Below are 56,094 nucleotides of genomic sequence, written 5' to 3' on the forward strand. Positions count from 1 at the left end.
GTATAGAGAGGGAGAGGAAGGTGAATATACTGTATAGAGAGGAAGAGGAAGGTGAATATACTGTATAGAGAGGAAGAGGAAGGTGAATATACTGTAAAGAGAGGAAGAGGAAGGTGAATATACTCTATAGAGAGGAAGAGGAAGGTGAATATACTGTAGAGAGAGGAAGAGGAAGGTGAATATACTGTATAGAGAGGAAGAGGAAGGGACAGTGAATATACTGTATAGAGGAAGAGGAAGGTGAATATACTGTATAGAGAGGAAGAGGAAGGTGAATATACTGTATAGAGAGGAAGAGGAAGGTGAATATACTGTTGAGAGAGGAAGAGGAAGGTGAATATATTGTATAGAGAGGAAGAGGAAGGTGAATATACTGTATAGAGAGGAAGAGGTAGGTGAATATACTGTATAGAGAGGAAGAGGAAGGTGAATATACTGTATAGAGAGGAAGAGGAAGCTGAATATACTGTATAGAGAGGAAGAGGAAGGTGAATATACTGTATAGAGAGGAAGAGGAAGGTTAATATACTGTATAGAGAGGAAGAGGAAGGTGAATATACTGTAGAGATGGGAAGAGGAAGGTGAATATACTGTATAGAGAGGAAGAGGAAGGTGAATATACTGTATAGAGAGGAAGAGGAAGGTGAATATACTGTATAGAGGGGAAGAGGAAGGTGAATATACTGTAAAGAGAGGAAGAGGAAGGTGAATATACTGTATAGAGAGGAAGAGGAAGGTGAATATACTGTATAGAGAGGAAGAGGAAGGTGGATATACTGTATAGAGAGGAAGAGGAAGGTGAATATACTGTATAGAGAAGAAGAGGAAGGTGAATATACTGTAAAGAGAGGAAGAGGAAGGTGAATATACTGTAGAGGAAGAGGAAGGTGAAAATACTGTATAGAGAGGGAGAGGAAGGTTAATATACTGTATAGAGAGGAAGAGGAAGGTGAATATACTGTATAGAGAGGGAGAGGAAGGTGAATATACTGTATAGAGAGGAAGAGGAAGGTGAATATACTGTAGAGAGAGGAAGAGGAAGGTGAATATACTGTATCGAGAGGAAGAGGAAGGTGAATATACTGTAGAGAGGAAGAGGAAGGTGAATATACTGTAGAGAGAGGAAGAGGAAGGTGAATATACAGTATAGAGAGGAAGAGGAAGATGAATATACTGTAGAGAGAGGAAGAGGAAGGTGAATATACTGTATAGAGAGAAAGAGGAAGGTGAATATACTGTAGAGAGAGGAAGAGGAAGGTGAATATACTGTAGAGAGGAAGAGGAAGGTGTATATACTGTAGAGAGGAAGAGGAAGGTGAATATACTGTATAGAGAGGAAGAGGAAGGTGAATATACTGTATAGAGAGGAAGAGGAAGGTGAATATACTGTATAGAGAGGAAGAGGAAGGTTAATATACTGTATAGAGAGGGAGAGGAAGGTGAATATACTGTATAGAGAGGAAGAGGAAGGTGAATATACTGTATAGAGGGGAAGAGGAAGGTGAATATACTGTAGAGAGAGGAAGAGGAGGGTGAATATACAGTATAGAGAGGAAGAGGAAGGTGAATATACTGTAGAGAGAGGAAGAGGAAGGTGAATATACTGTATAGAGAGAAAGAGGAAGGTGAATATACTGTAGAGAGAGGAAGAGGAAGGTGAATATACTGTAGAGAGGAAGAGGAAGGTGTATATACTGTAGAGAGGAAGAGGAAGGTGAATATACTGTATAGAGAGGAAGAGGAAGGTGAATATACTGTATAGAGAGGAAGAGGAAGGTGAATATACTGTATAGAGAGGAAGAGGAAGGTGAATATACTGTATAGAGAGGGAGAGGAAGGTGAATATACTGTATAGAGAGGAAGAGGAAGGTGAATATACTGTATAGAGGGGAAGAGGAAGGTGAATATACTGTATAGAGAGGAAGAGGAAGGTGAATATACTGTATAGAGAGGAAGAGGAAGGTGAATATACTGTATAGAGAGGAAGAGGAAGGTCAATATACTGTAAAGAGAGGAAGAGGAAGGTGAATATACTGTAGAGAGGAAGAGGAAGGTGAATATACTGTATAGAGAGGAAGAGGAAGAGGAAGGTGAATATACTGTATAGAGAGGAAGAGGAAGGTGAATATACTGTATAGAGAGGAAGAGGAAGGTGAATATACTGTAGAGAGAGGAAGAGGAAGGTGAATATCCTGTAGAGAGAGGAAGAGGAAGGTGAATATACTGTATAGAGAGGAAGAGGAAGGTGAATATACTGTTGAGAGAGGAAGAGGAAGGTGAATATATTGTATAGAGAGGAAGAGGAAGGTGAATATACTGTATAGAGAGGAAGAGGTAGGTGAATATACTGTATAGAGAGGAAGAGGAAGGTGAATATACTGTATAGAGAGGAAGAGGAAGCTGAATATACTGTATAGAGAGGAAGAGGAAGGTGAATATACTGTATAGAGAGGAAGAGGAAGGTTAATATACTGTATAGAGAGGAAGAGGAAGGTGAATATACTGTAGAGATGGGAAGAGGAAGGTGAATATACTGTATAGAGAGGAAGAGGAAGGTGAATATACTGTATAGAGAGGAAGAGGAAGGTGAATATACTGTATAGAGGGGAAGAGGAAGGTGAATATACTGTAAAGAGAGGAAGAGGAAGGTGAATATACTGTATAGAGAGGAAGAGGAAGGTGAATATACTGTATAGAGAGGAAGAGGAAGGTGGATATACTGTATAGAGAGGAAGAGGAAGGTGAATATACTGTATAGAGAAGAAGAGGAAGGTGAATATACTGTAAAGAGAGGAAGAGGAAGGTGAATATACTGTAGAGGAAGAGGAAGGTGAAAATACTGTATAGAGAGGGAGAGGAAGGTTAATATACTGTATAGAGAGGAAGAGGAAGGTGAATATACTGTATAGAGAGGGAGAGGAAGGTGAATATACTGTATAGAGAGGAAGAGGAAGGTGAATATACTGTAGAGAGAGGAAGAGGAAGGTGAATATACTGTATCGAGAGGAAGAGGAAGGTGAATATACTGTAGAGAGGAAGAGGAAGGTGAATATACTGTAGAGAGAGGAAGAGGAAGGTGAATATACAGTATAGAGAGGAAGAGGAAGGTGAATATACTGTAGAGAGAGGAAGAGGAAGGTGAATATACTGTAGAGAGGAAGAGGAAGGTGTATATACTGTAGAGAGGAAGAGGAAGGTGAATATACTGTATAGAGAGGAAGAGGAAGGTGAATATACTGTATAGAGAGGAAGAGGAAGGTGAATATACTGTATAGAGAGGAAGAGGAAGGTTAATATACTGTATAGAGAGGGAGAGGAAGGTGAATATACTGTATAGAGAGGAAGAGGAAGGTGAATATACTGTATAGAGGGGAAGAGGAAGGTGAATATACTGTAGAGAGAGGAAGAGGAAGGTGAATATACAGTATAGAGAGGAAGAGGAAGGTGAATATACTGTAGAGAGAGGAAGAGGAAGGTGAATATACTGTATAGAGAGAAAGAGGAAGGTGAATATACTGTAGAGAGAGGAAGAGGAAGGTGAATATACTGTAGAGAGGAAGAGGAAGGTGTATATACTGTAGAGAGGAAGAGGAAGGTGAATATACTGTATAGAGAGGAAGAGGAAGGTGAATATACTGTATAGAGAGGAAGAGGAAGGTGAATATACTGTATAGAGAGGAAGAGGAAGGTTAATATACTGTATAGAGAGGGAGAGGAAGGTGAATATACTGTATAGAGAGGAAGAGGAAGGTGAATATACTGTATAGAGGGGAAGAGGAAGGTGAATATACTGTATAGAGAGGAAGAGGAAGGTGAATATACTGTATAGAGAGGAAGAGGAAGGTGAATATACTGTATAGAGAGGAAGAGGAAGGTCAATATACTGTAAAGAGAGGAAGAGGAAGGTGAATATACTGTAGAGAGGAAGAGGAAGGTGAATATACTGTATAGAGAGGAAGAGGAAGAGGAAGGTGAATATACTGTATAGAGAGGAAGAGGAAGGTGAATATACTGTATAGAGAGGAAGAGGAAGGTGAATATACTGTAGAGAGAGGAAGAGGAAGGTGAATATACTGTAGAGAGAGGAAGAGGAAGGTGAATATACTGTATAGAGAGGAAGAGGAAGGTGAATATACTGTAGAGAGGAAGAGGAAGGTTAATATACTGTATAGAGAGGCAGAGGAAGGTGAATATACTGTATAGAGAGGAAGAGGAAGGTGAATATACTGTATAGAGAGGAAGAGGAAGGTGAATATACTGTATAGAGAGGAAGAGGAAGGTGACTATACTGTATAGAGGAAGAGGAAGGTGAATATACTGTATAGAGAGGAAGAGGAAGGTGAATATACTGTATAGAGAGGAAGAGGAAGGTGAATATACTGTATAGAGAGGAAGAGGAAGGTGAATATACTGTTGAGAGAGGAAGAGGAAGGTGAATATACTGTATAGAGAGGAAGAGGAAGGTGAATATACTGTATAGAGAGGAAGAGGAAGGTGAATATACTGTATAGAGAGGAAGAGGAAGGTGAATATACTGTATAGAGAGGAAGAGGAAGGTGAATATACTGTATAGAGAGGAAGAGGAAGGTGAATATACTGTATAGAGAGGAAGAAGGTGAATATACTGTATAGAGAGGAAGAGGAAGGTGAATATACTGTATAGAGAGGAAGAGGAAGGTAATATACTGTATAGAGAGGAAGAGGAAGGTGAATATACTGTATAGAGGGGAAGAGGAAGGTGAATATACTGTAAAGAGAGGAAGAGGAAGGTGAATATACTGTATAGAGAGGAAGAGGAAGGTGAATATACTGTATAGAGAGGAAGAGGAAGGTGGATATACTGTATAGAGAGGAAGAGGAAGGTGAATATACTGTATAGAGAGGAAGAGGAAGGTGAATATACTGTAAAGAGAGGAAGAGGAAGGTGAATATACTGTAGAGGAAGAGGAAGGTGAATATACTGTATAGAGAGGGAGAGGAAGGTTAATATACTGTATAGAGAGGTAGAGGAAGGTGAATATACTGTATAGAGAGGGAGAGGAAGGTAAATATACTGTATAGAGAGGAAGAGGAAGGTGAATATACTGTAGAGAGAGGAAGAGGAAGGTGAATATACTGTATCGAGAGGAAGAGGAAGGTGAATATACTGTAGAGAGGAAGAGGAAGGTGAATATACTGTAGAGAGAGGAAGAGGAAGGTGAATATACTGTATACAGAGGAAGAGGAAGGTGAATATACTGTATAGAGAGAAAGAGGAAGGTGAATATACTGTAGAGAGAGGAAGAGGAAGGCTGAATATACTGTAGAGAGGAAGAGGAAGGTGAATATACTGTGGAGAGGAAGAGGAAGGTGAATATACTGTATAGAGAGGAAGAGGAAGGTGAATAAACTGTATAGAGAGGAAGAGGAAGGTGAATATACTGTATAGAGAGGAAGAGGAAGAGGTACAGTGAGACAGGAATGGAAAGAGAAAGAATGAGAAAGTGAGAGAAATACATGCAAATACAGGGTGGGAGAGAGAAACAGGAAGTGAACAAGAGATGGAAAGGGAGCGAGAAAGAGAAAGTGAATGATTGGTAGAGAAGGAGCATCAGTATGGTTTCTCTCTGTCCCTCTATAATGTATAGAGAGAAAGAGAAAGTGAATGATTGTAGAGAAGGAGCATCAGTATGGTGTCTCTGTCCCTCTATATTGTATAGAGAGGAAGGGAAAGTGAATGATTGGTAGAGAAGGAGCATCAGTATGGTTTCTCTCTGTCCCTCTATACTGTATAGAGAGGAAGAGGAAGGGAAAGTGAATGATTGGTAGAGAAGGAGCATCAGTATGGTTTCTCTCTGTCCCTCCAGGAGGACAGAGACATTGATTCATGATTATTATCATCTTCAGACTGAATTAAGGCAGCGCTGATCTTTAGCAGATGTAATTTAAAGGATGTAAATGACTTCTCACTCAGAGTGCCAGTATTTCATTCCGGGGAAAAGCATGACTGTGTAGCCTGTGTGTGCACATCATCAACCTCAACATAGTCATTATAGAGAAGGTGAATACGGAAACAAAATGAACGTTTGCAGTGAATCTCTGGTAGTTCAGTTGGTCGTGTGTTTCTTGGTTCTAACAGAACATGTTTGTGTTTTACGTAAAAGCAATGAACAAAGGGGTTCCTACAAGACTCACACAACACTACAGAACCACAGAGGACAGGGGTCCTCGTCTGGCTCGGTCGGTAGAGCGTGGCACTTGAAACGCCAGGGTTGTGGGTTCGATTTCCACGGGGGGGACCAGTACGGAAAAACATACAAAAATGTATCCACTCACTACTGTAAGTCTCTCTGGATAAGAGTCTGCTAAATGACTTCCTACTGTAAGTCTCTCTGGATAAGAGAGTCTGCTAAATGACTCACTACTGTAAGTCTCTCTGGATAAGAGAGTCTGCTAAATGACTCACTACTGTAAGTCTCTCTGGATAAGAGAGTCTGCTAAATGACTCACTATTGTAAGTCTCTCTGGATAAGAGAGTCTGCTAAATGACTCACTACTGTAAGTCTCTCTGGATAAGAGAGTCTGCTAACTGACTCACTACTGTAAGTCTCTCTGGATAAGAGAGTCTGCTAAATGACTCACTATTGTAAGTCTCTCTGGATAAGAGCGTCTGCTAAATGACTCACTACTGTAAGTCTCTCTGGATAAGAGAGTCTGCTAAATGACTCACTACTGTAAGTCTCTCTGGATAAGAGCCTCTGGTAAATGACTCACACGTAAATGTTGTACTCTCACACATAAACCACCAGACGGAAGACGTTATATTAAATATGATCAGCGAGAACATTCTCTCTTTATTTGTATCTTTTTAGAAAAACAAGTGTTTTGTTTTATTTTTTTTTGTAATTGTCTTGTGTTAACATTTTCAGAATTCTGTACAGGATAAAAAGAAATAATCACGGCTTTTAGGTACAGAGTCAAAATCTCAAACTAGAAAATAAAAATAAACTTCAAAATCAACATTAGAAGAAGTGTACAATAGAAATGAGTAGTAAGACCGGCCTAGCTCCGATGGGTTAGCAGTGGAAACTAATTACGGAAATAAAAATACTCCTCTATTTTTAATAAAAACAAACGGTCATTTCTTTACAGAGTAGAGACGAGTATTATCTGATGTAAAAACATATTTACAAATAGCCATTATTTCTGGGATATATGTTTGGTGGTGGTGGTGGTCACCTGTACATCAGCACCAGTACACGGAAACAACTCAAACTGGAAAGAGAAAAAGGACAACAGTTAACCACAATAAATGATATTAATGATTAATAATGAAAAATTACGTCTACGTTTGACTTGGTCCCGGAAATAATGCCTGTACCACAAACACCACCCTATTCCCTATCTAGTGCACTACTTTCGACCAGGGCAAATAGAGCTGTAGTGCACTACTTTCAACCGGGGCCCATAGGGAATAAGGTGCCATCGGGGATACAGACAATGATATTTGGAGGAAGCTTCTTTTTTTTGTTGTTGGAAGGGAAATCCTTCACTTTGACAAAGAGGACCAAAAGTCAAGGGTCGCGACCTTACGTGACCTTTAGGATCCATAACACTGACCAGGAAGTGTTTAATTCTCACCCTTCACACTCGACGGTAGCCCCCTCTGAGTAGGACGAAGTTACGCCCCTTAGACACTGATCTAAGATCAGTTTTGTGTTTGTCCTCTCCCAACAGGGAAGGTTAGGGTTTGAGGATGGGAAACTGATCCTAGATCTCCCTTTAAGGGATACTCTGACCTGGAGCCGGTCTTTCTCACAACACTACAGAACCACAGAGGACAGCCTACATTCCCAAAATATAAAATAAAAACAAAACATTTAGCAAAACTATTTCATGGGCGTTTTACCAACCGTAGCTGTGCTTTGGAGAGAGGTCTTTTAACTCACTTAGATACACAAAAACGATGTGTATATTTGACAGAATATAAGCAACAGCATTTGTGTGGTTGCTATGGCGAGGCAGTGAACTAAACATGGGGTTAGTTAGGACTAGTGGAAGGCTTTTTGGCTGGTTTGTTGACATGACACAATTCTCATGTTCTCATGACATTGACGTTTAGAGAAGCCTGGGGGGCAAACCTGCCTCTTTCTCCGCCCAACATCTCACCGCTGGGGGGGGGAAAGGGGGGAAACAGTGGTAGTAGTGTAATTGTACTAGCCACCACCACAACCTGGTTCTAAACCTCTCCATCTCGTTAGGGTTGGAGGTCTGTAGGCATCTCTCTTCACAGTCAAACAGTTCATGGTTGCAACACATCGAATCAACAGAGCTCAGATTGCCTCATTCATCAACAGCTGTTTGTATGTAGGCCTACTAGACTAAAGCAACAGAGAACAGAACAGAGCTCAGATTGCCTAATTCATCAACAGCTGTTTGTATGTAGACCTACTAGACTAAAGCAACAGAGAAGAGAACAGAGCTCAGACTGCCTCATTCATCAACAGCTGTTTGTATGTAGGCCTACTAGACTAAAGCAACAGAGAACAGAACAGAGCTCAGATTGCCTAATTCATCAACAGCTGTTTGTATGTAGGCCTACTAGACTAAAGCAACAGAGAAGAGAACAGAACTCAGATTGCCTCATTCATCAACAGCTGTTTGTATGTAGGCCTACTAGACTAAAGCAACAGAGAAGAGAACAGAGCTCAGATTGCCTAATTCATCAACAGCGTTTTGTATGTAGGCCTACTAGACTAAAGCAACAGAGAAGAGAACAGAGCTCAGATTGCCTAATTCATCAACAGCGTTTTGTATGTAGGCCTACTAGACTAAAGCAACAGAGAAGAGAACAGAGCTCAGATTGCCTAATTCATCAACAGCTGTTTGTATGTAGGCCTACTAGACTAAAGCAACAGAGAAGAGAACAGAGCTCAGATTGCCTCATTCATCAACAGCTGTTTGTATGTAGGCCTACTAGACTAAAGCAACAGAGAACAGAACAGAGATAGTATGCATTGTGTTGAAGGTAAAGGTAACTGTCAAAATAACATTTCATTTAGGACCAATTCGGGAAACAATTAGAATTTAAAGAAATCATTAAACACAAGTACAAAGAAGAAAGGACAGAAACACACATCCGAGGGCCTCCAAGATGGCCGACAACGGTTGTTAGTTTCTATTTCAAATGAAGTCACTTGTGGTGCTTGAATACATTCAATGCCTAGCTAATCCTTTTGCTATACGTCTTTTTAATCCATTTATATATAATTGATAATAACACAGACAGAGGATGATGTTATGTTGTTGCCACTAACTCCCTTAACTGCCTGACTGACTGACTGACTGACTACAATCTACTTCTCCTTTCAGCCGTCGGGGAGTGGTGTGTGTGTGTGTGCGCTGTGTGTGTGGCGTGTGTGTAACAGCTACCACAAACAGGAAATGAAGAGAAGCTCGGCTCAGAGAGAGAGAGAGAGAGAGAGCAGGCCGGTTGCTTAGCAACAGGACCGTGGGGGCGACCACACAGCGCCTGCGCTAAATACCGCCACAAAAGAAGAACGCAATCTGTTTTGTTTTGATGTTGTCACAGTTACACACAGCAAGACGAACAAACCAACGAACGCAGACAAAAAACAACTCTCTAGAGAGGAGAGAGGGAGAAAGTGGGGAGGGAGAGAGGGGGAGAGAAAGAGTGGGGAGGGAGAGAGGGGAGGGAGAGAGTGAGGGAAAGAGTGGAAAGGGAGGGAGAGAGGGGAGGGAGGAAGAAAGAGTGTGAAGGGAGGGAGAGAGGGAGGGAAAGAGTGGGAAGGGAGGGAGAGAGGGGAGGGAGAGAGGAGGGAGGGAGAGAGGGAAGGGTGAATAGAAGAGTGGAACAGGGAAGAAATGGGAGTAGAGAGAGAGGGAGAGATCTCAACCACTTCTCAGACAGAGGTGACAGCTCTCTTCTGAGCTCTGATGGCTGTCACAGAAGTGGGTTGACGTGACGGTGTGTGTGTTTATCTCCTTGTCTGCCTGTCTGTCTGTCTGTCTGTCTGTCTGTCTGTCTGTCTGTCTGTCTGTCTTTCAAAGGGACCTGCATGTGTAGAAATGCTACGATCACACGCCATCACACACAGCATGAATATAACGTGGAGGGATAGATGTGAAACCTGTCAGACTCAATCCAATAACCCAGGTATCCAAGAAAAACTAATACTGGAAAAATAAATATATATTTTCTACCCCTATATTGAAAAACAAATATTAAAAAGATTCTCCCCTGTTTGAGAGCTTGTAGTCAGTCTCCCGTCTCTCCTGTCTTGTAGTCAGTCTCCTGTCTCTCCTGTCTTGTAGTCAGTCTCCTGTCTCTCTCTCCTGTCTTGTAGTCAGTCTCCTGTCTCTCCTGCCTTGTAGTCAGTCTCCCGTCTCTCCTGTCTTGTAGTCAGTCTCCTGTCTCTCTCTCCTGTCTTGTAGTCAGTCTCCTGTCTCTCCTGCCTTGTAGTCAGTCTCCTGTCTCTCCTGCCTTGTAGTCAGTCTCCCGTCTCTCCTGTCTTGTAGTCAGTCTCCTGTCTCTCTCTCCTGTCTTGTAGTCAGTCTCCTGTCTCTCCTGCCTTGTAGTCAGTCTCCCGTCTCTCCTGTCTTGTAGTCAGTCTCCTGTCTCTCCTACCTTGTAGTCAGTCTCCCGTCTCTCCTGTCTTGTAGTCAGTCTCCTGTCTCTCTCTCCTGTCTTGTAGTCAGTCTCCTGTCTCTCCTGCCTTGTAGTCAGTCTCCCGTCTCTCCTGTCTTGTAGTCAGTCTCCTGTCTCTCCTGTCTTGTAGTCAGTCTCCCGTCTCTCCTGTCTTGTAGTCATTCTCCCGTCTCTCTCCTGTCTTGCAGTCAGTCTCCTGTCTCTCCTGCCTTGTAGTCAGTCTCCCGTCTCTCCTGTCTTGTAGTCAGTCTCCCGTCTCTCCTGTCTTGTAGTCAGTCTCCTGTCTCTCTCTCCTGTCTTGTAGTCAGTCTCCCGTCTCTCCTGTCTTGTAGTCAGTCTCCCGTCTCTCCTGTCTTGTAGTCAGTCTCCTGTCTCTCTCTCCTGTCTTGTAGTCAGTCTCCTGTCTCTCTCTCCTGTCTTGTAGTCAGTCTCCTGTCTCTCTCTCCTGTCGTGTAGTCAGTCTCCCGTCTCTCTCTCCTGTCTTGTAGTCAGTCGCCTGTCTCTCTCTCCTGTCTTGTAGTCAGTCTCCCGTCTCTCTCTCCTGTCTTGTAGTCAGTCGCCTGTCTCTCTCTCCTGTCTTGTAGTCAGTCTCCTGTCTCTCTCTCCTGTCTTGTAGTCAGTCGCCTGTCTCTCTCTCCTGTCTTGTAGTCAGTCTCCTGTCTCTCTCTCCTGTCTTGTAGTCAGTCGCCTGTCTCTCGTGTCTTAACCTATCAGCCCAGTTGACACACTGCTAAAGGGTTGGGTTTAAAACATGACCCAAAAGGACAACAAAACCAAATTCACTTCCCTTTCTTGAATGATATTTCACAACCACCAGACCGCGTTTACCGTTAGAGGCCTTTTAAATACCGTGACAGTACACACAGGTGCACACACACACACACACATAAATACACAACACAGAACTCATCTTCTTGTCCGTTCATGCTTTACAAAACAAAACATGGCGACTGTCCGTCTGTCTGTCCAGTTCTCTCGTCTCAATAAAGTTTTCCCCACGCAGTTTGTCGTTAGTCCCTCCAGTAAAAACTCCCCAGTACATTTCCAGCTCTGCTATTGGTTGGGGAAGAACTCTTCCATCCAACCGTCACTTGAGTCCAAGTCCGCCCCTGTCCCGTCGGCCAATCCGAACCCCCCGCCCGACGGCGCCACCTGCCCGCCACCGTATCCATAAGATGACAGGTCCTGACTAGACGTCCTCTGGTAGCCCTGAGGCTGACCTCCGACCCCTCCTTGTCCCACATACCCTCCTCCACCCCCACCCCCAGGGCCAACCCCCATCGCCGGCCCCTGTCCAAAGGCCCCCATGTTGGGCACGCCCTGGCCCATCACCCCCTGTCCCGGCATTACCATGGGTCTGGGCTGGTTGGTCCTGGGCTGTCCTGGTCCAGCCATGTGAGGGGTAATCATGGGCCCGGCCATGCCCGCCGCAGGGTTCATAGCCCTGGGGTCCATGGGCTGGCCCTGACCCATAGCCTGGGGGTGGGGGTGTCCCTGTGGGTGCCCAGGGAAGTGTTGCTTGGCCAGGCGTGGGTGTGGAGGCTGTTGTCCCGGCTGCATGGAGCCGTAGCCCCCCTGGGCCGAGCCAAAGCCCACCATATCACCTGTAGTCCTGCCTGGTCCTCCCACCCCTCCTGGCCCTCCCATCCCCTGGAGGGACTGCCCCTGCTGGGGAGGCCACCCTCCCATCCCTCCCTGTGGTCCTCCTCCTCCCGGTCCTCCTCCAATTCCCAGCATGCCCTGCAACCTCTGGGCCTGGGCTTTGGCGTTGGGCGGGCCCTTGAGGGGCTGCTGGGACATGGAGTTCATCATCATCCCCTGTGGTCCTCCGTATCCTCCTCCACCTCCAACCCCTCCTCCTGCCTGCCTCTGGGCCTGCGCTGCTGGGTTGTGTCCTGGTGGAAGACCCATGGAGGCCTGGACGCTTTGGTTCTGTTGGTGCTGCTGCTGCTGCTGCATCATTTGGCTCATGGAAGGGCTGAGGCTGTAGAGGGACTGCTGGCCGGATCCCTGCCCGCCGTAGGGGAGGCCCATGTCGGGTTGTGGACCCACCGAGCCCCCTGGGATGCCCTGGTTCATCTGGACCATCTGCTGGTTCTGTTGTTGTTGTTGGAGGAGGCGGGTGGCGCGGATGTTCTGGATAGCCTGGCTCCTCACCGCCATCTCCTGGGGTGTTCCTGGTGGGACAGAAAGGAAAGAGGAGAGGTTAGAGGTGAGAAAGAGAGAAGCAGAAAGGAGAAGAGAGACAGGAGGGGAGGAGAGAGGACAGGAGGGGAGGAGAGAGAGAGGACAGGAGGAGAGAGAGAGGACAGGAGGGGAGGAGAGAGAGGGGACAGGAGGGGAGGAGAGAGAGAGGACAGGAGGAGAGGAGAGAGAGAGGACAGGAGGGGAGGAGAGAGAGAGGACAGGAGGGGAGGAGAGAGAGAGGACAGGAGGAGAGGAGAGAGAGAGGACAGGAGGGGAGGAGAGAGAGAGGACAGGAGGAGAGGAGAGAGAGAGGACAGGAGGGGAGGAGAGAGAGAGGACAGGAGGAGAGGAGAGAGAGAGGACAGGAGGGGAGGAGAGAGAGAGGACAGGAGGGGAGGAGAGAGAGAGGACAGGAGGGGAGGAGAGAGAGAGGACAGGAGGAGAGGAGAGAGAGAGGACAGGAGGGGAGGAGAGAGAGAGGACAGGAGGAGAGGAGAGAGAGAGGACAGGAGGGGAGGAGAGAGAGAGGACAGGAGGGGAGGAGAGAGAGAGGACAGGAGGGGAGGAGAGAGAGAGGACAGGAAGGGAGGAGTGAGAGGCAGAGAGGAGAAGAGAGACAGGACAGGAGGGGAGGAGAGAGAGGACAGGAGGGGAGGAGAGAGAGGACAGGAGGGGAGGAGAGAGAGAGGACAGGAGGGGAGGAGAGAAAAGGGACAGGAGGGGAGGAGAGAGGAGTGTGAAAGACCAATAGAGGGGTCACTGAGGGGCCACTGAGTTTTCTGTGATCAAGTTGTCCTTGATCACAGCAACAATTTAAACCTGCTCAATGGAAACCTGCATACGGACTCCTCTCTCTGTCTCCCTCTCTCTCTGTCTCCCCTGTCCTCTGCTTCTCTCTAGTTAATCATCTGTCTGTCTCTCTCTCTCTCTCTGTCTCCCCCTCTCTCTGTCTCCCCCTGTCCTCTGCTTCTCTCTGTCTCCCCCTCTCCCTCTGTCTCCCCCTCTCTCTGTCTCCCCCTCTCTTCTGCTTCCCTCTAGTTAACCATGTCCTCCTTCTGTCAGACTATATTTAATAGCTGCAAATGCCTCTACATCTTCATCAACCTCTCGCTTCTAACTCCCCCTGTCTCTGTTTCTCTCTGTCACGCTCTCTCTTCGCCCCTCTCTGTCTCTCTTCCTTCCTCCCTCTCTGTCTCTCTTCCTTCCTCCCTCTCTGTCTCTCTTCGCCCCTCTCTGTCTCTCTTCCTTCCTCCCTCTCTGTCTCTCTTCCTTCCTCCCTCTCTGTCTCTCTTCCTTCCTCCCTCTCCCTCTCTCTCTCTCTCTCAGGGAGGAGAAGATAAGTCTCTCTCTGTCTCTCTTCCTTCCTCCCTCTCTCTCTCTCTCTCTCTCTCTCTCAGGGAGGAGCAGATAAGTCTCTCTCTGTCTCTCTTCCTTCCTCCCTCTCCCTCTCTCTCTCTCTCTCAGGGAGGAGAAGATATGTCTCTCTCTGTCTCTCTTCCTTTCTCTCTCTCTCTCTCTCAGGGAGGAGCAGATCTGTCTCTCTCTACGACAGCGTCGCCGGAACTCTGGGGGATCCGGGACCGGTTGCCAAGGTAACAGGCAGAGACAGAATATTTTCCGGAGGAAATTACCAAAGAGGAGTAGCGGAACGATATGTCACGCCTACGACGGGGGGGAGAGGAGAGAGAGAGAGAGGGAGGGAGGGAAAGACAGTGAGAGAGTGAGAGAGGGGGGGGAGAGAGAGGGAGAGAGACAGAGAGAGAGCGAGGGAGAGAGAAAGAGAGAAAGAGAGGGAGAGAGAGAGAGAGAGAGAGAGGGAGAGGAGAGAGAGACGGAGAGAGAGAGGGAGGGAGGGAGAGACAGTGAGAGAGAGAGAGAGGGGGGGAGAGAGAGAGACAGAGAGAGAGAGAGAGAGAGAGAGCGAGAGAGAGGGGGGGGAGCAAATACGCAGAGGAGAATCTGATTGGTCAGAGATGACATCATCTTCAACAGTGGGTAGGGGGGGGGGGGTGTATATAATATGTTACCTTGATACTGGTTGACCTGTGGGTAGGGGGGGGGGGTGTATATAATATGTTACCTTGATACTGGTTGACCTGTGGGTAGGGGGGGGGGGGTGTATATAATATGTTACCTTTATACTGGTTGACCTGTGGGTAGGGGGGGGGGGGTGTATATAATATGTTACCTTGATACTGGTTGACCTGTGGGTAGGGGGGGGGGTGTATATAATATGTTACCTTGATACTGGTTGACCTGTGGGTAGGGGGGGGGGGTGTATATAATATGTTACCTTGATACTGGTTGACCTGTGGGTAGGGGGGGGGGGGGGGGGGGGGGTGTATATAATATGTTACCTTGATACTGGTTGACCTGTGGGTGGGTGGGGGGGGGGGGGGGGGGGTGTATATAATATGTTACCTTGATACTGGTTGACCTGTGGGTAGGGGGGGGGGGGGGGGTGTATATAATATGTTACCTTGATACTGGTTGACCTGTGGGTAGGGGGGGGGGGGGTGTATATAATATGTTACCTTGATACTGGTTGACCTGTGGGTAGGGGGGGGGGGGTGTATATAATATGTTACCTTGATACTGGTTGACCTGTGGGTAGGGGGGGGGGGGGGGTGTATATAATATGTTACCTTGATACTGGTTGACCTGTGGGTAGGGGGGGGGGGGGGTGTATATAATATGTTACCTTGATACTGGTTGACCTGTGGTAGGGGGGGGGGGGGTGTATATAATATGTTACCTTGATACTGGTTGACCTGTGGGTACGGGGGGGGGGTGTATATAATATGTTACCTTGATACTGGTTGACCTGTGGGTAGGGGGGGGGGGGGGGTGTATATAATATGTTACCTTGATACTGGTTGACCTGTGGGTAGGGGGGGGGGGGTGTATATAATATGTTACCTTGATACTGGTTGACCTGTGGGTAGGGGGGGGGGTGTATATAATATGTTACCTTGATACTGGTTGACCTGTGGGTAGGGGGGGGGGGTTTATATAATATGTTACCTTGATACTGGTTGACCTGTGGGTAGGGGGGGGGGGGGTGTATATAATATGTTACCTTGATACTGGTTGACCTGTGGGTAGGGGGGGGGGGGGGGGTTTATATAATATGTTACCTTGATACTGGTTGACCTGTGGGTAGGGGGGGGGGGGGGTGTATAAATCAAATCAAATCAAATTTTATTAGTCACATACACATGGTTAGCAGATGTTAATGTGAGTGTAGCGAAATGCTTGTGCTTCTAGTTCCGACAATGCAGTAATAACCAACAAGTAATCTAACCTAACAATTCCACACTACTACCTTACACACACACACAAGTGTAAAGGGATAAAGAATATGTACATAAAGATATATGAATGAGTGGTGGTACAGAACGGCATAGGCAAGATGCAGTAGATGATATAGAGTACGGTATATACATATGAGATGAGTACTGTAGGGTATGTAAACATAAAGTGGCATAGTTTAAAGTGGCTAGTGGTACATGTATTACATAAAGATGGCAAGATGCAGTAGATGATATAGAGTACAGTATATACATATGAGATGGGTAATGTAGGGTATGTAAACATTATATTAAGTGGCATTGTTTAAAGTGGCTAGTGGTACATTTTTACATAATTTCCATCAATTCCCATTTTTAAAGTGGCTGGAGTTGAGTCAGTATGTTGGCAGCGGCCGCTAAATGTTAGTGGTGGCTGTTTAACAGTCTGATGGCCTTGAGATAGAAGCTGTTTTTCAGTCTCTCGGTCCCTGCTTTGATGCACCTGTACTGACCTCGCCTTCTGGGTGATAGCGGGGTGAACAGGCAGTGGCTTGGGTGGTTGTTGTCCTTGATGATCTTTATGGCCTTCCTGTGACATCGGGTGGTGTAGGTGTCCTGGAGGGCAGGTAGTTTGCCCCCGGTGATGCGTTCTGCAGACCTCACTACCCTCTGGAGAGCCTTACGGTTGTGGGCGGAGCAGTTGCCGTACCAGGCGGTGATACAGCCCGACAGGATGCTCTCGATTGTGCATCTGTAGAAGTTTGTTAGTGCTTTTGGTGACAAGCCGAATTTCTTCAGCCTCCTGAGGTTGAAGAGGCGCTGCTGCGCCTTCTTCACGACGCTGTCTGTGTGGGTGGACCAATTCAGTTTGTCCGTGATGTGTACACCGAGGAACTTAAAACTTTCCACCTTCTCCACTACTGACCCGTCGATGTGGATAGGGGGGTGCTCCCTCTGCTGTTTCCTGAAGTCCACAATCATCTCCTTTGTTTTGTTGACGTTGAGTGTGAGGTTATTTTCCTGACACCACACTCCGAGGGCCCTCACCTCCTCCCTGTAGGCCGTCTCGTCGTTGTTGGTAATCAAGCCTACCACTGTAGTGTCATCCGCAAACTTGATGATTGAGTTGGAGGCGTGCATGGCCACGCAGTCGTGGGTGAACAGGGAGTACAGGAGAGGGCTCAGAACGCACCCTTGTGGGGCCCCAGTGTTGAGGATCAGCGGGGTGGAGATGTTGTTACCTACCCTCACCACCTGGGGGCGGCCCGTCAGGAAGTCCAGGACCCAGCTGCACAGGGCGGGGTCGAGACCCAGGGTCTCGAGCTTGATGACGAGTTTGGAGGGTACTATGGTGTTAAATGCTGAGCTGTAATCGATGAACAGCATTCTCACATGGGTATTCCTCTTGTCCAGATGGGTTAGGGCAGTGTGCAGTGTGGTTGCGATTGCGTCGTCTGTGGACCTATTGGGTCGGTAAGCAAATTGGAGTGGGTCTAGGGTGTCCGGTAGGGTGGAGGTGATATGGTCCTTGACTAGTCTCTCAAAGCACTTCATGATGACGGAAGTGAGTGCTACGGGGCGGTAGTCGTTTAGCTCAGTTACCTTAGCTTTCTTGGGAACAGGAACAATGGTGGCCCTCTTGAAGCATGTGGGAACAGCAGACTGGGATAAGGATTGATTGAATATGTCCGTAAACACACCAGCCAACTGGTCTGCGCATGCTCTGAGGACGCGGCTGGGAATGCCGTCTGGGCCTGCAGCCTTGCGAGGGTTAACACGTTTAAATGTTTTACTCACCTCGGCTGCAGTGAAGGAGAGCCCGCAGGTTTTGGTAGGGGGCCGTGTCAGTGGCACTGTATTGTCCTCAAAGCGGGCAAAAAAGTTGTTTAGCCTGTCTGGGAGCAAGACATCCTGGTCCGCGACGGGGCTGGTTTTCTTTTTGTAATCCGTGATTGACTGTAGACCCTGCCACATACCTCTTGTGTCTGAGCTGTTGAATTGCGACTCGATTTTGTCTCTGTACTGGGACTTAGCCTGTTTGATTGCCTTGCGGAGAGAATAGCTACACTGTTTGTATTCGGTCATGCTTCCGGTCACCTTGCCCTGGTTAAAAGCAGTGGTTCGCGCTTTCAGTTTCACGCGAATGCTGCCGTCAATCCACGGTTTCTGGTTTGGGAATGTTTTAATCGTTGCTGTGGGTACGACATCGTCAATGCACTTCCTAATGAACTCGCTCACCGAATCAGCATATTCGTCAATATTGTTGTTGGACGCAATGCGGAACATATTCCAATCCGCGTGATCGAAGCAGTCTTGAAGCGTGGAATCAGATTGGTAACATAATATGTTACCTTGATACTGGTTGACCTGTGGGTAGGGGGGGGTATATAATATGTTACCTTGATACTGGTTGACCTGTGGGTGGGGGGGGGGGGTGTATATAATATGTTACCTTGATACTGGTTGACCTGTGGGTAGGGGGGGGGGGGGGGGGTGTATATAATATGTTACCTTGATACTGGTTGACCTGTGGGTAGGGGGGTGTATATAATATGTTACCTTGATACTGGTTGACCTGTGGGTAGGGGGGGGTATATAATATGTTACCTTGATACTGGTTGACCTGTGGGTAGGGGGGGGGGGGGGGTATATAATATGTTACCTTGATACTGGTTGACCTGTGGGTAGGGGGGGGGGGGGGTGTATATAATATGTTACCTTGATACTGGTTGACCTGTGGGTAGGGGGGGGGGGGGGTGTATATAATATGTTACCTTGATACTGGTTGACCTGTGGGTAGGGGGGGGGGGGGGGGTATATAATATGTTACCTTGATACTGGTTGACCTGTGGGTAGGGGGGGGGGGGGGGGGGGTATATAATATGTTACCTTGATACTGGTTGACCTGTGGGTAGGGGGGGGGGGGGGGTGTATATAATATGTTACCTTGATACTGGTTGACCTGTGGGTAGGGGGGGGGGGTGTATATAATATGTTACCTTGATACTGGTTGACCTGTGGGTAGGGGGGGGGGGGTATATAATATGTTACCTTGATACTGGTTGACCTGTGGGTAGGGGTTTCTCTGACCCTGGACCATCTGTCTGGGGAGATGCTGCTGCTGCTGCTGCTGCTGGAGCTACACAAACGACCACAGAAGAAGAACAGACAACCACATCACTTCCTGTACAATGGCATCACTTCCTGTTCCATGAAATTATTTCCCGCTGTCCCACTGGAAAGGTAAAACAAAGGCCAATTCAATCAATCTGCAGCCAAAAAGTAAAGGCTACAGTCACCTGGGACGACCACGAAACAGCAACAGTACATTATGACTGACAATATGCAGAGCCTTTTTTTCCACCATAATTTGCAAATAAATTCATAAAAAATCCTACAATGTGACTTTCAGGATTTTTTTTCTCATTTTGTCTGTCATAGTTGAAGTGTACCTATGATGAAAATTACAGGCCCCTCTCATCTTTTTAAGTGGGAGAACTTGCACAATTGGTGGCTGACTAAATACTTTTTTGCCTATATAACTATAGTCTGTAGTGTTAATAATCAGTATATATATATAACTATAGTCTGTAGTGTTAATAATCAGTATATATATCTATAGTCTGTAGTGTTAATAATCAGTGTATATATATATCTATAGTCTGTAGGGTTAATAATCAGTATATATATATATCTATAGTCTGTAGGGTTAATAATCAGTATATATATATAACTATAGTCTGTAGGGTTAATAATCAGTGTATATATAGTCTGTAGGGTTAATAATCAGTATATATATAGTCTGTAGGGTTAATAATCAGTATATATATATATCTATAGTCTGTAGGGTTAATAATCAGTATATATATATATAGTCTGTAGGGTTAGTAATCAGTATATATCTAGTCTGTAGGGTTAATAATCAGTATATATATATATCTATAGTCTGGCAGGTTAATAATCAGTATATATATATATAACTATAGTCTGTAGTGTTAATAATCAGTATATATATAACTATAGTCTGTAGTGTTAATAATCAGTATATATATATCTATAGCCTGTAGGGTTAATAATCAGTATATAACTATAGTCTGTAGTGTTAATAATCAGTATATATCTATAGTCTGTAGTGTTAATAATCAGTATATATCTATAGTCTGTAGTGTTAATAATCAGTATATATCTATAGTCTGTAGTGTTAATAATCAGTATATATCTATAGTCTGTAGTGTTAATAATCAGTATATATCTATAGTCTGTAGTGTTAATAATCAGTATATATCTATAGTCTGTAGTGTTAATAATCAGTATATATCTATAGTCTGTAGTGTTAATAATCAGTATATATCTATAGTCTGTAGTGTTAATAATCAGTATATATCTATGGTCTGTAGTGTTAATAATCAGTATATATCTATAGTCTGTAGTGTTAATAATCAGTATATATCTATAGTCTGTAGGGTTAATAATCAGTATATATCTATAGTCTGTAGTGTTAATAATCAGTATATATATATCTATAGTCTGTAGTGTTAATAATCAGTATATATCTATAGTCTGTAGGGTTAATAATCAGTATATATCTACAGTCTGTAGTGTTAATAATCAGTATATATATATAGTCTGTAGGGTTAGTAATCAGTATATATCTATAGTCTGTAGGGTTAATAATCAGTATATATATATAGTCTGTAGGGTTAGTAATCAGTATATATCTATAGTCTGTAGGGTTAATAATCAGTATATATATATAGTCTGTAGGGTTAGTAATCAGTATATATCTATAGTCTGTAGGGTTAATAATCAGTATATATATATAGTCTGTAGGGTTAATAATCAGTATATATCTATAGTCTGTAGGGTTAATAATCAGTATATATATATATAGTCTGTAGGGTTAGTAATCAGTATATATCTATAGTCTGTAGGGTTAATAATCAGTATATATCTATATTCTGTAGGGTTAATAATCAGTATATATATATATATATAGTCTGTAGGGTTAATAATCAGTATATATCTATAGTCTGTAGGGTTAGTAATCAGTATATATATATATATATATATATAGTCTGTAGGGTTAATAAACAGTATATAACTATAGTCTGTAGGGTTATTAATCAGTATATATATATCTATAGTCTGTAGGGTTAATAATCAGTATATATATATATATATATCTATAGTCTGTAGGGTTAATAATCAGTATATATAACTATAGTCTGTAGGGTTAAAATTCAGTATATATCTATAGTATGTAGGGTTAATAATCAGTATATATATACAGTGGGGAGAACAAGTATTTGATACACTGCCAATTTTGCAGGTTTTCCTACTTACAAAACATGTAGAGGTCTGTAATTTTTATCATAGGTACACTTCAACTGTGAGAGACGGAATCTAAAACAAAAATCCAGAAAATCACATTGTATGATTTTTAAGTAATTAATTTGCATTTTATTGCATGACATAAGTATTTGATCACCTACCAACCAGTAAGAATTCCGGCTCTCACAGACCTGTTAGTTTTTCTTTAAGAAGCCCTCCTGTTCTCCACTCATTACCTGTATTAACTGCACCTGTTTGAACTCGTTACCTGTATAAAAGACACCTGTCCACACACTCAATCAAACAGACTCCAACCTCTCCACAATGGCCAAGACCAGAGAGCTGTGTAAGGACATCAGGGATAAAATTGTAGACCTGCACAAGGCTGGGATGGGCTACAGGACAATAGGCAAGCAGCTTGGTGAGAAGGCAACAACTGTTGGCGCAATTATTAGAAAATGGAAGAAGTTCAAGATGACGGTCAATCACCCTCGGTCTGGGGCTCCATGCAAGATCTCACCTCGTGGGGCATCAATGATCATGAGGAAGGTGATGGATTAGCCCAGAACTACACGGCAGGACCTGGTCAATGACCTGAACAGAGCTGGGACCACAGTCTCAAAGTAAACCATTAGTAACACACTACGCCGTCATAGATTAAAATCCTGCAGTGCACGCAAGGTCCCCCTGCTCAAGCCAGCGCATGTCCAGGCCCGTCTGAAACTTGCCAATGACCATCTGGATGATCCAGAGGAGGAATGGGAGAAGGTCATGTGGTCTGATGAGACAAAAATAGAGCTTTTTGGTCTAAACTCCACTCGCCGTGTTTGGAGGAAGAAGAAGGATGAGTACAACCCCAAGAACACCATCCCAACCGTGAAGCCTGGACGTGGAAACATCATTCTTTGGGGATGCTTTTCTGCAAAGGGGACAGGACGACTGCACCGTATTGAGGGGAGGATGGATGGGGCCATGTATCGCGAGATCTTGGCCAACAACCTCCTTCCCTCAGTAAAAGCATTGAAGATGGGTCGTGGCTGGGTCTTCCAGCATGACAACAACCCGAAACACACAGCCAGGGCAACTAAGGAGTGGCTCCGTAAGAAGCATCTCAAGGTCCTGGAGTGGCCTAGCCAGTCTCCAGACCTGAACCCAATAGAAAATCTTTGGAGGGAGCTGAAAGTCCGTATTGCTCAGCGACAGCCCCGAAACCTGAAGGATCTGGAGAAGATCTGTATGGAGGAGTGGGACAAAATCCCTGCTGCAGTGTGTGCAAACCTGGTCAAGAACTACAGGAAACGTATGATCTCTGTAATTGCAAACAAAGGCTTCTGTACCAAATATTAAGTTCTGCTTTTCGGATGTATCAAATACTTATGTCATGCAATAAAATGCAATTTTATTACTTAAAAATCATACAATGTGATTTTCTGGATTTTTGTTTTAGATTCCGTCTCTCACAGTTGAAGTGTACCTATGATAAAAATTACAGACCTCTACATGTTTTGTAAGTAGGAAAACCTGCAAAATTGGCAGTGTATCAAATACTTGTTCTCCCCACTGTATATATAGTCTGTAGGGTTAATAATCAGTATATATATATATAGTCTTTAGGGTTAATAATCAGTATATAACTATAGTCTGTAGGGTTAATAATCTGTATATATATATCTATAGTCTGTAGGGTTAATAATCAGTATATATATATATATATATATATATATATATATATATATATATAGTCTGTAGGGTTAATAATCAGTATATATCTATAGTCTGTAGGGTTAATAATCAGTATATATAACTATAGTCTGTAGGGTTAATAATCAGTATATATCTATAGTCTGTAGGGTTAATAATCAGTATATATATAGTCTGTAGGGTTAATAATCAGTATATATATAGTCTGTAGGGTTAATAATCAGTATATATCTATAGTCTGTAGTGTTAATAATCAGTATATATATATAGTCTGTAGTGTTAGTAATCAGTATATATATAGTCTGTAGGGTTAATAATCAGTATATATATATATAGTCTGTAGGGTTAATAATCAGTATATATATATATATCTATAGTCTGTAGGGTTAATAATCAGTATATATATATATCTATAGTCTGTAGGGTTAATAATCAGTATATATATATATATATATATATATATCTATAGTCTGTAGGGTTAATAATCAGTATATATATATATCTATAGTCTGTAGGGTTAATAATCAGTATATATATATATATAGTCTGTAGGGTTAATAATCAGTATATATATATATATATATCTATAGTCTGTAGGGTTAATAATCAGTATATATATATATAGTCTGTAGGGTTAATAATCAGTATATATATATATAGTCTGTAGGGTTAATAATCAGTATATATATATATATAGTCTGTAGGGTTAATAATCAGTATATATATATAGTCTGTAGGGTTAATAATCAGTATATATATATATATCTATAGTCTGTAGGGTTAGTAATCAGTATATATCTAGTCTGTAGGGTTAATAATCAGTATATACAGTGGGGAGAACAAGTATTTGATACACTGCCGATTTTGCAGGTTTTCCTACTTACAAAGCATGTAGAGGTCTGTAATTTTTATCATAGGTACACTTCAACTGTGAGAGACGGAATCTAAAACAAAAATCCAGAAAATCACATTGTATGATTTTTAAGTAATTAATTAGCATTTTATTGCATGACATAAGTATTTGATCACCTACCAACCAGTAAGAATTCTGGCTCTCACAGACCTGTTAGTTTTTCTTTAAGAAGCCCTCCTGTTCTCCACTCATTACCTGTATTAACTGCACCTGTTTGAACTCGTTACCTGTATAAAAGACACCTGTCCACACACTCAATCAAACAGACTCCAACCTCTCCATGGCCAAGACCAGAGAGCTGTGTAAGGACATCAGGGATACAATTGTAGACCTGCACAAGGCTGGGATGGGCTACAGGACAATAGGCAAGCAGCTTGGTAAGAAGGCAACAACTGTTGGCGCAATTATTAGAAAATGGAAGAAGTTCAAGATGACGGTCAATCACCCTCGGTCTGGGGCTCCATGCAGGATCTCACCTCGTGGGGCATCAATGATCATGAGGAATGTGAGGGATCAGCCCAGAACTACACGGCAGGACCTGGTCAATGACCTGAAGAGAGCTGGGACCACAGTCTCAAAGAAAACCATTAGTAACACACTACTCCGTCATGGATTAAAATCCTGCAGCGCACGCAAGGTCCCCCTGCTCAAGCCAGCGCATGTCCAGGCCCGTCTGAAGTTTGCCAATGACCATCTGGATGATCCAGAGGAGGAATGGGAGAAGGTCATGTGGTCTGATGAGACAAAAATAGAGCTTTTTGGTCTAAACTCCACTCGCCGTGTTTGGAGGAAGAAGAAGGATGAGTACAACCCCAAGAACACCATCCCAACCGTGAAGCATGGAGGTGGAAACATCATTCTTTGGGGATGCTTTTCTGCAAAGGGGACAGGACGACTGCACCGTATTGAGGGGAGGATGGATGGGGCCATGTATCGCGAGATCTTGGCCAACAACCTCCTTCCCTCAGTAAGAGCATTGAAGATGGGTCGTGGCTGGGTCTTCCAGCATGACAACGACCCGAAACACACAGCCAGGGCAACTAAGGAGTGGCTCCTTAAGAAGCATCTCAAGGTCCTGGAGTGGCCTAGCCAGTCTCCAGACCTGAACCCAATAGAAAATATTTGAAGGGAGCTGAAAGTCCGTATTGCCCAGCAACAGCCCCGAAACCTGAAGGATCTGGAGAAGGTCTGTATGGAGGAGTGGGCCAAAATCCCTGCTGCAGTGTGTGCAAACCTGGTCAAGAACTACAGGAAACGTATGATCTCTGTAATTGCAAACAAAGGTTTCTGTACCAAATATTAAGTTCTGCTTTTCTGATGTATCAAATACTTATGTCATGCAATAAAATGCAAATTAATTACTTAAAAATCATACAATGTGATTTTCTGGATTTTTGTTTTAGATTCCGTCTCTCACAGTTGAAGTGTACCTATGATAAAAATTACAGACCTCTAAATGCTTTGTAAGTAGGAAAACCTGCCAAATCGGCAGTGTATCAAATACTTGTTCTCCCCACTGTATATCTATAGTCTGTCAGGTTAATAATCAGTATATATCTATAGTCTGTAGGGTTAATAATCAGTATATATAACTATAGTATGTAGTGTTAATAATCAGTATATATCTATAGTCTGTAGTGTTAATAATCAGTATATATAACTATAGTCTGTAGTGTTAATAATCAGTATATATCTATAGTCTGTAGTGTTAATAATCAGTATATATATATAGTCTGTAGGGTTAATAATCAGTATATATCTATAGTCTGTAGTGTTAATAATCAGTATATATATATAGTCTGTAGTGTTAGTAATCAGTATATATATATATAGTCTGTAGGGTTAGTAATCAGTATATATATATAGTCTGTAGGGTTAATAATCAGTATATATATATAGTCTGTAGGGTTAATAATCAGTATATATATATATCTATAGTCTGTAGGGTTAATAATCAGTATATATATATAGTCTGTAGGGTTAATAATCAGTATATATATATATATATAGTCTGTAGGGTTAATAATCAGTATATATATATATATATCTATAGTCTGTAGGGTTAATAATCAGTATATATATATATATATATCTAGTCTGTAGGGTTAATAATCAGTATATATATATATCTATAGTCTGTAGGGTTAGTAATCAGTATATATATATATCTATAGTCTGTAGGGTTAGTAATCAGTATATATCTAGTCTGTAGGGTTAATAATCAGTATATATATCTATAGTCTGTAGGGTTAATAATCAGTATATATATATATATATCTATAGTCTGTAGGGTTAATAATCAGTATATATATATAGTCTGTAGGGTTAATAATCAGTATATATATATATATATATAGTCTGTAGGGTTAATAATCAGTATATATATATATATATATCTATAGTCTGTAGGGTTAATAATCAGTATATATATATATATATCTAGTCTGTAGGGTTAATAATCAGTATATATATATATCTATAGTCTGTAGGGTTAGTAATCAGTATATATATATATCTATAGTCTGTAGGGTTAGTAATCAGTATATATCTAGTCTGTAGGGTTAATAATCAGTATATATATCTATAGTCTGTAGGGTTAATAATCAGTATATATATATATAGTCTGTAGGGTTAATAATCAGTATATATCTATAGTCTGTAGGGTTAATAATCAGTATATATATATATAGTCTGTAGGGTTAATAATCAGTATATATATATATATATATAGTCTGTAGGGTTAATAATCAGTATATATATATATCTATAGTCTGTAGGGTTAGTAATCAGTATATATCTAGTCTGTAGGGTTAATAATCAGTATATATATCTATAGTCTGTAGGGTTAATAATCAGTATATATATATATAGTCTGTAGGGTTAATAATCAGTATATATATATATATATAGTCTGTAGGGTTAGTAATCAGTATATATATATAGTCTGTAGGGTTAATAATCAGTATATATATATATCTATAGTCTGTAGGGTTAATAATCAGTATATATATCTATAGTCTGTAGGGTTAGTAATCAGTATATATATATAGTCTGTCAGGTTAGTAATCAGTATATATATATAGTCTGTAGGGTTAATAATCAGTATATATATCTATAACTATAGTCTGTAGGGTTAATAATCAGTATATATATATATCTATAGTCTGTAGGTTAATAATCAGTATATATCTATAGTCTGTAGGGTTAATAATCAGTATATATCTATAGTCTGTAGGGTTAATAATCAGTATGTATCTATAGTCTGTAGTGTTAATAATCAGTATATATCTATAGTCTGTAGGGTTAATAATCAGTATATATCTATAGTCTGTAGGGTTAATAATCAGTATATATCTATAGTCTGTAGGGTTAATAATCAGTATGTATCTATAGTCTGTAGTGTTAATATGTAATATAATGCAGTATGTTCATTTAGAACACAGCAGGTGAGAACATCAGGAGACAGTAACGTTCCTGGACTGCAGTATGTTTGTTGTGTTGTGCCAATTACAATCTGCTTGCTGTGTGTGTGTGTGTGTGTGTGTGTGTGTGTGTGTGTGTGTGTGTGTGTGTGTGTGTGTGTGTGTGTGTGTGTGTGTGTGTGTGTGTGTGTGTGTGTGTGTGTGTTGACCGAGGGAGAACAGTTCAACACCAGGTTAACCACAGAGAGAAAAATCAAAGTAGAAGACTAAATTATCACAGCAGGTGTTGTGTACACACACACACACACACACACACACACACACACACACACACACACACACACACACACACACACACTATCTGAGGACATCAAAGGAATCTTAAAGCATCAGGAGGGGGTTAGTGTAGAGGGGGGATGTTAGTAAACGCGAGAGCTGATTATAAATGTGTGTGTGTGTGACGGTGTGTGTGTGACTGTGTGTGTGTGACGGTGTGTGTGTGACTGTGTGTGTGTGACGGTGTGTGTGTGACTGTGTGTGTGTGACGGTGTGTGTGTGACTGTGTGTGTGTGACGGTGTGTGTGTGACTGTGTGTGTGTGACGGTGTGTGTGTGACGGTGTGTGTGTGACTGTGTGTGTAAATGGCAGATGAAGAGCAGACACTTTGGTGTTTAATTTGCAACACTGACAAACGGGGGAGAGAGAGACTGTAATCATGTCCCCACATCCACCTGCTCCTCCTCTCTGTTCTGTCCCTTCCCCTCCCTCCTCCCTCCCTTCCCCTCCCTCCTCTCTGTTCTGTCCCTTACCCTCCCTCCTCCCTCCCTCCTCTCTGTTCTGTCCCTTACCCTCCCTCCCTCCCTCCCTCCCTCCCTCCCTCCCTCCCTCCCTCCTCTCTGTTCTGTCCCTCCCTCCTCTCTGTTCTGTCCCTCCTCCCTGTTCTGTCCCTTCCCCTCCCTCCCTCCTCTCTGTTCTGTCTGTCCCTCCCTCCTCCCTCCCTCCTCTCACCTGTTCAGCCAGTAATAGCTGTTGTTGCTGCTGTCTCTGTTCTCTCAGTAGCTGTTGTTTCTGTTGTTCCATCATGTGGAGCTGAACTCTCTTCTCCTGCTCCATCACCATCATCTGTTTCATCATGGCCGCCTGCTGCTGGTTGCCCAGGTAACCGGGAGGGGCCCCTGCGCCCTGATTGGGCCCCGCGCCCGAGGCCACACCCCCGGTAGGGTGAGAGGGAGGGACGGCACCGGGCTGCCGCGACATTCCCACAACACCTTGTTCCTAAAGAGAGAGAGAGGGGGAGGGAGATCAGTGAGTTTTTATTGGTGGGATGATCAATCAATCAGCTGACCAATCAACCAATCAAACGAGTAAACGCTTGTGTGGCGCTTTTCACTGAGAACTCAACTGAAGACAGAAGTAACCAGCGACCTTAAAACCTACAATACAATACAATTAATTATCCCAGGAACCCTGTGTTAAGGATTATCCCAGGAACCCTGTGTAAAGGATTATCTCAGGAACCCTGTGTAAAGGATTATCCCAGGAACCCTGTGTAAAGGATTATCTCAGGAACCCTGTGTAAAGGATTATCCCAGGAACCCTGTGTAAAGGATTATCTCAGGAACCCTGTGTAAAGGATTATCCCAGGAACCCTGTGTAAAGGATTACCTCAGGAACCCTGTGTAAAGGATTATCCCAGGATAATTATCTCAGGAACCCTGTGTAAAGGATTATCCCAGGATAATTATCCCAGGAACCCTGTGTAAAGGATTATCCCAGGAACCCAGTGTAAAGGATTATCCCAGGATAATTATCTCAGGAACCCAGTGTAAAGGATTATCCCAGGAACCCCGTGTAAAGGATTATCCCAGGAACCCCGTGTAAAGGATTATCCCAGGAACCCCGTGTAAAGGATTATCCCAGGATAATTATCTCAGGAACCCAGTGTAAAGGATTATCCCAGGAACCCCGTGTAAAGGATTATCACAGGAACCCTGTTTAAAGGATTATCACAGGAACCCCGTGTAAAGGATTATCACAGGAACCCTGTTTAAAGGATTATCACAGGAACCCTGTTTAAAGGATTATCACAGGAACCCCGTGTAAAGGATTATCACAGGAACCCTGTGTAAAGGATTATCACAGGAACCCTGTGTAAAGGATTATCACAGGAACCCTGTGTAAAGGATTATCTCAGGAACCCTGTGTAAAGGATTATCTCAGGAACCCTGTGTAAAGGATTATCTCAGGAACCCTGTGTAAAGGATTATCCCAGGAACCCTGTGTAAAGGATTATCTCAGGAACCCCGTGTAAACAGACACAGCAGGATACACTATATATACAGCAGTGTGTGGACACCCCTTCAAATTAGCGGATTTGGCTATTTCAGCCACACCAGTTGCTGACAGGTGTATAAAATTGAGCACACAGCCATGCAATCTCCATAGACAAACATTGGTAGTAGAATGGCCTTACTGATGAGCTCAGTGACTTTCAACGTGGCACCGTCATAGGATGCCACCTTTCCAACAAGTCAGTTCGTCAAATTTCTGCCCTGCTGGAGCTGCCCCGGTCAACTGTAAGTGCTGTTATTGGGAAGTGGAAACGTCTAGGAGCAACACCAGCTCAACCGTGAAGTGGAAGACCACACAGCTCACAGAACGGGACCGCCGAGTGCTGAAGCAAGTAAGAATCGTCTGTCCTCGATTTCAACACTCACTACAAAGTTACAAACTGCCTCTGGAAGCAACTTCAGCACAATAACTGTTTTGTCGGGAGCTTCACAAAATGGGTTTCCACGGCCGAGCAGCCAGACCACCGTGCACAATGCCAAGCGTCAGCTGGAGGGGTGTAAAGCTCACCGCCATTGGACTCTGGAGCTGTGGAAACATGTATCTGGCAGTCTGATGGATGAATCTGGGTTTGGCGGATGCCAGGAGAACACTACCTGCCCCAATCCATAGTGTCAACTGTAAAGTTTGGTGGAGGAGGAATAATGGTCTGTTTTTCATGGTTTGGGCCCCTTAGTTCCAGTGAAGGGAAATCTTAATGCTTCAGCATACAATAACATTCTAGAGGAATCTGTTCTTCCAACTTTGTGGCAACAGTTTGGGAAAGGCCCTTTCCTGTTCCAGCATGATAATGCTCCCGTGCACAAAGCGAGATCCATACAGAAATGGTTTGTCGAGATCGGTGTGGAAGAACTTGACTGGCCTGCACAGAGCCCTGACCTCAACCCCATCGAACACCTTTGGGATGAATTGGAACGCCAACTGCGAGCCAGGCCTAATCACCCAACATCAGTGCCCGACCTCACTGATGCTCTTGTGGCTGAATGGAAGCAAGTCCCTGCAGCAATGTTCCAACATCTAGTGGGAAGCCTTCCCAGAAGAGTGGAGGCTGTTATAGCAGCAATGTTCCAACATCTAGTGGGAAGCCTTCCCAGAAGAGTGGAGGCTGTTATAGCAGCAATGTTCCAACATCTAGTGGGAAGCCTTCCCAGAAGAGTGGAGGCTGTTATAGCAGCAAAGGGGGACCAACTCCATATTAATGGCCAGTATTTTGGACTGTGATGTTCAACGAGCAGGTGTCCACATACTTGTAGTGTATTTTCATTCAGACTAAACACCGCAGTTTTAAAGATTCTTCCTAGCTAACCCCTCACTCTCATCCCCTCCCAGTGCAGTATTGGTAGTCCTAGCCCACCCTGAGTCCTCTCATCCCCTCCCAATGCAGTATGGGTAGTCCTAGCACACCCTGAGTCCTCTCCTCCCCTCCCAGTGCAGTATGGGTAGTCCTAGCCTATCCTGAGTCCTCTCATCACCTCCCAGTGCAGTATGGGTAGTCCTAGACCACCCTGAGTCCTCTCATCCCCTCCCAGTGCAGTATGGGTAGTCCTTTGTGCATACATTACACCCTCATTAGCATATAAAGAGCAACTTCCTCCACTTAGCCGCATGCTAATCTGTAAAAGGATGAAACAGCACTCTGGAACACCATTACAGCCCCAATAGATTCGACGAGCCCGCTCAGGAATCTATTAAAGGTTCATTCAGTACATTGTTTGGGATAAGAACGCCCATCATTTACCACTGCTTGGTGTCGACAACGGACTAGAATGAATGAATGGTGTTTTATTTTGTTCACTGTTGTTTTAGGGAAGGTTGGCTACATATTGTCCAACGTGTCAGTTAGAGGACAGAGAGCTACATATTGTCCAACGTGTCAGTTAGAGGACAGACAGACAGACAGACAGACAGACAGAGACAGAGACAGAGACAGAGACAGAGACAGAGACAGAGAGAGAGAGAGAGAGAGAGAGAGAGAGAGAGAGAGACAGACAGACAGACAGACAGACAGACAGACAGACAGACAGAACCGGACAATAACCTGACACCCTCAGGACAGAGGGGGACAAACACCTGCCTGGAGGTGACAGCATTCCCTCCCCCATATGCCCCGCTAGGCACAACTATGGCAACATAACGAATAAAAACGGGTCACAACTCCCGCAGCTCTGTCGCACGCTAGGTATGTACATAGTCAATGGTAGGCTTCGAGGGGACTCCTATGGTAGGTTCACCTATAGCTCATCTCTTGGCAGTAGTACTGTAGACTACTTTATTACTGACCTCAACCCAGAGTCTCTCAGAGCGTTCACAGTCAGCCCACTGACACCCCTATCAGACCACAGCAAAATCACAGTCTACTTGAACAGAGCAATACTCAATCATGAGGCATCAAAGCCAAAGGAACTGAGTAACATTAAGAAATGCTATAGATGGAAGGAATGCAGTTTGGAAACCTACCAAAAAACAATTAGGCAACAACAAATCCAATCCCTTTTAGACAATTTCCTGGGTAAAACGTTCTACTGTAATAGTGAAGGTGTAAACTTAACATAAACTCTTTAACATCATCCTCAGCTCTGGCATCTTCCCCAATATTTGGAACCAAGGACTGATCACCCCAATCCACAAAAGTGGAGACAAATTTGACCCCAATAACTACCTTGGGATATGCGTCAACAGCAACCTTGGGAAAATCCTCTGTATTATCATTAACAGCAGACTCGTACATTTCCTCAGTGAAAACAATGTACTGAGCAAATGTCAAATTGGCTTTTTACCAAATTACCGTACAACAGACCACGTATTCACCCTGCACACCATAATTGACAAATAAACAAATGAAAACAAAGGCAAAGTCTTCTCATGCTTTGTTGATTTCAAAAAAGCCTTCGACTCAATTTGGCATGAGGGTCTGCTATACAAATTGATGGAAAGTGGTGTTGGGGGTAAAACATACGACATTATAAATCCTTGTACACAAACAACAAGTGTGCGGTTAAAATGGGCAAAGAACACACACATTTCTTCCCAGAGGGCCGTGGGGTGAGACAGGGATGCAGCTTAAGCCCCACCCTCTTCAACATATATACAGTGAGGGAAAAAAGTATTTGATCCCCTGCTGATTTTGTACGTTTGCCCACTGACAAAGAAATGATCAGTTTATAATTTTAATGGTAGGTTTATTTGAACAGGGAGAGACAGAATATCAACAAAAAAATCCAGAAAAACGCATGTCAAAAATGTTATGAATTGATTTGCATTTTAATGAGGGAAATAAGTATTTGACCCCTCTGCAAAACATGACTTAGTACTTGGTGGCAAAACCCTTGTTGGCAATCACAGAGGTCAGACGTTTCTTGTAGTTGGCCACCAGGTTTGCACACATCTCAGGAGGGATTTTGTCCCACTCCTCTTTGCAGATCTTCTTCAAGTCATTAAGGTTTTGAGGCTGACGTTTGGCAACTCGAACCTTCAGCTCCCTCCACAGATTTTCTATGGGATTAAGGTCTGGATACTGGCTAGGCCACTCCAGGACCTTAATGTGCTTCTTCTTGAGCCACTCCTTTGTTGCCTTGACCGTGTGTTTTGGGTCATTGTCATGCTGGAATAACCATACACGACCCATTTTCAATACCCTGGCTGAGGGAAGGAGGTTTTCACCCAAGATTTGACGGTACATGGCCCCGTCCATCGTCCCTTTGATGCGGTGAAGTTGTCCTGTCCCTTTAGCAGAAAAACACCCCCAAAGCATAATGTTTCCACCTCCATGTTTGACGGTGGGGATGGTTTCTTGGGGTCATAGGCAGCATTCCTCCTCCTCCAAACACGGCAAGTTGGGTTGATGCCAAAGAACTCCATTTTGGTCTCATCTGACCACAACACGTTCACCCAGTTGTCCTCTGAATCATTCAGATGTTCATTGGCAAACTTCAGACGGGCATGTATATGTGCTTTCTTGAGCAGGGGGACCTTGCGGGCGCTGCAGGATTTCAGTCCTTCACGGCATAGTGTGTTACCAATTGTTTTCTTGATGACTATGGTCCCAGCTGCCTTGAGATCATTGACAAGATCCTCCTGTGTAGTTCTGGGCTGATTCCTCACCGTTCTCATGATCATTGCAACTTCACGAGGTGAGATCTTGCATGGAGCCCACAGAGGCTGAGGGAGATTGACAGGTCTTTTGTGTTTCTTCCATTTGCGAATAATCACAGAAACTGTTGTCACCTTCTCACCAAGCTGCTTGGCGATGGTCTTGTAGCCCATTCCAGCCTTGTGTAGGTCTACAATTTTGTCCCTGACATCCTTGGAGAGCTCTTTGGTCTTGGCCATGGTGGAGAGTTTGGAATCTGACTGATTGATTGCTTCTGTGGACAGGTATCTTTTATACAGGTAAGAAACTGAGATTAGGAGCACTCCCTTTAAGAGTGTGCTCCTAATCTCCGTTCGTTACCTGTATGAAAGACACCTGGGAGCCAGAAATCTTTTTGATTGAGAGGGGGTCAAATACTTATTTCCCTCATTAAAATGCAAATCAATTTATAACATTTTTGACATGCATTTTTCTGGATATTTTTGTTGTTATTCTGTCTCTCACTGTTCAAATAAACCTACCATTAAAATTATAGACTGATAATTTCTTTGTCAGTGGGCAAACGTACAAAATCAGCAGGGGATCAAATACTTTTTTCCCTCACTGTATCAACGAATTGGCGAGGGCACTAGAACAGTCTGCAGCACCCGACCTCACCCTACTAGAATCTGAAGTCAAATGTCTACTGTTTGCTGATGATCTGGTGCTTCTGTCCCCAACCAAGGAGGGCCTACAGCAGCACCTAGATCTTCTGCACAGATTCTGCCAGACCTGGGCCCTGACAGTAAATCTCAGTAAGACCAAAATAATGGTGTTCCAAAAAAGGTCCAGTCGTCAGGACCACAAATACATATTCCATCTAGACACCGTTGCCCTACAGCACACAAAAAACGATACATACCTTGGCCTAAATATCAGCGCCACAGGTAACTTCCACAAAGCTGTGAATGATCTGAGAGACAAGGCAAGAAGGGCCTTCTAGGCCATCAAAAGGAACATATAATTCGACATAACGATTAGGATCTGGCTAAAAATACATGAATCAGTTATAGAAACCATTACCCTTTATGGTTGTGAGGTCTGGGGTCCGCTCACCAACCAAGATTTCACAAAATGGGACAAACACCAAAGTGAGACTCTGCATGCAGAATTCTGCAAAAATGTCCTCTGTGTACAACGTAAAACACCAAATAATGCATGCAGAGCAGAATTAGGCCGATACCCGCTAATTATCAAAATCCAGAAAAGAGCCGTTAAATTCTACAACCACCTAAAAGGAAGCGATTCCCAAACCTTCCATAACAAAGCCATCACCTACAGAGAGATGAACCTGGAGAAGAGTCCCCTAAGCAAGCTGGTCCTGGGGCTCTGTTCACAAACACAAACACACCCCACAGAGCCCCAGGACAACAGCACAATTAGACCCAACCAAAACATGAGAAAACTAAAAGATAATTACTTGACACATTGGAAAGAATTAACAAAAAAACAGAGCAAACTAGAATGCTATTTGGCCCTAAACAGAGAGTTCACAGTGGCAGAATACCTGATCACTGTGACTGACCCAAAAATAAGGAAATCTTTGACTATGTACACACTCAGTGAGCATAGCGTTGCTATTGAGAAAGGCCGCCGTAGGCAGACCTGGCTCTCAAGAGAAGACAGGCTATGTGCTCACTGCCCACAAAATGAGGTGGAAACTGAGCTGCACTTCCTAACCTCCTGCCCAATGTATGACCATATTAGAGACACATATTTCCCTCAGATTACACATACCCAGAAAGAATTCGAAAACAAACCCAATTTAGATAAACTCCCATATCTACTGGGTGAAATTCCACAGTGTGCCATCACAGCAGTAAGATTTGTGACCTGTTGCCACAAGAAAAGGGCAACCAGTGAAGAACAAACACCATTGTAAATACAACCCATATTTATGCTTATTTATTTTCCCTTTTGTACTTTAACCATTTGCACGTCGTTACAACACTGTATATATATAATATGACATTTGTAATGTCTTTATTCTTTTGGAACTTCTGTATGTGTAATGTTTACTGTTAATTTGTATTGTTTATTTCACTTTTGTATAATATCTACCTCACTTGCTTTGGCAATGTTAACATATGTTTCCCATGCCAATAAAGCCCCTGGAATTGAATTGAGAGAGAGAGAGAGAGACAGAGAGAGAGAGAGAGAGAGAGAGAGAGAGAGAGAGAGAGAGAGAGAGAGAGAGACAGAGAGATGAAAGGAGAGTGAGGGATGGCGTGATAAAAGAGGGAGAGAAAGACAGAGGGATGGCGTGATAAGAGAGAGAGAGAAAGACAGAGGGATGGCGTGATAAAAGAGAGAGAGAGAAGCGTGGACAGACTCCTCCCAGACCAGACTGGTCGATATTCCGAACAGTCTCATCACGATGTCAGTCAGACCAATAAAACCATGCCTGAGTGGAGTGAGTGGCAGGGTGCAGCAGCAGGGTCTGGCCTGCGGGGGTCACTGGTGTTCTGTGTGTGTGTGTGTGTGTGTGTGTGTGTGTGTGTGTGTGTGTGTGTGTGCGTGCGTAACAGGCTCATTGGTCTCCTCTCTCAGCAGATGGCTCAATCATGACGACTCTGATCTACGATATCTTCTCCCTCTCCTCTCTCCATAATTCTTCTCTTCCACTCTCTCTCTCTGTGTTCCTTCCTCTGTCTCCTCTTCTCAACAACTCCTCTCTCTCTCTCTCTCTCTCTCTCTCTCTCTCTCTCTCTCTCTCTCTCTCTCTCTGTGTGTTCCTTCCCCTTCCTCTGTTCTCCTCTCTCTCTCTCTGTGTTCCTTCCTCTTCCTCTGTTCTCCCCTCTCTCTCTCTCTCTCTCTCTCTCTCTGTGTGTTCCTTCCTCTTCCTCTGTTCTCCCCTCTCTCTCTCTCTATCTGTGTTCCTTCCTCTTCCTCTGTTCTTCTCCATCTTTCTCATCCATCTTTTCCTAACCAATCTTCACCTGCATTATACCTACTCTCTCTCTCTCTGTGTTCATCTCCCTCTCTCCTCTGACTGGTTGTGTCCTAACAACCTGATGGGAGAGGGTGATGGAGGAAACAGAAGGGAAGAAAGGTGGCAGACAGAGAGAGACAGAGGGGATGAGAGGGCAAAGGGAGAGAGAGAGAAGAAGAGAGGTAAAGAAGGGAGAGAAAAGAAGGGAAGCAAAGAAGGACAGAAAAACAGGTAGCCTGGCAACTGTATCCGTGGCAAGGAGCAGATGGTGCTCGTAGGAGATGCAATGGCCGCTGCGCCTGGTCACCCCCGACAACACCGGGCAGTCCCGCGGGAACCACGCACACACCGTCTCTTTCACTCTGTCCCTCTTTACCCTATGTCTCACTGCCTCTGTCTGTGTCTCCGTCGCTCTCTCTGTGTCTGCGTCTCTCCCTCTCTCTCTCCCTCCGCGTTTCTCTCTCTCTCTCTCCGCGTTTCTCTCTCTCTCTCTCTCTCCGCGTTTCTCTCTATCTCTCTCTCCGCGTTTCTCTCTCTCTCCGCGTTTCTCTCTCTCTCTCTCCGCGTTTCTCTCTCTCTCTCCGCGTTTCTCTCCCTGGATAAAAAGTGTTCCTTCTCTCTCTCACAGACAGTAGAATTGGGTCAGTAGTATTTGTGGAGACTACAGACAGGCCAGGAGTATATGTGGAGACTACAGACAGGTCAGTAGTATCTGTGGAGACTACAGACAGGCCAGTAGTATCTGTGGAGACTACAGACAGGCCAGTAGTATCTGTGGAGACTACAGACAGGCCAGTAGTATCTGTGGAGACTACAGACAGGCCAGTAGTATCTGTGGAGACTACAGACAGGTCAGTAGTATTTGTGGAGACTACAGACAGGCCAGTAGTATCTGTGGAGACTACAGACAGGCCAGTAGTATCTGTGGAGACTACAGACAGGCCAGTAGTATCTGTGGAGACTACAGACAGGTCAGTAGTATTTGTGGAGACTACAGGCAGGCCAGTAGTATTTGTGGAGACTACAGACAGGCCAGTAGTATCTGTGGAGACTACAGACAGGCCAGTAGTATTTGTGGATACTACAGACAGGCCAGTAGTATCTGTGGAGACTACAGACAGGCCAGTAGTATCTGTGGAGACTACAGACAGGCCAGTAGTATCTGTGGAGACTACAGACAGTAGAATTGGGTCAGTAGTATCTGTGGAGACTACAGACAGGCCAGTATTATCTGTGGAGACTACAGACAGGCCAGTATTATCTGTGGAGACTACAGACAGGCCAGTAGTATCTGTGGAGACTACAGACAGGTCAGTAGTATCTGTGGAGACTACAGACAGGCCAGTAGTATCTGTGGAGACTACAGACAGGCCAGTAGTATCTGTGGAGACTACAGACAGGCCAGTAGTATCTGTGGAGACTACAGACAGGCCAGTAGTATCTGTGGAGACTACAGACAGGCCAGTAGTATCTGTGGAGACTACAGACAGTAGAATTGGGTCAGTAGTATCTGTGGAGACTACATACAGGCCAGTAGTATCTGTGGAGACTACAGACAGGCCAGTAGTATCTGTGGAGACTACAGACAGTAGAATTGGGTCAGTAGTATCTGTGGAGACTACAGACAGGCCAGTAGTATCTGTGGAGACTACAGACAGGCCAGTAGTATCTGTGGAGACTACAGACAGGCCAGTAGTATCTGTGGAGACTACAGACAGGCCAGTAGTATCTGTGGAGACTACAGACAGTAGAATTGGGTCAGTAGTATCTGTGGAGACTACATACAGGCCAGTAGTATCTGTGGAGACTACAGACAGGCCAGTAGTATCTGTGGAGACTACAGACAGTAGAATTGGGTCAGTAGTATCTGTGGAGACTACATACAGGCCAGTAGTATCTGTGGAGACTACAGACAGTAGAATTGGGCCAGTAGTATCTGTGGAGACTACAGACAGGCCAGTAGTATCTGTGGAGACTACAGACAGGTCAGTAGTATCTGTGGAGACTACAGACAGGTCAGTAGTATCTGTGGAGACTACAGACAGGTCAGTAGTATCTGTGGAGACTACAGACAGGCCAGTAGTATCTGTGGAGACTACAGACAGGCCAGTAGTATCTGTGGAGACTACAGACAGGTCAGTAGTATCTGTGGAGACTACAGACAGGCCAGTAGTATCTGTGGAGACTACAGACAGGCCAGTAGTATCTGTGGAGACTACAGACAGGTCAGTAGTATCTGTGGAGACTACAGACAGGTCAGTAGTATCTGTGGAGACTACAGACAGGCCAGTAGTATCTGTGGAGACTACAGACAGGCCAGTAGTATCTGTGGAGACTACAGACAGGCCAGTAGATAGACCATGTATTAATGTACTGTACTCTCATACAGTCAGGCTGGCTACCATGAATATTACAACAGCATTTACACTCTGAAGGAGACTACAGAAAGACCAATACAGATGAATACGCCTGCAGAGAGGGAGATCATAGATTATATGACTTATGAAGAGGGAGGAGAGAGGAGGGAGGAGGGGGGAGGGGGGAGAGAGGAGAGGGAGGAGGGAGGAGAGAAGAGGGAGGAGAGAAGAGGGAGGAGGGAGGAGGGAGAAGAGGGAGGAGAGAGGAGGGAGGAGAGAGGAGGGAGGAGAGAGGAGAGAAGAGGGAGGAGAGAGGAGGGAGGAGAGAGGAGAGAAGAGGGAGGAGAGAGGAGGGGGGAGAGAGGAGGGAGGAGGGGGGAGAGAGGAGGGAGGAGGGAGGAGAGAGGAGAGAGGAGAGAAGAGGGAGGAGAGAGGAGAGAGGAGGGAGGAGAGAGAGGAGAGAGGAGGGTTATCTATCGTTCCGGTGGGTAGGATGTGTTTTTGTAGGAAGCAGAGGCTGTCAGGTTTATTGAGTTAGGAGGTAAGGAGAGCACAGGTGATTACATTATATGTGTGTGTGTGTGTGTGTGTGTGTGTGTGTGTGTGTGTGTGTGTGTGTGTGTGTGTGTGTGTGTGTGTGTGTGTGTGTGATGCAGAGAGCATGTGTGTGTGTGTGAGAGAAGACGATTGTGCGGCTGGCTGCATATGAGAGGAACAGTGTGTGTGTGTGTGGTGTACACCTCTGTGTATGCTCTGCAGCCAAGGTGAAGTCACCTGTCCTGTCCCCATGGTGACCACACTGCAGTAATATTATGGGCTTTGTTCTGCTGTCACACACACACACTGAGGCCGCACGCGGCACCACACACCGCATTACACTCTGTACCTCACACACACACACACACACACACACACACACACACACACACACACACACACACACACACACACACACACACACACACACACACACACACACACACACACACACACACACACACACACACACACACACACACACACACACTGCATTACACTTTGTACCTCACACACACACACCACATTACACTCTGTACCTCACACAACAAGCCTCTCATAGTGGAGGAGAAACACACCTTGTCTGGAGATATAACATCTGCCACACACTTCAATAGGAGAGAGAGGAGGAGGAGGAGAGAAAGAGAGGAGGGGATGGAGGGAGAGAGAGGAGGAGGAGGGGATGGAGGGAGAGAGAGGAGGAGGAGGGGATGGAGGGAGATAGAGGAGGAGGAGAGGATGGAGGGGATGGAGGGAGAGAGAGGAGGAGGAGGGGATGGAGGGAGAGAGAGGAGGAGGAGGGGATGGAGGGAGAGAGAGGAGGAGGAGGGGATGGAGGGAGAGGAGGAGGAGGAGGGGATGGAGGGAGAGGAGGAGGAGGAGGGGATGGAGGGAGGGAGAGGAGGAGGGGATGGAGGGGATGGAGAGAGAGCGGAGGAGGAGGGGATGGAGGGAGAGGAGGAGGAGGAGGAGGAGGGGATGGAGGGAGAGGAGGAGGAGGAGGGGATGGAGGGAGAGAGAGGAGGAGGAGGGGATGGAGGGAGAGAGAGGAGGAGGAGGGGATGGAGGGAGAGAGAGGAGGAGGAGAGGATGGAGGGGATGGAGGGAGAGAGAGGAGGAGGAGGGGATGGAGGGAGAGAGAGGAGGAGGAGGGGATGGAGGGAGAGAGAGGAGGAGGAGGGGATGGAGGGAGAGAGAGGAGGAGGAGGGGATGGAGGGAGAGGAGGAGGAGGAGGGGATGGAGGGAGAGGAGGAGGAGGAGGGGATGGAGGGGATGGAGAGAGAGCGGAGGAGGAGGGGATGGAGGGAGAGGAGGAGGAGGGGATGGAGAGAGAGGGGAGGAAGAGGAGGGGATGGAGAGAGAGGGGAGGAAGAGGAGGGGATGGAGGGAGAGAGAGGAGGAGGAGGGGATGGAGAGAGAGAGAGGAGGGGGGAGAGAGAGGAGGAGAAGGGGGTGGGAGAGGGGAGGAAGAAGAGGGGGGAATGGAAGGAGACAGATACATGGAGAGTGAAAGAGAGAGAAAGAGACCAAGAATATAAAAGAGGAGATACTGAGGTAGAGTGAGAGAAAGGGGAGATACTGAGGAAGAGTGAGAGAGAGAGGAAGGGGAGATACTGAGGTAGAGTGAGAGAGAGAGGAAGGGGAGATACTGAGGAAGAGTGAGAGAGAGAGGAGATACTGAGGAAGAGTGAGAGAGAGGAGATACTGAGGAAGAGTGAGAGGAGATACTGAGGTAGAGAGAGAGGAGGAGGGAGGAGAAGGACAGTAGGAATTGAGCAAGTGACTGAAAAGGAGAACGCTTGAGAAACGGGATGAGAGGTGAAGTAATAAGGAGATGAGAGAGAGAGAAAGAGGAGGGATATAGCAGTGATCAGCACATTAAACTGGTGTCCTAACTGTCAGGACCCCTGAAGAGCAGCACATGTCTCCAGACAGCCCTGCCTGATCAAAATACACAAACAGTTCATGGACACGCACGCACGCACGCACGCACGCACGCACGCACGCACGCACGCACACACACACACACACAACCTCGAGCAGATGGTGAAGCCAGACCTCACAGCTTCATTAAACTATCACACTCCAACACACACACACTCCAACACACACACTCCGACAACTACACACATACTCCCCCGACACAAACACAGATACCGAAACATACACCCACTCCGACACACACGCACACACACACACACAGACACACACATTCAAACCGCCCAGACATACACCCACAGTATATAGAAACATTACAATGTAAACACACCCTTCAACTAATAGACTCCAACATAAACACCCTTCAACTAATACACTCCAACATAAACACACCCTTCAACTAATACACTCCAACATAAACACACCCTTCAACTAATACACTCCAACATAAACACACCCTTCAACTAATACACTCCAACATAAACACACACCCTTCAACTAATACACTCCAACATAAACACACACCCTTCAACTAATACACTCCAACATAAACACCCTTCAACTAATACACTCCAACATAAACACCCTTCAACTAATACACTCCAACACACACCCTTCAACTAATACACTCCAACACACACCCTTCAACTAATACACTCCAACATAAACACACCCTTCAACTAATACACTCCAACATAAACACCCTTCAACTAATACACTCCAACATAAACACCCTTCAACTAATACACTCCAACATAAACACCCTTCAACTAATACACTCCAACACACACCCTTCAACTAATACACTCCAACATAAACACCCTTCAACTAATACACTCCAACATAAACACACCCTTCAACTAATACACTCCAACATAAACACCCTTCAACTAATACACTCCAACATAAACACCCTTCAACTAATACACTCCAACATAAACACCCTTCAACTAATACACTCCAACACACACCCTTCAACTAATACACTCCAACATAAACACCCTTCAACTAATACACTCCAACATAAACACACCATTCAACTAATACACTCCAACACACACACCCTTCAACTAATACACTCCAACATAAACACCCTTCAACTAATACACTCCAACATAAACACCCTTCAACTAATACACTCCAACATAAACACCCTTCAACTAATACACTCCAACACACACCCTTCAACTAATACACTCCAACATAAACACACCCTTCAACTAATACACTCCAACATAAACACCCTTCAACTAATACACTCCAACATAAACACCCTTCAACTAATACACTCCAACACACACCCTTCAACTAATACACTCCAACATAAACACACCCTTCAACTAATACACTCCAACATAAACACCCTTCAACTAATACACTCCAACACACACCCTTCAACTAATACACTCCAACATAAACACCCTTCAACTAATACACTCCAACATAAACACACACCCTTCAACTAATACACTCCAACACAAACACACCCTTCAACTAATAGACTCCAACATAAACACCCTTCAACTAATACACTCCAACACACACACACTCCAACACACACACTCCGACAACTACACACATACTCCCCCGACACAAACACAGATACCGAAACATACACCCACTCCGACACACACGCACACACACACACACAGACACACACATTCAAACCGCCCAGACATACACCCACAGTATATAGAAACATTACAATGTAAACACACCCTTCAACTAATAGACTCCAACATAAACACCCTTCAACTAATACACTCCAACATAAACACACCCTTCAACTAATACACTCCAACATAAACACACACCCTTCAACTAATACACTCCAACATAAACACACACCCTTCAACTAATACACTCCAACACACACCCTTCAACTAATACACTCCAACATAAACACACCCTTCAACTAATACACTCCAACACACACACCCTTCAACTAATACACTCCAACATAAACACACCCTTCAACTAATACACTCCAACACACACACCCTTCAACTAATACACTCCAACATAAACACCCTTCAACTAATACACTCCAACATAAACACACACCCTTCAACTAATACACTCCAACACACACCCTTCAACTAATACACTCCAACATAAACACCCTTCAACTAATACACTCCAACATAAACACCCTTCAACTAATACACTCCAACATAAACACACACCCTTCAACTAATACACTCCAACACAAACACACACCCTTCAACTAATACACTCCAACATAAACACCCTTCAACTAATACACTCCAACATAAACACACCCTTCAACTAATACACTCCAACACACACACCCTTCAACTAATACACTCCAACACACACCCTTCAACTAATACACTCCAACATAAACACCCTTCAACTAATACACTCCAACATAAACACACACCCTTCAACTAATACACTCCAACACAAACACACACCCTTCAACTAATAGACTCCAACATAAACACCCTTCAACTAATACACTCCAACACACACACCCTTCAACTAATACACTCCAACATAAACACACACCCTTCAACTAGTACACTCCAACATAAACACCCTTCAACTAATACACTCCAACATAAACACACCCTTCAACTAATACACTCCAACATAAACACACACCCTTCAACTAATACACTCCAACATAAACACCCTTCAACTAATACACTCCAACATAAACACCCTTCAACTAATACACTCCAACATACACACCCTTCAACTAATACACTCCAACATAACACACACCCTTCAACTAATACACTCCAACATAACACACCCTTCAACTAATACACTCCAACATAAACACCCTTCAACTAATACACTCCAACATAAACACACACCCTTCAACTAATACACTCCAACATAAACACACCCTTCAACTAATACACTCCAACACACACACCCTTCAACTAATACACTCCAACACACACACCCTTCAACTAATACACTCCAACACACACACCCTTCAACTAATACACTCCAACATAAACACCCTTCAACTAATACACTCCAACACACACACCCTTCAACTAATACACTCCAACACACACACCCTTCAACTAATACACTCCAACACACACCCTTCAACTAATACACTCCAACATAAACACACACCCTTCAACTAATACACTCCAACATAAACACACACCCTTCAACTAATACACTCCAACATAAACACACACCCTTCAACTAATACACTCCAACATAACACACCCTTCAACTAATACACTCCAACATAAACACACCCTTCAACTAATACACTCCAACATAAACACACACCCTTCAACTAATACACTCCAACATAAACACACCCTTCAACTAATACACTCCAACATAAACCACACCCTTCAACTAATACACTCCAACATAAACACACCCTTCAACTAATACACTCCAACATAACACACACCCTCACTAATACACCCAACATAACACACCCCAACTAAACCCCAACATAACACACACCCTTCAACTAATACACTCCAACATAAACACACACCCTTCAACTAATACACTCCAACATAAACACCCTTCAACTAATACACTCCAACATAAACACACACCCTTCAACTAATACACTCCAACACACACACCCTTCAACTAATACACTCCAACATAAACACACACCCTTCAACTAATACACTCCAACATAAACACACACCCTTCAACTAATACACTCCAACATAAACACCCTTCAACTAATACACTCCAACATAAACACACCCTTCAACTAATACACTCCAACATAAACACACCCTTCAACTAATACACTCCAACATAAACACACCCTTCAACTAATACACTCCAACATAAACACCCTTCAACTAATACACTCCAACATAAACACACCCTTCAACTAATACACTCCAACATAAACACCCTTCAACTAATACACTCCAACATAAACACACCCTTCAACTAATACACTCCAACACACACACCCTTCAACTAATACACTCCAACATAAACACACACCCTTCAACTAATACACTCCAACATAAACACCCTTCAACTAATACACTCCAACATAAACACACACCCTTCAACTAATACACTCCAACACACACACCCTTCAACTAATACACTCCAACATAAACACACACCCTTCAACTAATACACTCCAACATAAACACACCCTTCAACTAATACACTCCAACACAAACACACACCCTTCAACTAATACACTCCAACATAAACAAACCCTTCAACTAATACACTCCAACACACACACACCCTTCAACTAATACACTCCAACATAAACACACCCTTCAACTAATACACTCCAACATAAACACCCTTCAACTAATACACTCCAACACACACACCCTTCAACTAATACACTCCAACATAAACACACCCTTCAACTAATACACTCCAACATAAACACCCTTCAACTAATACACTCCAACACACACCCTTCAACTAATACACTCCAACATAAACACCCTTCAACTAATACACTCCAACACACACCCTTCAACTAATACACTCCAACACAAACACACACCCTTCAACTAATACACTCCAACATAAACACCCTTCAACTAATACACTCCAACACACACACACCCTTCAACTAGTACACTCCAACATAAACACACCCTTCAACTAATACACTCCAACACACACACCCTTCAACTAATACACTCCAACACACACCCTTCAACTAATACACTCCAACATAAACACCCTTCAACTAATACACTCCAACACACACACACCCTTCAACTAGTACACTCCAACATAAACACACCCTTCAACTAATACACTCCAACACACACCCTTCAACTAATACACTCCAACATAAACACCCTTCAACTAATACACTCCAACATAAACACACACCCTTCAACTAGTACACTCCAACATAAACACACCCTTCAACTAATACACTCCAACACACACCCTTCAACTAGTACACTCCAACATAAACACCCTTCAACTAATACACTCCAACATAAACACCCTTCAACTAATACACTCCAACACACACCCTTCAACTAATACACTCCAACACACACCCTTCAACTAATACACTCCAACACACACACCCTTCAACTAATACACTCCAACATAAACACACCCTTCAACTAATACACTCCAACACACACACACCCTTCAACTAGTACACTCCAACATAAACACACCCTTCAACTAATACACTCCAACACACACCCTTCAACTAATACACTCCAACACACACCCTTCAACTAGTACACTCCAACATAAACACCCTTCAACTAATACACTCCAACATAAACACACCCTTCAACTAATACACTCCAACACACACACACCCTTCAACTAGTACACTCCAACATAAACACACCCTTCAACTAATACACTCCAACACACACCCTTCAACTAATACACTCCAACATAAACACACCCTTCAACTAATACACTCCAACACACACACCCTTCAACTAATACACTCCAACATAAACACACCCTTCAACTAATACACTCCAACATAAACACACCCTTCAACTAATACACTCCAACACACACCCTTCAACTAATACACTCCAACATAAACACACCCTTCAACTAATACACTCCAACATAAACACACCCTTCAACTAATACACTCCAACACACACCCTTCAACTAATACACTCCAACATAAACACCCTTCAACTAATACACTCCAACATAAACACCCTTCAACTAATACACTCCAACATAAACACCCTTCAACTAATACACTCCAACACACACACCCTTCAACTAATACACTCCAACATAAACACACCCTTCAACTAATACACTCCAACATAAACACACCCTTCAACTAATACACTCCAACACACACCCTTCAACTAATACACTCCAACATAAACACACCCTTCAACTAATACACTCCAACATAAACACACCCTTCAACTAATACACTCCAACACACACCCTTCAACTAATACACTCCAACATAAACACCCTTCAACTAATACACTCCAACACACACCCTTCAACTAATACACTCCAACATAAACACCCTTCAACTAATACACTCCAACACACACCCTTCAACTAATATACTCCAACATAAACACACCCTTCAACTAATACACTCCAACATAAACACACCCTTCAACTAATACACTCCAACACACACCCTTCAACTAATACACTCCAACATAAACACACCCTTCAACTAATACACTCCAACACACACACCCTTCAACTAATACACTCCAACATAAACACCCTTCAACTAATACACTCCAACATAAACACACCCTTCAACTAATACACTCCAACATAAACACACCCTTCAACTAATACACTCCAACATAAACACACCCTTCAACTAATACACTCCAACACACACCCTTCAACTAATACACTCCAACATAAACACACACCCTTCAACTAATACACTCCAACATAAACACACCCTTCAACTAATACACTCCAACATAAACACACCCTTCAACTAATACACTCCAACACACACCCTTCAACTAATACACTCCAACATAAACACACACCCTTCAACTAATACACTCCAACACAAACACACACCCTTCAACTAATACACTCCAACACACACCCTTCAACTAATACACTCCAACACACACCCTTCAACTAATACACTCCAACATAAACACCCTTCAACTAGTACACTCCAACATAAACACACCCTTCAACTAATACACTCCAACATAAACACACACCCTTCAACTAATACACTCCAACATAAACACACCCTTCAACTAATACACTCCAACACACACCCTTCAACTAATACACTCCAACACACACACACCCTTCAACTAATACACTCCAACATAAACACACCCTTCAACTAATACACTCCAACATAAACACCCTTCAACTAATACACTCCAACATAAACACACACATCCTCCCAACTCAGTTTAGGAAGTTACAGCAACTATCAACACACACTAGTTCACTTTCAGCTCCATCTGTAGGGAGGGAGGACTCTATTTAATGTGCTGTAGAGAGAGGAGGGTTGGTCTGTTTAATCTGTAGGGAGGACTCTATTTAATGTGTTGTAGAGAGAAGAGGGTTGGTCTGTTTAATCTGTAGGGAGGGAGGACTCTATTTAATGTGTTGTAGAGAGAGGAGGGTTGGTCTGTTTAATCTGTAGGGAGGGAGGACTCTATTTAATGTGTTGTAGAGAGAGGAGGGTTGGTCTGTTTAATCTGTAGGGAGGACTCTATTTAATGTGTTGTAGAGAGAGGAGGGTTGGTCTGTTTAATCTGTAGGGAGGGAGGACTCTATTTAATGTGTTGTAGAGAGAGGAGGGTTGGTCTGTTTAATCTGTAGGGAGGGAGGACTCTATTTAATGTGTTGTAGAGAGAGGAGGGTTGGTCTGTTTAATCTGTAGGGAGGGAGGACTCTATTTAATGTGTTGTAGAGAGAGGAGGGTTGGTCTGTTTAATCTATAGGGAGGACTCTATTTAATGTGTTGTAGAGAGAGGAGGGTTGGTCTGTTTAATCTGTAGGGAGGGAGGACTCTATTTAATGTGTTGTAGAGAGAGGAGGGTTGGTCTGTTTAATCTGTAGGGAGGACTCTATTTAATGTGCTGTAGAGAGAGGAGGGTTGGTCTGTTTAATCTGTAGGGAGGACTCTATTTAATGTGTTGTAGAGAGAGGAGGGTTGGTCTGTTTAATCTGTAGGGAGGGAGGACTCTATTTCATGTGTTGTAGAGAGAGGAGGGTTGGTCTGTTTAATCTGTAGGGAGGGAGGACTCTATTTAATGTGTTGTAGAGAGAGGAGGGTTGGTCTGTTTAATCTGTAGGGAGGGAGGACTCTATTTAATGTGTTGTAGAGAGAGGAGGGTTGGTCTGTTTAATCTGTAGGGAGGGAGGACTCTATTTAATGTGTTGTAGAGAGAGGAGGGTTGGTCTGTTTAATCTGTAGGGAGGACTCTATTTAATGTGTTGTAGAGAGAGGAGGGTTGGTCTGTTTAATCTGTAGGGAGGGAGGACTCTATTTAATGTGTTGTAGAGAGAGGAGGGTTGGTCTGTTTAATCTGTAGGGAGGGAGGACTCTATTTAATGTGTTGTAGAGAGAGGAGGGTTGGTCTGTTTAATCTGTAGGGAGGGAGGACTCTATTTCATGTGTTGTAGAGAGAAGAGGGTTGGTCTGTTTAATCTGTAGGGAGGGAGGACTCTATTTAATGTGTTGTAGAGAGGAGGGTTGGTCTGTTTAATCTGTAGGGAGGGAGGACTCTATTTAATGTGTTGTAGAGAGAGGAGGGTTGGTCTGTTTAATCTGTAGGGAGGGAGGACTCTATTTAATGTGTTGTAGAGAGAGGAGGGTTGGTCTGTTTAATCTGTAGGGAGGACTCTATTTAATGTGTTGTAGAGAGAGGATGGTTGGTCTGTTTAATCTGTAGGGAGGACTCTATTTAATGTGTTGTAGAGAGAGGAGGGTTGGTCTGTTTAATCTGTAGGGAGGACTCTATTTAATGTGTTGTAGAGAGAGGAGGGTTGGTCTGTTTAATCTGTAGGGAGGGAGGACTCTATTTAATGTGTTGTAGAGAGAGGAGGGTTGGTCTGTTTAATCTGTAGGGAGGGAGGACTCTATTTAATGTGTTGTAGAGAGAGGAGGGTTGGTCTGCTTAATCTGTAGGGAGGGAGGACTCTATTTAATGTGTTGTAGAGAGAGGAGGGTTGGTCTGTTTAATCTGTAGGGAGGGAGGACTCTATTTAATGTGTTGTAGAGAGAGGAGGGTTGGTCTGTTTAATCTGTAGGGAGGGAGGACTCTATTTAATGTGTTGTAGAGAGAGGAGGGTTGGTCTGTTTAATCTGTAGGGAGGGAGGACTCTATTTAATGTGTTGTAGAGAGAGGAGGGTTGGTCTGTTTAATCTATAGGGAGGACTCTATTTAATGTGTTGTAGAGAGAGGAGGGTTGGTCTGTTTAATCTGTAGGGAGGGAGGACTCTATTTAATGTGTTGTAGAGAGAGGAGGGTTGGTCTGTTTAATCTGTAGGGAGGACTCTATTTAATGTGCTGTAGAGAGAGGAGGGTTGGTCTGTTTAATCTGTAGGGAGGACTCTATTTAATGTGTTGTAGAGAGAGGAGGGTTGGTCTGTTTAATCTGTAGGGAGGGAGGACTCTATTTCATGTGTTGTAGAGAGAGGAGGGTTGGTCTGTTTAATCTGTAGGGAGGGAGGACTCTATTTAATGTGTTGTAGAGAGAGGAGGGTTGGTCTGTTTAATCTGTAGGGAGGGAGGACTCTATTTAATGTGTTGTAGAGAGAGGAGGGTTGGTCTGTTTAATCTGTAGGGAGGGAGGACTCTATTTAATGTGTTGTAGAGAGAGGAGGGTTGGTCTGTTTAATCTGTAGGGAGGGAGGACTCTATTTAATGTGTTGTAGAGAGAGGAGGGTTGGTCTGTTTAATCTGTAGGGAGGGAGGACTCTATTTAATGTGTTGTAGAGAGAGGAGGGTTGGTCTGTTTAATCTGTAGGGAGGGAGGACTCTATTTAATGTGTTGTAGAGAGAGGAGGGTTGGTCTGTTTAATCTGTAGGGAGGACTCTATTTAATGTGTTGTAGAGAGAGGAGGGTTGGTCTGTTTAATCTGTAGGGAGGGAGGACTCTATTTAATGTGTTGTAGAGAGAGGAGGGTTGGTCTGTTTAATCTGTAGGGAGGGAGGACTCTATTTAATGTGTTGTAGAGAGAGGACAGGGTTATGAAGCCAAAGGGTGCTCACACCAAATATAGATTTGATCTAAAGTTTTCTGTTCACTCACTTTGCGAGAGAGAGAGAGAGAGAGAGAGAGAGAGAGAGAGAGACAGAGAGAGAGACAGAGAGAGAGAGGTAGAGAGAGAGAGAGAGAGAGAGAGAGATGTAAAGCGAGAGAGAGAGAGAGAGTGAGAGACAGAGAGAGAGAGAGAGAGAGGTAGAGAGACAGAGACAGAGAGAGAGAGAGAGAGAGAGAGAGAGAGAGAGAGAGAGAGAGATGTAAAGAGAGAGAGAGAGAGGTAGAGAGAGAGAGGTAGAGAGAGAGGTAGAGAGAGAGAGAGAGAGAGGTAGAGAGAGAGAGAGAGAGAGAGAGGTAGAGAGAGGGGAGCTAGGCGTGAGATCGCGGGTGGTCCGGGAGCGATTGGGACGGAGGAGTGCACCACCCTGAGAGAAGCCAGGTGTTACAGTATATGACGCTGTTAAACTGTTACCATGGAAACATTAAAGACACACACACAAAGAGAGAGAGAGAGAGAGAGAGGTGACACACACATTGAGCGCTGTGTGTTCTGGGCCTGTTGTGTGTGTGTGAGTCACCTGCTGTGTTTCCTAGCCGTCAGTCAGATGTACAATTCGCAGCCTCCCTAATTAGATTACACATCAATACACACGCACACACACACACACACACACACACACACACACACACACACACACACACACACACACACACACACACACACACACACACACACACACACACACACACACACACACACACACACACACACCCGAATGGATAGTGCAACTGTTTTCTGTAAACACTCCACATAAAACACATACATGTGTCCTCATTAGCCGGTGGTGGTGTCCTGTCCTCCATGTGTATTTGTTAAGGTCTGGATCAGCTGTAACAGATGTGATAGAAGGAGTCTGTCTGCAGAGCTGGGATGGTTGTATCCTACACATTCTAGTGGTTGAAAGAATTTTGAATAATCATTTCAATAGAAAAAGTGTTAAGTTGTGAATCTGCTGTTGTTTTGTGTATCAGTTCAGAGACCATGTTGCCGTGGAATCGGACATCTCTGACCAACTACTGTCGCCACCTGCATGGCACAGCGGTTCATTTCTCTGCTCCTTAAATTAAACTGCTATACTTCTTTTTCTCACAATTTTCTTCAAATAATTCCTTGCCTTCTTCCCCTTCCACTTGCCTCGTCCATTTGTTTGTGGGAATGTTGAAGTCAGTTGGGTGTAATGTAGGATAGAGCAGACATTTCCCTATCGGAGTATTAACCGGAGGGGTGGGGGATATCAAAATGGGGGGTCCCAGAGCTCTTCAATATAATGTCTGTGTGTATGTATGTCATGCATGTGAGTGGTTGGCTACCCCCTTTTGCTCTGGAGATGGGAGGGAGGGAGGGAGAGAGAGAGAGAGAGAGAGAGAGAGAGAGAGAGAGAGAGAGAGAGAGAGAGAGAGAGAGAGAGAGAGAGAGAGAGAGAGAGAGAGAGAGAGAGAGAGAGAGAGAGAGAGAGAGAGAGAGAGAGAGAGAGGAGAGAGAGAGAGAGAGAGAGAGAGAGAGAGAGAGAGAGAGAGAGGAAGAGGAAGGAGAGAGAGAGAGGAAGGAAAGAGAAAGAAAGAGCGAGACAGAAAGGAGAGAGAGAGGGGAAGGAGAGAGAGAGAGAGAGGAAGGAGAGAGAGAGAGGAAGGAGAGAGAGAGAGGAAGGAGAGAGGAAGGAAAGAGAGAGAGAAAGAGAGAGTGAGAAAGAGAGAGAGGAAGGAGAGAGAAAGAGGAAGGAGAGAGAGAGGAAGGAGAGAGAGAGAGGAAGGAGAGAGGAAGGAAAGAGAGAGAGAAAGAGAGAGTGAGAAAGAGAGAGAGGAAGGAGAGAGAGAGAGGAAAGAGAGAGAGAAAGAGGAAGGAGGGAGAAGAGAGAGAGAGAGAGAGAGAGAGAGAGGGAGGAGAGATGGAGAGAGGAAGGAGAGAGAGGAAGGAGAGAGAGAGAGTGGAAGGAGAGAGAGAGAGAGAGACAGAGAGAGAGGGGAAGGAGAGAGAGGGAGGAAGGAGAGAGAGAGAGGAAGGAGAGAGAGTATTGCTGATGGGAGTGTGTTAATAATTCAGAGAGTAGAAATCAAGGCTATTACACAGCTGTTAACGGAGGGGAGTGGCAGCACCATCCATCTATCCCTCCCTCCTTTATTCTCTCACTTCATCTATCCCTCGCTCCCTCCCTCCGTCGCTCAATCACTCAAGTCGATAGCTATTCTCCCTCTTCACTTACAGTATCTCTCCCTCCATCAAACAGCCCGTCCATCCCTCGCTATTCTCCCTCTTAATCTCTCTCCCTCCCTCGCTATTCTCCCTCTTAATCTCTCTCTCTCCTTCCTATTCTCCCTCTTAATCTCTCTCTCTCCTTCCTATTCTCCCTCTTAATCTCTCTCTCTCCTTCCTATTCTCCATCTTAATCTCTCTCTCTCCTTCCTATTCTCCCTCTTAATCTCTCTCTCTCCTTCCTATTCTCCCTCTTAATCTCTCTCTCTCCTTCCTATTCTCCCTCTTAATCTCTCTCTCTCCTTCCTATTCTCCCTCTTAATCTCTCTCTCTCCTTCCTATTCTCCCTCTTAATCTCTCTCTCCTTACTATTCTCCCTCTTAATCTCTCTCTCTCCTTCCTATTCTCCCTCTTAATCTCTCTCTCTCCTTCCTATTCTCCCTCTTAATCTCTCTCTCTCCTTCCTATTCTCCCTCTTAATCTCTCTCTCTCCTTCCTATTCTCCCTCTTAATCTCTCTCTCTCCTTCCTATTCTCCATCTTAATCTCTCTCTCTCCTTCCTATTCTCCCTCTTAATCTCTCTCTCTCCTTCCTATTCTCCCTCTTAATCTCTCTCTCTCCTTCCTATTCTCCCTCTTAATCTCTCTCTCTCCTTCCTATTCTCCCTCTTAATCTCTCTCTCTCCCTCTTAATCTCTCTCTCTCCTTCCTATTCTCCCTCTTAATCTCTCTCCCTCCCTCTTAATCTCTCTCTCTCCTTCCTATTCTCCCTCTTAATCTCTCTCTCTCCCTCTTAATCTCTCTCTCTCCTTCCTATTCTCCCTCTTAATCTCTCTCTCTCCTTCCTATACTCCCTCTTAATCTCTCTCTCTCCTTCCTATTCTCCCTCTTAATCTCTCTCTCTCCTTCCTATTCTCCCTCTTAATCTCTCTCTCTCCTTCCTATTCTCCCTCTTAATCTCTCTCTCTCCTTCCTATTCTCCCTCTTAATCTCTCTCCCTCCCTCTTAATCTCTCTCTCTCCTTCCTATTCTCCCTCTTAATCTCTCTCCCTCCCTCTTAATCTCTCTCTCTCCTTCCTATTCTCCCTCTTAATCTCTCTCTCTCCTTCCTATACTCCCTCTTAATCTCTCTCCCTCCCTCGCTATTCTCCCTCTTAATCTCTCTCTCTCCTTCCTATTCTCCCTCTTAATCTCTCTCTCTCCTTCCTATTCTCCCTCTTAATCTCTCTCTCTCCTTCCTATTCTCCCTCTTAATGTCTCTCTCTCCTTCCTATTCTCCCTCTTAATGTCTCTCTCTCCTTCCTATTCTCCCTCTTAATGTCTCTCTCTCCTTCCTATTCTCCCTCTTAATCTCTCTCCTTCCTATTCTCCCTCTTAATCTCTCTCTCCTTACTATTCTCCCTCTTAATCTCTCTCTCTCCTTCCTATTCTCCCATCTTAATCTCTCTCTCTCCTTCCTATTCTCCCTCTTAATCTCTCTCTCCCTCTTAATCTCTCTCTCTCCTTCCTATTCTCCCATCTTAATCTCTCTCTCTCCTTCCTATTCTCCCTCTTAATCTCTCTCTCCCTCTTAATCTCTCTCTCTCCTTCCTATTCTCCCATCTTAATCTCTCTCTCTCCTTCCTATTCTCCCTCTTAATCTCTCTCTCCCATCTTAATCTCTCTCTCTCCTTCCTATTCTCCCTCTTAATCTCTCTCTCTCCTTCCTATTCTCCCTTTCTGAATCCTCCCTCCTTTCTTTATTCTGACTGCTCCTTTTCTTCTCTTCCTCCACTCTTACCTACCGTACATCTCCCTCACCTCTTCCTCCCCTCTTACCAACCGTACATCTCCCTCTCCTCTTCCTCCCCTCTTACCAACCGTACACCTCCCTCTCCTCTTCTTCCCCTCTTACCTACCGTACACCTCCCTCTCCTCTTCCTCCCCTCTTACCTACCGTACATCTCCCTCTCCTCTTCCTCCCCTCTTACCAACCGTACACCTCCCTCTCCTCTTCTTCCCCTCTTACCTACCGTACACCTCCCTCTCCTCTTCCTCCCCTCTTACCTAACGTACACCTCCCTCTCCTCTCCTCCCCTCTTACCTATTGTACTCCTCCCTCCCCTCTCCTCCCTAGTCATATACCCTCATTACTCCTCCTCTCCTCTCTTTCTCTGCTGTACTCTCAGGCAGGGCAAAATGTGCTACAGTAGGTCCATATCTCTCTTCCCCTCCCTCTCTCCTTCCTTAGTAGTATCAGAGAGGTCTGCTATAGGACCACCTATCTTCCTCCCTCCCATAATGTGTTGCTATAGGACCACCTATCTTCCTCCCTCCCATAATGTGTTGCTATAGGACCACCTATCTCCCTCTCTCCCATAATGTGTTGCTATAGGAACACCTATCTCCCTCCCTCCCTCTCTCCCATAATGTGTTG

General features: G+C 44.2%; 1 protein-coding gene across 1 annotated transcript; it reads right to left on the minus strand.

The window, feature by feature from the left end:
- Positions 1-11,523: 11,523 nt before the first annotated feature.
- LOC129848749 (mastermind-like protein 3) lies at positions 11,524-28,904 on the minus strand. The gene is made up of 3 exons (XM_055915847.1): positions 28,501-28,904; positions 19,177-19,264; positions 11,524-12,825 (listed from the first exon to the last, which is right to left on the minus strand). Exons 1-3 carry the CDS (start codon positions 28,747-28,749, stop codon positions 11,702-11,704), a joined length of 1,461 nt encoding a protein of 486 aa, XP_055771822.1. The 5' UTR covers positions 28,750-28,904; the 3' UTR covers positions 11,524-11,701.
- Positions 28,905-56,094: the final 27,190 nt, after the last annotated feature.

Source organism: Salvelinus fontinalis, unplaced genomic scaffold, assembly GCF_029448725.1.
Source record: "Salvelinus fontinalis isolate EN_2023a unplaced genomic scaffold, ASM2944872v1 scaffold_1150, whole genome shotgun sequence".
Taxonomy (NCBI): Eukaryota; Metazoa; Chordata; class Actinopteri; order Salmoniformes; family Salmonidae; genus Salvelinus; species Salvelinus fontinalis.

Excerpts from the sequence above, each read along its gene's own strand:
- LOC129848749 (XM_055915847.1), bottom strand. The coding sequence starts at position 28,749 with ATGTCGCGGCAGCCCGGTGCCGTCCCTCCCTCTCACCCTACCGGGGGT. Across the intron at positions 19,265-28,500 it reads AGCTATTACTGGCTGAACAG|CTCCAGCAGCAGCAGCAGCA; the intron begins GTGAGAGGAGGG and ends TCGTTTGTGTAG. Across the intron at positions 12,826-19,176 it reads ACAGGTCAACCAGTATCAAG|GAACACCCCAGGAGATGGCG; the intron begins GTAACATATTAT and ends CTGTCCCACCAG.